The 72,089-nt window shown below is 40.2% G+C and overlaps 2 protein-coding genes and 2 non-coding genes across 4 annotated transcripts in view; 1 reads left to right on the top strand and 3 right to left on the bottom strand.

Annotated features, from left to right (window-relative positions):
• Nucleotides 1–27,881: 27,881 nt before the first annotated feature.
• Nucleotides 27,882–27,988, bottom strand: LOC118487816. Its single transcript, XR_004882759.1, has one exon. It is a non-coding gene; the product is annotated as a small nucleolar RNA R71 (small nucleolar RNA).
• Nucleotides 27,989–40,048: 12,060 nt separating this feature from the next.
• On the bottom strand, nt 40,049–40,963 carry LOC110910787. The gene is made up of 2 exons (XM_022155380.2): nt 40,399–40,963; nt 40,049–40,320 (listed from the first exon to the last, which is right to left on the bottom strand). The coding sequence occupies exons 1-2, from the start codon at nt 40,561–40,563 to the stop codon at nt 40,069–40,071; spliced, it is 417 nt and encodes a 138-aa protein (XP_022011072.1). The 5' UTR covers nt 40,564–40,963; the 3' UTR covers nt 40,049–40,068.
• A 133-nt stretch (nt 40,964–41,096) lies between these two features.
• On the bottom strand, nt 41,097–46,221 carry LOC110912876 (serine/threonine-protein phosphatase PP2A-2 catalytic subunit). The gene is made up of 10 exons (XM_022157708.2): nt 45,914–46,221; nt 44,639–44,695; nt 44,467–44,550; nt 44,310–44,381; nt 44,115–44,227; nt 43,610–43,676; nt 42,984–43,175; nt 42,376–42,465; nt 42,192–42,299; nt 41,097–41,520 (listed from the first exon to the last, which is right to left on the bottom strand). Exons 1-10 carry the CDS (start codon nt 46,004–46,006, stop codon nt 41,455–41,457), a joined length of 942 nt encoding a protein of 313 aa, XP_022013400.1. The 5' UTR covers nt 46,007–46,221; the 3' UTR covers nt 41,097–41,454.
• A 25,785-nt stretch (nt 46,222–72,006) lies between these two features.
• LOC118487688 overlaps nt 72,007–72,089 on the top strand; it is a 107-nt gene continuing 24 nt past the window's right edge. The window contains exon 1 of the small nucleolar RNA XR_004882631.1: nt 72,007–72,089. This exon is cut by the window's right edge and continues 24 nt beyond it. This is a non-coding gene — a small nucleolar RNA (small nucleolar RNA R71).

Raw genomic sequence — 72,089 nt, 5'->3', positions numbered from 1 at the left:
AGGCCACTTTTCCGATCCTTTCTAGAATCTTAAAGAGTCCAACATATCGAGGCGCAAGCTTTCCTTTCTTGCCGAATCTGACCACACCCTTCCAAGGTGATACCTTTAGGAGTACATGATCGCCAACGTCAAATATAAGGGTCTTGCATCATCTATCAGCGTAACTTTTCTGACGACTCCGAGCTTTCAACAGATTGTCTCGAATTTGGAGGATTTTGTCAGTCGTTTCTTGCAATAGCTCGGGACCGGTTAAGTGCGAGTCTCCGATCTCGTGCCACACAATAGGCGATCGACATTTTCTTCCGTATAATGCCTCAAATGGTGCCATTTGAATGCTAGAATGATAATTGTTATTGTACGAGAATTTGACTAAAGGCAAGTATGCATCCCAATTACCACCAAAATCTATGACACACGAACGGAGCATGTCTTCAAGGGTACGAATCGTTCTTTCAGTCTGACCATCGGTTTGGGGATGGAAAGCGGTACCTAGATTAAGCGTAGTACCGAGAGCGGATTGAAACGTTTCCCAAAGATGCGAGGTAAACCGACCATCACGGTCAGAGATGATGTCGTGAGGCGTGCCATGTCGACAAATGATCTCATTGGTGTAGATTCGGGCTAATTTTTCTACCTTGGTCTTCTCGTATTGGCAGAAAATGAGCGGATTTAGTCAAGCGGTCAACGACAATCCAGATGCTATCGTGACTTGATGGCGTGCGCGTAAGTTTCGTTAAGAAGTTCATAGCTATACTCTCCCATTTCCACATGGGGACCTCGGGTTGGACGCGTAAGTAAGAGGGTCTTTGGTGCTCGGCCTTGACTTTCGAGCTAGTCAGGCACTTCGAAACATAGAGAGCGATATCTTTCTTCATGCCCGGCCAACAGTACTTGTAGCGAAGGTCCTGGTACATTTTATCGGCACCGGGATGAATAGAATATCGGGACTTGTGGGCTTCGTCCATCAGAATCTGTCGTAAATCGGTCCGCTTAGAGATCCAAATTTGGTCCAGATAATGGAATAGCCCATTCGACTTATTCACTAGCTGGGCTCCATCGTTGAGGATCCTTTCCTTCTTCAAGGTGCGCTCGGTGAAACAAGCATGTTGGGCTTCGCGGATGAGAGTTTCGAGATGATGCTGGGCGTGAACATTACGAATGCTATACAAATAGCTTTGTCTGCTGAGGGCGTCGGCAACGACATTTGCTTTGCTAGGATGATAATGAATCTCACAGTCGTAATTATTGAGAAGGTCCACCTATCAGCGTTGACGCATATTCAGTTCTTTTTGGCTGAAGATGGTTGTAGGCTCCTATGGTCGGTGAAGACCATACACTTTGTACCATAAAGATAGTATCACCAAATCTTCAACGCAAAAACAACTACGCCTAGCTCGAGGTCGTGGGTTGTATTATTCATCTCGTGGATCTTGAGCTGACGAGATGCGTAAGGGATAACCTTGTTCCGTTGCATGAGAACACAACCAAGACCAAGGTTCGAGGCATCGTAATAGACAACGAAGTCATCGTTTCCGTCGGGTAAAGCGAGAACGGGAGCATTGCAGAGCATATGCTTGAGGGTTTGAAAGGCAGACTCTTGTTCAGTTCCCCAAACAAAAGGCTTGTCCTTGTGCGTGAGAGAAGTAAGCGGCACGGCGATTTTAGAGAATCCTTCGATAAATCGGCGATAATAGCCCGCTAGTCCGAGAAAAGAATGGACTTCTGACGGGTTCTTAGGTGTAACCCAACTCTTAACAGCTTCGATCTTCACAGGGTCGTTGTGAATACCTTGACTATTGACAATATGACCGAGGAATTGAACCTCCTCCAGCCAAAATTCACACTTGGAGAATTTGGCACAGAGTCGATTCCCCTGGAGTAGCTCGAGAACCAAACGTAGATGTTGCGAATGTTCAGTTTTCGACTTGGAATAGATCAAGATATCATCGATGAACACGATGACGAAGCGGTCAAGGAAAGGTTTACACACGCGATTCATCAGATCCATGAAAACCGCGGGTGCGTTGGTTAAACCAAAAGGCATAACAACGAACTCATAGTGTCCGTAACGAGTGCGAAAGGCGGTTTTTGGTATATCCTCCTCTTGAATGCGTAACTGGTGATAGCCTGAGCATAGATCGATCTTCGAGAAACACGTAGCACCTTGTAACTGGTCAAACAAATCGATTCGAGGCAGGGGATATCGATTCTTGATTGCCAGCTTATTCAATTCCCTGTAGTCGATGCACATCCGAAACGACCCATCCTTCTTTTTGACGAAAAGGACCGGTGCGCCCCACAGAGAGGTGCTAGGGCGAATGAAGCCTTTATCAAGCAATTCCTGGAGCTGACTCGAGAGTTCGCGCACTTCGGACGGAGCGAGTCGATAAGGAGCTCTAGCAACAGGATTTGCCCCAAGAATGAGGTCGATACGAAAGTCGATATCACGACATGGAGGTAATCCAGGAAGCTCGTCAGGAAATCCAAGAGGAAAATCACGAACCACGGGCACCCTATCTATCTCCTTAACTTCCTTTTTCTCCGCTACTACAATGTGTGCCAAGAAAGCTTGGTATTCCTTGCGGAGATACTTGCTAGCCTGGACACACGACATGAGATGGAGTTTCTTCGACGCGACTTCACCGTAAACACACAATTGATCACCATTAGCGAGTGAGAAGCGAATCATCTTATCAAAACAAACAACTTCAGCATGGTTTTCGCAAAGAAAACCCATGCCTACTATAACGTCAAAACTACTGAGCTGCATCAGGATACGGTTAATAGAAAAGATGTGACTGTTGAATTCGAGAGTACAATCACGAATAATAGAATTTACGGTGATGGTTTTTCCGGTGGCAACTTCAACATCGAGCGTCGAGGGGAGATGGGCGCGCTTACGATTAAGGAGCTTTTCGAATTCAAACGACACAAAACAGTTATAGGCTCCAGTATCAAATAAACACGAAACATATATACCATTCACAAGGAACGTACCATTGACCACATTGTTATCGACTTGAGCTTGGTGGATATTGATGTTGAAAGTACGTCTGTGGGCTGCTGGCTGTTGTTGCTGTTGTTGCTGCGGCTGCTGTTGTTGTGGCTCTTGCTTCACCACTCGATTCGGGCACATGTTTGCGAAGTGGTTGGGATCACCACACGCAAAGCAAGCTCTAGCATGGATCACGGGTGCAGTAGCCGCTTGTTGGCCTTGAGGAGCAGGAAGTAGAGCTTGTTGAGCAGGAGCTTGGCCTTGTCTTGGAGTTGGAACTTGACATGAACCTGTACGTCAGTTGGCGGTGAAGTGGCTGTACGTATTGCAGTGCACACAGTATCTGCAAGCGATTCCCACTGGGTGGTGATAGGTACAAGTAGGGCAAGCCGGGTGAGGACCAATGTACGCACGCTTGGCCGGCGGTGCGTTGGTGACCGGTGCCGCTACTTGGCGGTGTTGAGGCTGCGGTTGAGCAGGCACTGATTGGAGCGGGGCAGCAGTGGTGACAGCGCAATTTTTGCTAATGTTGTTGTTGTTCTTCCTCTTGCGACGAGAGGACTTTGAAGTATGCGAAGCGGTGGCGGCGGTTTTAGCGGTTGTAGTGGTGATAGCTTGATGCAGATTCTTGGAGGCTTTATCCCAGCAACCAGACTTGACTCGCTTGTCGTTGATCTCAGCAGCGAGTAAGAAGGTTTCCTCAATTGTCGTTGTCTTTGCAGCTTAAACGAAATCAGCCATGCAATCCGGAAGAGCACGGATATACTTCTTGATGGTGATTTCGGGCATAGTAACTTGGCTCGGACAGATTATGCTTAGCTGCTTAAAGCGAGCAGTCAAACCAGCGTTATCTCCATCTTTCTGCTTGATATGCCAGAATTCGTCCTCCAGCTTTTGGCGCTCGTGGGGAGGGCAGAACTCTTGCATCATAACGTCCTTCAACTCATCCCACGTCAACCCGTAAGCTGCATCATTTCCGCGTTTGTTTCTCTCGGTCGTCCACCAATCTAAAGCTCGGGATTGGAAGATGCCAGTTGCGTTAAGAGTACAGAGATTATCAGGACAGCCACTCTGGCGCAGGGTGACCTCGATTGAATTAAATCATTGGAACAAGGCCGTAGGCCCATCTTCGCCAGTAAACTCTTTCAGACCGCAAGCTTTGAACTACTTGAAACTAAAAGTAGCTTTAGGAGTGTCAGTCCGGGACTCTTCAGAAGACTTGCTAGCGTTTTCATTCAATTCACTAACAATTTGGGGAATAACTTTCGCCATTTGTTTAGCGACGAGGGCGGCGATGCGTTTGTCATCATGATTGCGGCGAGCTGAACGGGAATGGAATGATCCGAATGACGACATTGTCTGCAACAGACAGCGCCATAGGATTCAAAACGCTATATAATCGAATCTCACCTCACACGTACTACTACTAAAGCTCAGGAACACGATCAATGTAACACATAGACTTATAATCACAAAACACTTAAAACACGTAGGAGCACGTAAGCACGTAAGGCATAGAAGCACACAAGGCATATTGACACATAGGGCAGTCAGAACACAGAAACCTATCATCAAAGTCCGCGCGCTTTCGGGAATAGCGATTGCGATTAGCGAGTACGAAGCGAGTAATATAGCATAAGCGAGTAACATAGCATGCGAGCATCCACAAGTTGCAGCGATTTGTTAGCGTATTGGGATAGACGTGCAGTACGATTCGTGTGTGTCGATCAAAAGAGAACAGTGAAAAGCATATAAATTACCAAAAATCGAAACACATAAACAGGTAAAGCCACATAAAACACATAATATCCCACATAAAAGCGACGAATATCAGAGTTAGTGGCATCGAATTCCAGAATCGAAACACATAAAATCGAGAGATAGGTTGTCTAAGGCTCGATAGACGTCGACTACCCAAAGTGATTTGACTATTCACAAGGACTTTTGGTGCACACTTTGGCTTCCGAGACTATGCTCTCGCCTCAATTTGGTCGAACGGCACTCATCCTTCCAGTTACAGTGTGACTTCAAGTCGTTGGAGTCCGTCGAGACTTTGGTGAGAGTTTTATAAAACCAAAATAAAGATCGGAACAAGTCGTCAAGGTTCGGGTTTCACCCCTGACTTAACGGCTTCGTTCCCGTTTTTATAAAATAGAGAAGAAAATTTGCGTTAAAGTACGGATTTCACTCCTGATTCAGCGCAATTCTCTTCTGTTTATAGATAAAATAAGGGTCGAACAAGCGATTTAGTCGAGAGTTTGCGGTTTTCACACCTAATCTCGACCTAATCACTCGTTCATTTTCGAAAATTGGAGTGCAGTGATGGTGTAGTGTTCAGGGAGTGCGAGCGAGAAATAGCAAGTAAGCTCGTACAAATCCCGTACAGGGTATGCACAAGTCGGTCTGTTCGTGCTTAGACTATAGACTAGGTCATTTCTAAGACATCGATCCGGACTAGGTCGAGTCCTGCCTAATTCCCTATAGTTATGGCTCTGATACCAATCTGTCACACCCCAACCGATGGCGGAATCATCGGGGCGCAGCACTGAGCGAAACAAATTGTTCAAGAGATTCCACAACAACTATTAAATTACCAAATCCTTAACGTTAATATCCTATACTACTAACAAATAAAGTAAAAATAATTATTACAGATAATTGTCTCAAAAACAAGCAAACTGTTCCGACAACTCAGATTTTTATTAGGTTCGTTTCTAGACTCCAACCTAGCTTGATCCCAGCAAATAACAAGCAACATCCTAGCATTCAAACACCTATCACAAACGTTAAAATAAAGTCAATACACATAGTGTACAGGTGAGCATACAAGTTTGATAATATTATAGAGTTCGAAAATAGTTTACGCATAACCAACATGGAACATGTATAAAGTGAAAGCTAGTAGGTTATCGACAGAGAAATATGCACAGACGTGACTACGAGTTGGAGAATGCGCAACACATATCCCCACTGGGACACGTGAAGTAAAGCCTTTAACAACCCCTGTCCACGACAGGTGCTGAGTCCAAACTATAGTACTATCGTTGCTAAGGTGTCAAGAAACAATCACTGTGTTAACATAACATACAAGCATTCATCGAATAACACGTAGCATGCAATAACGGTTAGCGTATAAATAGTGTTTGCGTTGTGTCGATTGTGATTTAGAATAAGTAACGTATGTAACACCCAAAAGTGCGTAAAGCAAAAGGGGATTGAATATACTCACAGATTGTGTTTAACAAGTAAACACTCTCTTGGATTAAAGGGAGCGCTGAGAGAGATTAGCCTGAACAGTTAACGATATCATAAACGATAAGCGGCGCGTAAAACAGTGCAAAGTTGATAAGTGTCGGATGGTAATCCGATCGGACGGCCAGTCGAAAGGATGTCAATCCGTTCGGATGGTCATCTGATCGGATGGCCATTCGATTGGATTGACATCTTGTTTGGTAAGGATATGTTTGTGTATGATGGCTTTGAAGTTTTCGTTGTAGCATTTTGAAAACAGAGAAGTATCTCTACCCTTTAGGTCGGTCGATCGAACGGCCGTTCGATCGGATAGAGATCCGATTGGTAGGACACTTAGTGAGAACAAGTTCACAGTAGGATTGTCACTCGATCGGATAGCAATCCAATCGGGTGGCAATCCGTTGGTTATTGACTATCCATTGAACATGTTGAAAATTGTTTAAGTGTTGAAGTTCCAAATGTCACATGGTCGGATGGTCGTTCGATCGGATGGTAATCCGATCGGACGACAATCCATTCGACGTTCAGATCTTGGAAAAGTTGAAAATAAGAGTTTAAGTGTGGAACCAAGTGTAAGCCGATCGGATGACAACCCGATCGGACGGCAATCCGTCCCAATGACCTGATCGTCTTTGGCACTTGATTGTCTTGAAAGTTCGGTGTGTTCGAGGCAGTTTGATAACGTGCTAAACAACAGAATCCCCATCATGACCTGAGTGATCCGATCGAACAGGAATCACCCTAGTCCGATCAGTCAACTGTTAAAGACGGTTGTTCATGTTTAACCCAAAATCGGTAGTCTCTTTGATAGAAACCAGATCTTGAACCGACACATCACTAAGAAGGAGTAGAAGATCAGAACGAGCTCCGATTCTATCGGTTTGGAGTGCATTGAGTGTAAAAGAGTTGAAAGAAAGTTGGAAAGCCATCTTTCAATCCTTTTAACCATGAATATGTGTAGATCTATGCGAAAACATTGTTTAATCTTGTGGAAATCCTTTAGATCTGAGTTGTTCTTGGTGGAATGAGGCCAATACTTGAAGTTCATAAGAACTCCATGATGACATCATCTTAGAACACCTCAAATCCACTGATTTCACGGTTTAAAGTTAAGATTCAAAGGTGAAAAAGATGAAGGAGTGCGTGTAGATCATAGAAGTACAAGATTTAGGTTGAAAACTTACAAGAATTGCGAGAAATCGAGAGAAATGAGTGCTTGAGCGACCTGGTCGAGTGGAGGAGCTGTCACATCACAAATGATGTGACAGGAGGGTATTTATAGGGTTTCCAAAAGAGGAAAGTGCTCAGGGTCGGATTGGCCACCGATCGGATGACAACTCGATCGGATGGCAATCCGATCGGATGGCCACTCGATCCTGGTGTCTGGCGTGTTGAGTTTTGTCGTTTCGATTCGCGTGTTGAGCGTTGCGTTGCGTTTCGAGCGAGCGATGTGATAGATTAATAATAAACACACAAATACTATATCTAACATACAATCATCATCAATAACTGGCGTTTAGCGTTTGCGATTCGATTGCGATAGAGTTGCGATTGCGTTTCGATTAATCACCACAAACAGAAACATAATTAAACATGCACAAGTAACACATAAGTAGCACACACACACGTAAAGCAATATCCAAAACGCGTAATTCGAGTTGCGAATGCGATTGCGATGTGATAAGCGATAAAACATGCGATAAATATCGATTAAACCTCGATTATTAACAAGTACTCCACAAAATACAACTAAAGCAAATAAAATAAAGATTTGATTACAAGTCAAGGAAGTCAAAACAGTAGTCAAGCAAGGAGTGACAGATCATAATCAGCAATCTTTTCTTCCTTTGACTTCAATCTTGACTTTGACTTTGACTTTCGCAACATGGGGTGTTACAAGCTGTACTCGGGTGCCGGGATATTATGTGCATGTCGCCTAGAGAGATTGAAGAATACAGGTACTTATAGACTTATAAAAAAGGTTTTGTTGTCTTAATTTAATATGATTGTCTAATGCTCTTTTTTTTTGTTTTGCAGACTGCGTCATTCAGCTCGAAGATATAGACATTTTCTGGAGAAAACTTGACCTGAACCCATCAAATTTTGATGAGGAAGATGTTGATGTAGACAAACAATTAGAATATGTGAAACAAAAATTGTCTACCCAACCCCCGCAAGTGAGGAAAAGCGTCTTATCGAAGATCATGGCGGTGGTAAACCCATATATGAGCGACAAAAAACCACCTGTCATAAAAGAAAACAGTCGCGGGCGGCCAACTTCCAAGGTCCAACAACAAAGAAAAGAGCAAGCTGCTAGAGATAGCTCAGTTGAGCCTCCCAGACAACAAAGTAGGTGTGACCCTCCTCGACATAGCTCTTATGTACCATCGCAAGATTCCCTAATACCGTCTATGTCTGCAATGTCTCTAAAGTCTCAAAGGTCGTTAAATCGACGCGGTCGTTCAACATCTTCACGTGAAGAAGAGCCTAGCAAGGGCAATGCCTTTCCGTTAATCACTGATGAGGGAATGCTTAAATATGTGCACAAATACAAAAAACAAATTCCAAAAGTGTTCCACCCCTACATTTCAAGAATAAAAGATGTCAGGCCGGATGGACATTGTGGGTTTCGGGCGACAGCTGTGGGTTTAGGGTTTGAACAAGATTACTTTGGGTATATTCGAGACCAACTACTTGAAGAGTTGACGGGTCCGAACAAAGAAATGTGGAAGTACGTCTTCGATAGTGAAGTACCAGGGTACTACGACCAACAAGTACAGAGAATAGATTTTACCGGGGTTGGAATGGCACCCAGGGAACATTGGATGGAGATGCCTCAAGCAGCACTCCTTCTGCCAATAGGTTTGGTGTGATTGTTCACATATTAGACATCCAAGGTTGTTCAACTGTATTTCCCTTATATGATCCAGAGTACGCATGTGACCCCCATCAGTTCGTTTCACTGTTATTTGTTAATCGTAGTCATTTCATCCACGTCAGACTTGAAGGGGACTATCCAATGCCACCACCGAACCTTACGTGGAGTAGACGCGCGCGCCAAGAAGCTATACGTTGGACGGAAAACTACACGGAACGGAAAGCGTGGTATGATATGCTAAGGAAGCCTAACATTGACCCAACATTGCTTGTTATTGGTTGATTTTTATTTTAAAGAATAATTTATTTGTATAATGTATTCCATTTGTTTATTTCCAAATCAATGCATTATATTGATTAATTTGTAATACGAAAATACGCAAAAATACACTAAAATGCGCTAAAATACCTTAAAATACCCTAAGATACATGAAAATATGTTAAAATACCTTAAAATACGATATAATGCGCTAAAGTACGCTAAAATATTCGAAAATACGGTAAAATACGTCAAAATACAATTAAATATGCTAAAATATGCTAAAATACGCAAAAAAAATGCGCTAAAATACCTTAAAATACCCTAGGATACATGAAAATATGTTAAAATACCTTAAAATACGATAAAATGCTCTAAAGTACGCTAAAATGTTTGAAAATATGGTAAAATACGCTAAAATATGCTAAAATACGCTAAAATACGCTAAAATGCGCTAAAATACCTTGAAATACCCTAAGATACATGAAAATATGTTAAAATACCTTAAAATACAATATAATGCTCTAAAGTACGCTAAAATATTCGAAAACACGGTAAAATACGTCAAAATACAATGAAATACGCTAAAATATGCTAAAATACTCTAAAATACGCTAAAATACGCTAAAATACCTTAAAATACCCTAAGATACATGAAAATATGTTAAAATACCTTAAAATACGATATAATGCTCTAAAGTACGCTAAAATGTTCGAAAATACGGTAAAATACGTCAAAATACAATTAAATACGCTAAAATATGCTAAAATACGCTAAAATACGCTAAAATACGCTAAAATACCTTAAAATACCCTAATATACATGAAAATATGTTAAAATACCTTAAAATACGATATAATGCTCTAAAGTACGCTAAAATATTCGAAAATACGGTAAAATACGTCAAAATACAATCAAATACGCTAAAATATGCTAAAATGCGCTAAAATACCTTAAAATACCCTAGGATACATGAAAATATGTTAAAATACCTTAAAATACGATATAACGCTCTAAAGTACGCTAAAATTTTCGAAAATACGGTAAAATATGTCAAAATACAATTAAATACGCTAAAATATGCTAAAATACGCTAAAATACGATAAAATGCGCTAAAATACCTTAAAATACCCTAAGATACATGAAAATATGTTAAAATACTTTAAAATATGCTATAATGCTCTAAAATACGCAAAAATACGCGACTAATGATATTTCCACGAGGGTATACCTATAACACGGCACTATGGAGTACAAGTGGACTTCAAACAAAACTGTACGTAATCGTAAAACACGATATTCGCACGCAACCGAACGTCAACGAAACGACGTATCTTGAAGTCATACGTCTTAAAACGACAAAATATGGGAAAGTTCGTCAAAAAACGACTCGTATTGTCACACCCTGGCTTTGCGGAAGCGTGGTTAATTTGGTGTGACTTCTTAATACCATAGCTTAATCATAACAAAGCTATATGAATTAAAATATGCAAGATCATCCATTAAAAATAAAATAGTAAAACATTGTCTTAACGGGTTAACACCCAACAACCATAACTTGTCTAAACATTACAAATGCAAACTTAACATAAACATGATTCAAGGACCGTGACTTGTCCAGGAAAGAGTCACAAACCTCGAACCCTGGATGACCTCGGGCCTAATGCAGCGGAAAACAAGCCATACCGCGCCAGATCGTTAATTTCCTGAAATACATGTAAGTTGAAAAATCAACAATAATGTTGAGCGAGTTCATGCGAAAGTGCGTAAACAAACCTTTATCTTTATCAAAAACCTGGTATGTAGCAAATAAGGAAAAAAAGAGATCACCAATGGTTTGCAAGGCCATTGATATGTGTGAAGTGCAAGTAGGGATGACTCAAACCTAGCGGATTTATGCGTCGGGCACTAAGTCACCCCGAGGTCCGTTATGCTGGACCTGGGGCTGGGCTCGCTACACACAGATAGATCTACCGCTCCTGTCCCTCGGTCCTACTACGAGGATTAATGGCCTCAAGTTGTGCCTACCCACTCACATGATCTGAGTAACAAACCTCCTTACGCTAACCATACCATGTATAAACATATTCATAATCATTGTAACATGTATTTCACCCCCGCAGTTTATAAAACTGAAAACAGTTAAGAGAAAAGGGGGACATGAACTCACAGTGAGTGCGTCACAATACCAAGTAATCCAAATATCCAACTGCTGCGCAACGACCTACATGTGCTAATTCTATTAGACGGATGGCCGTGCCTTAGCTTTATAGTTTACATTTTTGGGGAAACGGTTAGACAACCGTTCCGTGTATATACTTGGCAATTTACTTTCCTTCCCAAGGATGGGGGAATTAATACATGCGCGTTTATAATATTAAGTCTCACTTAATATATTTTATTACTCGTTCCAAAATATATTTATTTTTCTCAAAAATAATATATTTTCTCTTTACATAATATTTTCCAAAATAATACGTTGACAATATCCGCATTCATGAATATTTCCGTATAAAGCGTAAGTTACGTTTTGGCGATTAAGTGGTAATAGTAATTACCATTGTAACTTATATGTTTGTCGTATAAGCGTTTGTATTATTTTGGGTTCGACAAAGTTAGTAAATATTATTTTTACTCTAAAAATAATATTTATACATTTTCACAAAATAATCATAAACAGTGTTATGAAAAAAATATATTTATCGAATAAATATTTATCACGTTTAGTTTTTGTGAAAATCCCACCTCCGATTATTTAATAAATAAAGTCATGGCGAAATATATTTTGAAAACATTTCAAAATAGTTTAACACTTGTGAATAATTCTAAGTGTTAGATTTTTAGAAAAAATTTCGCCAGAGTTTCCCCTGTAACTGGAGGTGGCCACGCTATCAAGCGTATCATTTTCTTTTACAAATCATTTCAATACTTCTTTTAAATCAACCAATCAATTTTCAACACATTACACAAGTTTCAACACTTTAACTCGTAGACTAGTATGTAAAATCACATTATTACATGAACTTGTAGTTTTTCTAAAACTATTGTGTAGATCTCGTTACATTTAGTGGATCTATGTATAAAATAGTTTAGTCTTGCAAAAACCCCGTTTTTAGAACAAATCATCCTTTACAACTTCCCGACAATTTTTATAAAAATTGTTATTTTGTCGGATCTTTCGTTTCACAAGTGTTCATACACTTGTAGTTTATAAAAATCACCTTTGTAAACATGTTATCCAACTTATATAAAAACATGATTTTCTCGACACTTGGTTCTACGAATGTACCACTTGTACATACGTAGATTGGCTCGTTTTAAACACTATTTTTCATGTCAAAACACTTTTACACAAGTTCATGTTTCCCGTGTGGTGGAGTTTCACCTTTTAACCCTTGTACAAAAGAAACAAGTGTATGTCAAGATTCGGGATCTTAACAAAGTCGGGTTAAACGATGATAAGAGCCACCACAACGTAGATCGGGCCTCAACAATCAACATATTCAAATACTACGACATTTACACAAGACGTGACCTTTTATCCAACGATTTTCATGTTTTAGTAGACTTTTTAGATTCAAAAGGTGGGTTACCGACTTTTAACCGTTAAAAATCCTTTTAACCACTTTAGATACGTTCAAGAACAAGTTTTAAATGTTATACCTCTAGCTCGGGGCTAGGGAAGATCTTTGGCGAAAACGGCGTGGATAAAAGCAAATGAACGTGGTCCTCCAACTTCCGCTTGCTTCACAACTCCTAACACGAGATCCCCAACACTTGAGTACACTTGGAATGGCAAGACGAGAACCGAAAAATGGATGGATGGTTGTGGTGGTTCACGGCCGAGAGAGGGAGAGGGAGCAAGAGAGAGAGTGGAGTTGGGTGGTGTGTGTGTTCTATGTGTGTGAGAGTGTGTGTATTTATAGAGAATTTTAGCGTTATCGTCCATCACTTTCATGCTCTAGATATCCACGAAATCTAATTAAATAATAAAAAGTTGTACTCTCTAGTTACAAAGGGACCAAACCGGCCCAAAGGGGGGGTGGGGTCACCCGGTTGGATCTTGATCGTACAGTTAGAGTTTAGTTTGGTTAAGTCGGTTAGGTTTAGTGATTAACCCCGTTAGTTGTTTAATGCGTTATAATGCGGGTGTTAGGGTAATCAGGGACCCTAACTGGCTCAGAAAAATAACAATAATATTTCTGGCAATATTTTTATGTTCCGGGTATAGTCCGGTTGTTCGGTCGGATAGTAATCCGTTAAAGTGCTTAAGTAATCCTTTAAGCGTCGTAAATAATATTTTTAGCGACACAATTTATTCTGCAAAGTGTCAGGAATAATTCCTCATGTTTTTGGCACTTTATTAGTTAGCTAGAAGCTAGTATGTAAATAAAAGTGCTGTGTTTTGTGCTTAGAATACGTTTTAGGCACATCCAATCTCTATATCTTATTCCTAGAGACGCAATTATACAACCCTTGTATCCCTACACACTCTATGGGTGTAGTAAAATATTTCTGGCTCATTCAGGCCTTTAGAGGCAGTGTCTGCCTGATGCTGGCTATATCAGCATGTTCAATAGGTTATCCGTTCAAATGCTATTGTGCTTTTGTGAATCATGTTTGTCACTAGAGTTCGGTAAGTAAATAATGTAGTGACGGAAAAATCCAAGTATGATGCAGATATGTACAAGTATCAATAGTCAAGTAGCAGTTTATCAGAAATCTCAGTTAAGCACAGTAATTAGGCAACAATTAATAGTTAATTAAGTCGTACGGATACCTGGTTTTGTGAGGGTTGTCACATTCTCCCCCCGTTAAATAAATTTCGTCCCGAAATTTTAAATTCTGCTTGTAGAAGCAGGGTTCTCAGGAAATAAGTGGGGGTATTTCTCTTTCATTCGGTCTTCACGCTCCCAGGTGAACTCAGGACCATGTCTAGCATTCCAGCGAACTTTGACGAGCTTGACACTGCTCCGGCGGGTCTTATTTACTTTCCAATCCGTGACCTCGACAGGTTCTTCAACGAAGTGGAGCGTGTCGTCAATATGAATTTCGTCGGTAGGAATGGCAACGTTAACTTGAGTTGGACTTCTCTTCAGATTAGATACATGAAATGTATCGTGAACATTATTCAGTTCGGCAGGTAGATCCAACTTGTATGCTACGGTCCCAATTCTTTCCAAAACCTTGAAAGGACCAATGTAGCGTGGATTCAACTTCCCACGTTTCCCAAAGCGTGCTACACCCTTCCAGGGTGATACCTTCAACAAAACCATATCTCCAACCTCAAACTCCTGAGGTTTCCTTTTCAGATCTGCGTAGGTCTTCTGACGGTCACGAGCCGCACTAATGCGATCTCGGATTTGCGCAATCTTATCTGTAGTTTCCTGAACTACATCGGGACCTACCAATTGTCTATCACCTGCGTCTGACCAACAGAGCGGCGACCTGCACTTGCGTCCATATAAAGCTTCGAATGGCGCGGCACCAATACTGGTGTGGTAGCTGTTGTTGTATGAAAACTCAACCAGGGGTAAATGCTTATCCCAGCTACCGCCTAAATCCATCACACATGCTCTCAGCATGTCCTCCAACGTCTGAATCGTCCGCTCGCTTTGACCGTCGGTCTGCGGGTGAAAAGCAGTGCTCAGATTCAACTTTGAGCCAAAAGCTTCCTGGAAGGATTGCCATATCCTCGACATGAACCTTCCGTCTCTATCAGAAATAATCGAGAGAGGTACTCCATGGCGTGTAACAATCTCTCTCATGTAGATTTCAGCCAATTTGCTGGTATTATCCTTCTCGCGGATAGGCAAGAAGTGTGCTGACTTTGTTAAGCGGTCCACTATCACCCAGGTAGTGTCATGGCCTTTTGGCGTTCTTGGCAACTTCGTAATAAAATCCATGGAGATTTCTTCCCACTTCCACTGGGGAATTTTTGGTTGCTGCAGAAGTCCCGAAGGCTTCTGGTATTCCGCTTTAACTTTGGCGCAAGTTAAACATTTGCTTACGTAAACAGCAACATCGCCTTTCATCCTAGGCCTCCAGTAATAATCCTTAAGATCCTGGTACATCTTATCCGCTCCAGGGTGGATAGAGTACCGTGACTTGTGAGCTTCCTCAAAGATAACCTCTCTTAAACCACCAAACAGAGGAACCCAAATCCTTTTCCCAAAACACAACGTTCCTTCCCTGTTTGGCACCAACATCTTCTCCATCCCACGGAGATATTCTGCATCAAGGTTTCCCTCCTTGAGAGCTTCCTTCTGTGCTGCACGAACGCGCGAGGAAAGGTCGGTCTGAATTATCATTTCCATAGCCCTAACCCTTATGGGCTTGATTCTCTCTTTACGACTTAGGGCATCAGCGACCACATTCGCCTTCCCTGGATGATACTTGATCTCGCAGTCGTAATCGTTCAACAACTCGACCCATCGTCTTTGCCTCATGTTCAACTCCTTCTGGTTGAATATATGCTGGAGGCTCTTGTGATCTGTAAAGATTGTACACTTCGTACCGTAAAGGTAGTGTCTCCAGATCTTTAAAGCAAAAACCACTGCGCCTAGCTCCAAATCATGAGTGGTATAGTTCTTTTCATGCACTTTCAGTTGGCGTGATGCGTAGGCGATAACCTTTTGGCGTTGCATCAACACACAACCCAATCCTTGACGCGATGCGTCGCAGTATACCACGAAATCATCAGTACCTTCCGGTAGAGCTAAGATTGGCGCGTTACAAAGCTTATCCTTCAATGTCTGAAATGCCTCATCCTGTTTGATTCCCCAATCAAACTTCTTATCTTTCTGCGTGAGGAGTGTCAACGGTTGAGCGATCTTTGAAAAGTTCTCGATGAACCTTCGATAATAGCCAGCCAAACCCAAGAATTGCCGAATCTCGGTTGGCGTCTTTGGCGTTTCCCAATCTTTGATCGCCTCGATTTTGGTTGGGTCCACATGGATTCCATTTCCATTCACCACGTGCCCAAGGAATTGCACCTCACGTAGCCAAAACTCACACTTAGAGAACTTGGCGTACAATTGTTCCTTCTTTAGCAGCTCCAGAATGGCTCTAAGATGCTGCTCGTGCTCAGCCTTCGTCTTTGAATAAATCAAGATGTCATCGATGAATACGATCACGAACTTATCCAAGTACGGCTTACAAACTCGGTTCATCAAATCCATGAACACTGCAGGTGCGTTTGTCAAACCAAACGGCATAACCAGAAACTCGTAGTGTCCATATCGAGTCCTGAAGGCTGTCTTCAGAATACTCTCCTCCTGTATCCGTAGCTGATGGTATCCAGATCGAAGATCGATCTTTGAATAGAAGCTTGAACCTTGAAGCTGGTCGAACAGATCATCGATTCTTGGCAGGGGATACCTATTCTTGATTGTCAGCTTGTTCAACTCTCTGTAGTCGATACACATCCGAAAACTACCGTCCTTCTTCTTCACAAACAAAACTGGAGCTCCCCAAGGCGAGAAGCTTGGTCGGATAAATCCCTTGTCTAACAACTCTTGAAGTTGTGTCGACAGTTCTTGCATCTCAGACGGAGCAAGTCTGTAGGGTGCCTTAGCCACAGGCGCAGCGCCTGGAACTAAGTCGATGCGAAACTCCACTTGCCTTTGAGGTGGCAAGCCAGGCAAGTCTTCTAGAAAGACTTCTGGGTAATCCCTCACGACAGGGATGTCTTCGATCTTCGGCTCAGCAGCCTTCTTATCCACAATGTGTGCTAGAAAAGCAACACATCCTTTCCTCAAACACTTCCTTGCTTTCAGGCAGCTAATCATCCTTAACGGCGTCTCACGCTTCTCCCCATGAACAACAATGGTCTCACCATCATCGGTCGGGATACGAATAATCTTCTCGTAGCAAACTATCTCTGCTTTGTGACTCGATAACCAATCCATCCCTACTACCACGTCGAAGCTTCCCAACTGTACGGGTAGTAGATCGAGAGCAAACTCACGCTCTCCCAGCTCGATTACACAACCTCGAATCACCTCGTTAGCTTCTACTAACTTCCCATTCGCTAATTCGATCGAGTATGGAATATCTAACTTACTAGCGGCTAAACCAAGCATGTTCTTAAATTCTAGCGATACGAAGCTATAATCGGCACCAGTATCAAACAAAACGGATGCATAGCGTTGGTTTACAGGGAACGTACCAGTGACAACGTTGGGATCCTGGCGCGCTTCCCTGGCTTCCATGTTAAACACTCTTCCGCGTGCCTGGTTTAACTCTGGGCGATTCCTCTTGAAATGCCCTTGATCTCCACAATTAAAACATCCGGGCCTCTGCCCGTTTCCACCATTGTTTCCAACTTGGTTGTTTCCCTGGTTCCGATTCATGGCGCCTGCTTGGTTAGCATTGTTGGCACGGTTTCCATCACCTCCCAGGTTTCCTTGTGGGCGGTTCCCAGCACCACCACGGTTATTCCTATTCCCATTTCCTCCTTGGCCTCCCCGGCCAGCATTTGCCCAACAAAAATCTTTTGTATGACCAGTCTTCCCACATGATTCACAAACTCTCAGGCTGCAACGACCGGAGTGATGTTTTTGGCATGAGTTGCACTTGGGGTGTGCACCCATGTATCCCTTCCCTTTCTTTCTACCACCAGCTGAATCCTGAGCTGGCGCACTCGATTCTCCCTTTTTAACCACCATCCCGGTGCTCTGCTTGAAACTCGAAAACTTTCGCTTATTACCACTAGATGACTCCACATGAGTCTCTTTCTTCTTGGGCTCAACCCCATCAAACTTGTTCAACCGAATCGCCTCTTCGGTGAGAGCCACACTCAGATCAATGGCTTCTGTGATGGTTGCAGGTTTGGAAGAAGTCACCATGTTGATTATCTGAGGAGCCAATCCCCAGATGAAGCGTTCAATCCTCTTGAACTCCGGTGTAACCATGTAGGGTACCACGTGCGACAAATCGTGGAACCTCTGGACATACTCAGCTATCTTGGAACCTTCCATCTTTAGGTGCCAGAATTCGGTCTCTAACCTCTGAATTTCAGCACGAGAACAGTACTTCTTGCGCATGAGCTCTTTCAACTCTGTCCAGGTCAGTGCGTAAGCTGCGGCTTCGCCAAGGGTCTGGACCTGTAGATTCCACCAGGATAGGGCTCCATCCACAAATAGCCCTGAGATGTAAGTGACTTGCTGATCCACAGCGCACTTGCTCATGCGAAGTACGGACTCGGTCTTCTCTGCCCAGCGGACGAAAGCAACAGCACCACCTGTGCCGTCGAAGTTTATGGGCTTACAGTCCAGGAATTGTTTGTAGGTGCACCCATGAGGAGGATTTTGGTCGTCGTTGATGTTCGAGCTACTTCCGCTTGGTCCTCCTTGCGAGGCAGCATATTGAGCAATGGCGGCAGCAATAACTTGCTGTAGTTCTTCAGGAGTAGTGGGCATCGGCTGAGGTTGTCGTCTAGGTTCCATCTTCTAAAGATGCGTACGTCGATTAGGCCATAATAAACATACGTATATAGTAATAGTAATAGCATATAACATCTCATGTCCCAACATCCCATGTCACAAATATCATACCTACAACATCCCATGTCCCAACATCCCATGTTGCAAATATCATACATACAACATCCCATGTCCCAACATCCCATGTTGCAAATATCATACATACAACATCCCATGTCCCAACATCCCATGTTGCAAATATCATATATACAACATCCCATGTCCCAAAACATAAATAAGCAATCAAGTGAATCAGATATGGTGAGAATACGGCGATTGTTATATATATCGAGACCATAATGTGGTAAGGGTATCAGTACGTCACTGTATCATACAATCACAAATCAGATAGGGGCTACATCACCCCTGTCAAAAACAATATCACATCAGTGTCACATACATCCAGTACATCAACAAATATCAACAAAAATCAGTATCGTCAGATGGTCTCCAAAAGGCTGTGCAGTCACAATCGCGGTCGTCTCACCATCGTCTACCACTATGGCACCAATGAGCTTATGCAGATGGGGGTGGAGGAGGGGGAAAGTGAGCGTAGAGTAAGCGGCGTAAATGAAGCCAATCCTCCTCCATCACCTGCTGAGTGCGAATAACAGAAGCGATCTGCTGCTCCATAGTCGTAAGTCGGGCAGCAAAGTCCGGAGGTAGTGATCGAAAAGGCTGAAAAGATGAAGATGTCTGACCAAGATATGGACCAAAAGATAGCTGAGCTCTCTCGAGCTCCTGGAGTCGCTGCGTATGGGAATCATGCTGATGGACAAAGGACATCAAGACGTCCTCAATGGTATGTCCCATATGGAATGGATGATATGGATCAGTGGGTGGCATCGGTGAGGAAGATGACCAAAGCAGTGGCATGCTGGTGGGATCGAATGGTGCTACATGAACAGAAGATGGAACAGGTGTCATCTGAGGTACGAAAGGCATAGGCATCGGTATGTGCCCAAAGGGGTGGGCTGAAGAGCCCTCTCCAGGCCCTGCTGGAGGTACAAACGGTGGGATCTGAAATGAGAAAATCGGTATGGTGTGCCTCAGTGTGATGTGGTGGAAGCGGTGGAACATCCTCGTCAGCCGGTATCCAACCGTGCTGAGCCTCCTCATCGGGTGGATCCATATGCTCTACAAAAAGAGCGTGCTCAGGCTCAATGGGTACGGGATCAAAAGGAGCAACGACAGGACCAACATGATCAATATGATGGTCAACAGGGACGTCAGCAATCAAAGGTGGGTCAACAAAAGGATCAACAGCATGATCAGCAACTAACATAGGGACATCATCAATAGGAAGATCGCCAACAGGCGGGTCAGCCAAAACGGGCTCAATAGGAACGTCAGCATGTACCAAGTCATGCTCATGTACAGGATCGAAAGCAGCTGCCTGCTCTGGGGCTACGGCAGGCTCCAGGTCGTTAAAAGCCATGTCAAAATCAAACTCTGGATCAATGGGGTCGATAGGATCAGCAGGATCAACAGGGTCCTCCATATGATGGTCCATAGGAATATACTCAATGTCGCGGTCAGGATCAAATCCTGGAGGAAAAACGGGATCGGAGTCCTCAATAACGTCGTGCTCAAATACAAGGCTCGGAATGGGGGTGGCAGAAGATGCCTGATCAGGGTCCGAGTCATGAACAAAATGCTGAATGCTCACCTCGTGAGACGGAGCAGATGCCACAGACTCAAAAGAGTCTGGGACCGGTGAGTGGACAGGCGAGTCTCCAGCTGGGGCATCAGCAATCATCAAGAGACTGCCAGCGGGTAAAGGGGCTGCATCAGGATCCTCGTCCTCAAATGGCTCGTCCTCGTAGAGATCAATGTCGCCGTCAGCCTCGGCGTCTAGTAATAGCTCGTGTGCTGGATAAGAAGCAAGAGGAATCGGAGCTGGAATCACAACAAGGGGAAGATACTCAGCAGGGTCGCCATCAATAGGCTCATAGGCATCCTCGGGTAAAGCGAAGGGCAAGGAGTCATCAGTACGCTCATCAACGTCGTCGGGTAGAGCGAACGGCTGGAAGTCATCATCATCCGTGCTCGTGTAGTCTGAGGTATGCACCTCACGCTCCGATGACACAATGTCATCCGACACTATGGGTGGAGATCCAGTGGTATCTGAGTCTCCGGTGCCTGATGTATCCACGTGTCTGTAACACAATCACAAGTATGCACAAATAATCAGTAAATCTGGTAATCACATAAGCTACCAAATAATAATCACATAATCCACCTAGTCCCACTAGCCTCCCAGCCTCCCAGACTGTCCTTCCTAGTCCCACTAGCCAACTTTCCCAGCCTCCCAGACTGACTCCCTAGTCCCACTAGCAAACTTTCCCAGCCTCCCAGACTGACTCCCTAGTCCCACTAGCAAAATTTCCCAGCCTCCCAGACTGACTCCCTAGTCCCACTAGCAAAATTTCCCAGCCTCCCAGACTGACTCCCTAGTCCCACTAGCAAACTCTCCCAGCCTCCCAGACTGACTCCCTAGTCCCACTAGACAACTACCTCGATCCATTAGATCGAGCCTCGGCCTCCCAGACCGAGCCTCAGTCTCCCAGACCGAGCCTCAGCCTCCCAGACTGAGCCTAAAAATAATAAATAAAATATGCTCAACATTTGTTTATAAAAACGTTTTGGATCTGGACTTAAGTGGTATGCAGAAAAATGTTTTCGTGAGAGCCCTAGTGATCATAGTCTAGACTCGAGAAGGAATCCTAGTTCGCTATGATCAGAGCTCTGATACCAAGCTGTCACACCCTGGCTTTGCGGAAGCGTGGTTAATTTGGTGTGACTTCTTAATACCATAGCTTAATCATAACAAAGCTATATGAATTAAAATATGCAAGATCATCCATTAAAAATAAAATAGTAAAACATTGTCTTAACGGGTTAACACCAACAACCATAACTTGTCTAAACATTACAAATGCAAACTTAACATAAACATGATTCAAGGACCGTGACTTGTCCAGGAAAGAGTCACAAGCCTCGAACCCTGGATGACCTCGGGCCTAATGCAGCGGAAAACAAGCCATACCGCGCCAGATCGTTAATTTCCTGAAATACATGTAAGTTGAAAAATCAACAATAATGTTGAGCGAGTTCATGCGAAAGTGCGTAAACAAACCTTTATCTTTATCAAAAACCTGGTATGTAGCAAATAAGGAAAAAAAGAGATCAACAATGGTTTGCAAGGCCATTGATATGTGTGAAGTGCAAGTAGGGATGACTCAAACCTAGCGGATTTATGCGTCGGGCACTAAGTCACCCCGAGGTCCGTTATGCTGGACCTGGGGCTGGGCTCGCTACACCCAGATAGATCTACCGCTCCTGTCCCTCGGTCCTACTACGAGGATTAATGGCCTCAAGTTGTGCCTACCCACTCACATGATCTGAGTAACAAACCTCCTTACGCTAACCATACCATGTATAAACATATTCATAATCATTGTAACATGTATTTCACCCCCGCAGTTTATAAAACTGAAAACAGTTAAGAGAAAAGGGGGACATGAACTCACAGTGAGTGCGTCACAATACCAAGTAATCCAAATATCCAACTGCTGCGCAACGACCTACATGTGCTAATTCTATTAGACGGATGGCCGTGCCTTAGCTTTATAGTTTACATTTTTGGGGAAACGGTTAGACAACCGTTCCGTGTATATACTTGGTAATTTACTTTCCTTCCCAAGGATGGGGGAATTAATACATGCGCGTTTATAATATTAAGTCTCACTTAATATATTTTATTACTCGTTCCAAAATATATTTATTTTTCTCAAAAATAATATATTTTCTCTTTACATAATATTTTCCAAAATAATACGTTGACAATATCCGCATTCATGAATATTTCCGTATAAAGCGTAAGTTACGTTTTGGCGATTAAGTGGTAATAGTAATTACCATTGTAACTTATATGTTTGTCGTATAAGCGTTTGTATTATTTTGGGTTCGACAAAGTTAGTAAATATTATTTTTACTCTAAAAATAATATTTATACATTTTCACAAAATAATCATAAACAGTGTTATGAAAAAAATATATTTATCGAATAAATATTTATCACGTTTAGTTTTTGTGAAAATCCCACCTCCGATTATTTAATAAATAAAGTCATGGCGAAATATATTTTGAAAACATTTCAAAATAGTTTAACACTTGTGAATAATTCTAAGTGTTAGATTTTTAGAAAAAATTTCGCCAGAGTTTCCCTGTAACTGGAGGTGGCCACGCTATCAAGCGTATCATTTTCTTTTACAAATCATTTCAATACTTCTTTTAAATCAACCAATCAATTTTCAACACATTACACAAGTTTCAACACTTTAACTCGTAGACTAGTATGTAAAATCACATTATTACATGAACTTGTAGTTTTTCTAAAACTATTGTGTAGATCTCGTTACATTTAGTGGATCTATGTATAAAATAGTTTAGTCTTGCAAAAACCCCGTTTTTAGAACAAATCATCCTTTACAACTTCCCGACAATTTTTATAAAAATTGTTATTTTGTCGGATCTTTCGTTTCACAAGTGTTCATACACTTGTAGTTTATAAAAATCACCTTTGTAAACATGTTATCCAACTTATATAAAAACATGATTTTCTCGACACTTGGTTCTACGAATGTACCACTTGTACATACGTAGATCGGCTCGTTTTAAACACTATTTTTCATGTCAAAACACTTTTACACAAGTTCATGTTTCCCGTGTGGTGGAGTTTCACCTTTTAACCCTTGTACAAAAGAAACAAGTGTATGTCAAGATTCGGGATCTTAACAAAGTCGGGTTAAACGATGATAAGAGCCACCACAACGTAGATCGGGCCTCAACAATCAACATATTCAAATACTACGACATTTACACAAGACGTGACCTTTTATCCAACGATTTTCATGTTTTAGTAGACTTTTTAGATTCAAAAGGTGGGTTACCGACTTTTAACCGTTAAAAATCCTTTTAACCACTTTAGATACGTTCAAGAACAAGTTTTAAATGTTATACCTCTAGCTCGGGGCTAGGGAAGATCTTTGGCGAAAACGGCGTGGATAAAAGCAAATGAACGTGGTCCTCCAACTTCCGCTTGCTTCACAACTCCTAACACGAGATCCCCAACACTTGAGTACACTTGGAATGGCAAGACGAGAACCGAAAAATGGATGGATGGTTGTGGTGGTTCACGGTCGAGAGAGGGAGAGGGAGCAAGAGAGAGAGTGGAGTTGGGTGGTGTGTGTGTTCTATGTGTGTGAGAGTGTGTGTATTTATAGAGAATTTTAGCGTTATCGTCCATCGGTTTCATGCTCTAGATATCCACGAAATCTAATTAAATAATAAAAAGTTGTACTCTCTAGTTACAAAGGGACCAAACCGGCCCAAAGGGGGGGTGGGGTCACCCGGTTGGATCTTGATCGTACAGTTAGAGTTTAGTTTGGTTAAGTCGGTTAGGTTTAGTGATTAACCCCGTTAGTTGTTTAATGTGTTATAATGCGGGTGTTAGGGTAATCAGGGACCCTAACTGGCTCAGAAAAATACCAATAATATTTCTGGCAATATTTTTATGTTCCGGGTATAGTCCGGTTGTTCGGTCGGATAGTAATCCGTTAAAGTGCTTAAGTAATCCTTTAAGCGTCGTAAATAATATTTTTAGCGACACAATTTATTCTGCAAAGTGTCAGGAATAATTCCTCATGTTTTTGGCACTTTATTAGTTAGCTAGAAGCTAGTATGTAAATAAAAGTGCTGTGTTTTGTGCTTAGAATACGTTTTAGGCACATCCAATCTCTATATCTTATTCCTAGAGACGCAATTATACAACCCTTGTATCCCTACACACTCTATGGGTGTAGTAAAATATTTCTGGCTCATTCAGGCCTTTAGAGGCAGTGTCTGCCTGATGCTGGCTATATCAGCATGTTCAATAGGTTATCCGTTCAAATGCTACTGTGCTTTTGTGCATCATGTTTGTCACTAGAGTTCGGTAAGTAAATAATGTAGTGACGGAAAAATCCAAGTATGATGCAGATATGTACAAGTATCAATAGTCAAGTAGCAGTTTATCAGAAATCTCAGTTAAGCACAGTAATTAGGCAACAATTAATAGTTAATTAAGTCGTACGGATACCTGGTTTTGTGAGGGTTGTCACACGTATACGCGTCGAACCGAGGAAAACACGAAAAACCAAATTTTCAAACTATGGCATATACGATCGTATAGGCCAAAGTTGTATCGTATTCCTACTCAAATACGCATCGTATAGATCTATACGATGCGTATTATCCCCTGGATTTATTTAAAAAACAGGGGTATATTGGTAATTTACTACCCATCGTATAGATCTATACGATTCGTATAGAATGAGAAAACGATATAACCCCTTAAAACACAGGGGGTTTGATGTGCACAAAATGCAACATATAAATTACATCAATTGTGGCATAAAACTAACCCTTTTTTAGTACTAATGTTGGAAAAAGTGTGCTTTTGTCTTCCTTTTGTATTTTCAGGATTAAATGAGCTCAAATAGACAAAAGAAGCAAAAAGGCAGCTAAATCAAACATAAATACAAGAAAAGGAACAAATGTGGCATGCCCGACCTCCCGACAGCATCTTCCCAAGCAAAACAATAAGACAGAAGACTGAACACGCCCCGTGCTCAGTGAGCACAGGGGCGTGCCCAAGTATCAGCAGAAAAGACAAAGTGGTAGAAGCTTCCATCACCCACCACGGGGCCGTGGTCAACTATAAGATTCGCGGAATCCAGGCAAATCCTGATAGTACAGATATGCTTCTGCACATGGGGTCGTGCTCAGCGGACACGGGGGCGTGGTCAACTAATGCAGACAAACTGCATTTAATGAAGAAAGAGAGGAGGATGGACACGGGGCCGTGCCCGAGCTTCTGTTCAGCCTATAAATAGGAGTTCTTGGAGCTCTTGCAACTCATCCCTTGGCACACCACCTCTCTCACACTTCACCCACCACCCACCACCATCACAACACCATCATCCACCACCATCATCCATTGTCCATCATAGAATGTGTGAATCATCTCGGGATCCAAGATTAATCGTAAGAGTTCTTGACAATCAAAGGCCATGTTTGCCTAAGTCTCTTACATCACTTGGTGAAGACAAGTGTTTAGTGTAATACTTTTTATTTTTAATCTTTTGCACTTTTTAATTGGTTTTGTATTAATGACTTTAATTACTAGTTTCTTATGTTGAAGGTGATTCTTCCTTATCGTTTGTCTGTGGTGTCTTGGCATTATTTTACTGTCTATATAAAATAAAAGATTTTCACCATTCATATCTCCACGGTCTATATGGAGGTATGTTGGCTACCTGGTCGGGGGTTAAGGGAACGGTTTGGTAAGAGTCTTGCCATTGTTCAGTGTATAGATCCTGCAAAGGACCTGGGTCAAATTTAGTAGGACCTCCTTCAATACCCAACGGTATTGGATGGTGGGGGTCCAAACTCTTTGATCCCCTCATAAGTTAAACTACTATTAAAACTTTAACCCGGCTACTTAGGACTGTATCCTTGCTGACTCAGACTACTTAGCCGAGGGTAACGTCGCCTTCAAAAGAGGGGCCTGCCACATTATGCATTAATAACTTAATTAATTATCTTTCAATAATCCGACCCTTTAGGATTGTATCCTTGCTGACTCAAACTACTGGGTTGAGGGTAACGTCACCTTCAAAAGAGGGGCCTACTACAATAACTAAGATAATCTCTTAAACAAGTGCAAAAGTGCGAAAATAATCAAAGGTTACACTACACACGAGTCGGATCCAAGTGATTCATCTTGCCTATCTGTTTTTACTTTTATTTTATTTTCAGCATTTTTGTTAGTTTTATTTTTCTAGTTTAAAAACCTTTTTTCTAACATTTTGATTTGATTAGACGTTGAGGATAAACCGGTACTAAAAGCTCTTGTGTCCTTGGACGACCTCGGTATCTTACCAACACTATACTATGTCCACGATGGGTGCACTTGCCCATATGTGTGTTTAGTGTTAGTGAATATCATGTTTATAAATTTAAAACTTGGCTAAAAAGTGTAAAAAGTGCTTAAAATATACACCTAAATTATATACACAGTGACACGCATCAAGTTTTTGGCGCCGCTGCCGGGGACACAAGGATTTTAAGAAAGTTAGGAATCAGCGGCCTAATCATTTTTTCTATTTTATTTTTATGTTTTTAGGATTTTCTTAAATTTTTCAGATTCTGCAGAGCTCAGCACGGGCCGTGCCTGGTCGGACACGGGCCGTGCCCAGTAGTGTCACTGGCAGTTTTTATTCTCCGAGTTACAGAGAGCTGAGCACGGGGCCGTGTCCAACTTCCCAGTAACAGGGATCCGGAAAACAATCACTGTATCTCCGACCACGGGCCGTGTTCACTGAGCACGGGGCCGTGGTGAACTTTCTAACCAACATTCTTTTCTGTTTTCATTGCAGGACTTGGAACCCAGGCACCACATCTGAACTTTCTACATAGTGTATGAGCTCCAGTTCTAGTAGAGACATAAAAGAACCTCTAGAAGAACCTGAACGCTTTCTCAGAAAAAGACTGAAAGCTAAAAACCAAGAGAAAGTTTCGGGGGATCCATTTCCAATGGTGGACCAACGTACCCTCATGGATTACCTACGACCCACCGTGGGTAATCTCGGCGCCGCTATCAATGCCCCGAATGTCGAAGGTAACAACTTCGGCCACATTTGATACAGATGCTTCAGAACTCCGCAACCTTCCATGGGCTTGCGGACGAGGATCCCCATCTACATATTACTAATTTCTTAGAAATATGTGATACCTTCCGGATCAATGGAGCATCAAACGACGCCATCCGCCTTCGGATGTTTCCATTTTCACTAAAAGACCGAGCAAAGGCTTGGCTCAATGCCCTCCCAGTTGGTTCGATAAACACCTAGGATGAACTAGCCCAAAAGTTTCTCTATAAGTATTTCCCTCCTGCTAAAACGGCTAAATTAATGACTGAAATTAATACATATTCAGAAGAGGATGGGGAATCCTTGTATGAAACTTGGGAAAGGTTCAAGGAGCTATTGCGAATGTGTCCTCATCACGGTCTTGCGGTATGGCAACAACTATCCACTTTCTACAATGGGTTGTTGCCACACACAAGACAAACACTTGACTCTAGCTCCGGGGGACTTTTAGGTAATCGCCGCCCACATGAAATATACATCAAATTGAGGAAATTTCTCAAACCAATTTTCAGTGGCACACTCCCCGAGGCAATAAATTTATGGCCCCGGGCGCCCATAAGGTTGATGAAAGCACGTCTTTACAAGCCCAAATCGAGGCCCTTTCTTCAAAAATCAAAAAGTTAGAAATGACAAAAACGGTCTCGGTTATGGCTTGTGAAGGGTGTGGTGGGCCACATGAAAGTTGGAGTTGTATGAAAGAAACTGATGATCAACCAGAGTCGGTAAACTACATTGATAACAGACCTAGGTCGTCGGGTCCTCCAACGGGTACCTACAACCAAGGATGGCGTAACCACCCTAACCTTGGTTGGAGAGAACCCGGCAATAGTAGTAACCAACAAAACCTAAGCCAACGAACAAACTTTCAACAACCAAGAAACGAGTCACAAAATTTCCCTCAACAATAAGGTGGACGAGAAAGGCTTGAAGATACTATATCTCGCCTTATCTCCGATGCTGAAAAGAAAAACTCGGATCGATTTCAACAATTGGAATCGAATTTTAGAAATCAACAAGCTAGTATACAAAACATTGAAAAACAAATAAATCAATTAGCTCAAAATTTCTCCGAGAGACCACAAGGCGCGTTACCAAGTAATACCGAAACAAACCCAAAAGCACAAGTCCATCTCATAACATTGAGAAATCGTACCGTGGGTTCCGAAGAAGCTCCAGCACCACCAACTGAGGGAAGCACAACACCGCCCCAACAAGAGAAGGCTTCCCCTCTAATTCAAGAGCCTACCAAGGCTCCTGCAGTTCCATACCCCGGTAGGTTAATCCGCCAAAATACCAATGAGCAATTCGCAAAATTCAAAAATTTACTAAAACAATTGCATGTTAATATTCCATTTATCGAAGTCCTAACTCAAATGCCTAAATACTCAAAATTCATTAGGGACTTCCTCCCTCATAAAAGGAAAATTGAATCATTGCAATTAGTTAACTTAGGCGAAGAATGCTCTGCCGTTGTACTCAACAAACTCCCACAAAAGAAGATTGATCCTGGAAGCTTCACGATTCCTTGCTCGATCGGGGAATCCCCCGTTCGTAATGCACTAGCCGACCTTGGGGATAGCATTAACCTCATGCCTGCATCAATGTTCAAACGACTCGGCCTAGGAAAAACAAGCCCGACCAAGATGAGTATACAACTTGCGGATAGATCCGTCAAATACCCGCAAGGTGTCGCTGAAAATCTATTGGTCAAAGTCGACAATTTCGTCTACCCGGCCGACTTTGTCATACTAGATATGGAAGAGGACACCGAAGTCCCCCTCATACTAGGGTGGCCATTTCTAGCCACTACACAAGCAGTGGTAGACATGAATGACGGAACACTTACTTTGAAGTTTGGGGATAAGGAAGTGAAGTTTGGGGTTGGGAGGAGAGTAGAGGACGATGACCCGGTCAACTACATAAAGGTCATTGATTCAAGTTTGGATGATGCTCTCCGACGGTGCAACATGGGATGCAAAACATCCCGCTCGGATAACATGTAACCTGACTTTGGGTCTAGCCAAGGACCCCTATAAACGTGGCGCACCACGGAGGCATTCCGTGGAACTATCCTTAGTTTAGCTTAGATTAATTTTTAGTTTAATTTTAATTTTTTAAGAATAAAACACACTCGGGATGGTGAAGGATAACAAGGGAAACGAGAAACATCACCCCATGCACGAAAACAGGGCCATCCGACAAAAATTTCTTCATTACAGCAAGTTCGGCACGGCCCGTGTCCACCCGACACGGTCCCATGCTGCACAATCTGCAGAAAACGCCCAGTTCAGGTAACTGGACACGGGCCGTGTTCACTGAACACGCCCCCGTGTCCAGGCTTCTGTTTCTTTTTACAAACTTCTTTTACTGGCACTTGAACACGGGGTCGTGCCTGGTCACCACGGGGCCGTGTCCAGAGTACCAGTAACATAAAATTTTGCTTTTAACACCCTTTTACACATTCAATCAACCTAAAAACTTATTTGTGGGACACATTGAGGACAATGTGTAATTTAAGTGTGGGGGGATGCTAAAACTTTGAATCTTGCAAGTCCTAATTAACAAGCCTTACACAAAGCTCTATTGGAACCGCTAATCACCCCAAATTTTTTCAAAAATTTTCATTTTCTTTTTACTTGTCTAGGTTTAAGTTGGGAATTTCAAGTTCTAACAAGGTTATATTTTTATAAATTTACAACCGATAGCGTCCTGATAAAAAGAACCAACATAAGAAAATTATGAAACGGCATGACAAGCTTAGTTAAAATTTGATTATATATACTTGATCACATAAAAACTCATTCCCACAAAAGTGAGTTTTGAACCTTTATTGAGCATACAAATACATATCTTTACACTAAATGCTCATTTTTCGTTTCTTGTGTGAATAGCCGCTTGGTTCTTACGACTCTAGAACTTTCCACGACAATACATTCCCGGTCCTTACCAACTTAAACCCGAGCAAGTAAATGATGGAGGCATTAGGACTAACCCTTTTTTCTACACCATTATTTTTCATTTTTTTTTTACCACGTACCCAAAATCCCCCTAGTTAACCCCTTTGAGCCTAAACCTTTTAATTTCTTAACCCAAAAACAAACACCCTTTTTACCCACCAAAACCCTTTTTTTTATTTTAACCCTTTCTTTTAGTAACAAAACTCGGTTTTTCTTATGACTTGAAAACCAAAAAAAAAATTGATGAAACCAAATAAACAAACAAGTTCATCAAAAATAACTTTGTTTGAAAAAATGGTTCATTAAAATAAAATAAAATTGTGAAAAATAAAAAGTCTTTCCAAAAACCGACGCTTTTTACGCTTTTTGCCCTTTCACTAACCACTAACCCAACCACCCACCTTTAGCCCAAGCCTAACCTTTCACCCAAAAAGTCCTATTGATATTTGCAAAGGTATATAGTTAAAAAGGAGGAGGATTGATTGCTTGGCAAGCTTATGGTAGAAGTAAGTTCCATGCCGCTCTCGAGTGATTCACTAAAAATACACATTCGGCCGAGTGTTGAGTGATCCCTCGTGAGGTATGTGAACTTGTATATATAAATAGAATTTTAAAAAGGCATATTATGCCCTAATAAGTAATTTATCTTATGAAACGTTTTTAATAAATCATGACGAATAGGATTGTAAATAAATAAAAATAAAACTTAAATAAAGAATCATGGAAATCCCGACACTCTATGACAAGCCCAAAAACCTTCTCTTCTACCCATTCCATTTGGGAGTGAAAAAGCCACATTATAAAGAGTTTTGCTTGAGGACAAGCAAAGATTCAAGTGTGGGGGGTATTTGATGTGCACAAAATGCAACATATAAATTACATCAATTGTGGCATAAAACTAACCCTTTTTAGTACTAATGTTGGAAAAAGTGTGCTTTTGTCTTCCTTTTGTATTTTTAGGATTAAATGAGCTCAAATAGACAAAAGAAGCAAAAAGGCAGCTAAATCAAACATAAATACAAGAAAAGGAACAAACGGGGCATGCCCGACCTCCCGACAGCATCTTCCCAAGCAAAACAATAAGACAGAAGACTGAACACGCCCCGTGCTCAGTGAGCACGGGGGCGTGCCCAAGTGTCAGCAGAAAAGACAAAGTGGTAGAAGCTTCCATCGCCCACCACGGGGCCGTGCTCAGCGGACTCGGGGCCGTGGTCAACTATAAGATTCGTGGAATCCAGGCAAATCTTGATAGTACAGATATGCTTCTGCACACGGGGTCGTGCTCAGCGGACATGGGGGCGTGGTCAACTAATGCAGACAAACTGCATTTAATGAAGAAAGAGAGGAGGATGGACACGGGGCCGTGCCCGAGCTTCTGTTCAGCCTATAAATAGGAGTGCTTGGAGCTCTTGCAACTCATCCCTTGGCACACCACCTCTCTCACACTTCACCCACCACCCACCACCATCACAACACCATCATCCATTGTCCATCATAGAGTGTGTGAGTCGTCTCGGGATCCAAGATTGATCGTAAGAGTTCTTGACAATCAAAGGCCATGTTTGCCTAAGTCTCTTACATCACTTGGTGAACACAAGTGTTTAGTGTAATGCTTTTTATTTTTAATCTTTTGCACTTTTTAATTGGTTTTGTATTAATGACTTTAATTACTAGTCTCTTATGTTGAAGGTGATTCTTCCTTATCGTTTGTCCATGGTGTCTTGGCATTATTTTACTGTCTATATAAAATAAAAAATTTTCACCATTCATATCTCCGCCGTCTATATGGAGGTATGTTGGCTACCTGGTCGGGGGTTAAGGGCACGGTTTGGTAAGAGTCTTGCCATTGTTCAGTGTATAGATCCTGCAAAGGACCTGGGTCAAATTTAGTAGGACCTCCTTCAATACCCAACGGTATTGGATGGCAGAGGTCCAAACTCTTTGATCCCCTCATAAGTTAAACTACTATTAAAACTTTAACCCGGCTACTTAGGACTGTATCCTTGCTGACTCAGACTACTTAGTCGAGGGTAACGTCGCCTTCAAAAGAGGGGCCTACCACATTATGCATTAATAACTTAATTAATTATCTTTCAATAATCCGACCCTTTAGGATTGTATCCTTGCTGACTCAAACTTCTGGGTTGAGGGTAACGTCACCTTCAAAAGAGGGGCCTACTACAATAACTAAGATAATCTCTTAAACAAGTGCAAAAGTGCGAAAATAATCAAAGGTTACACTACACACGAGTCGGATCCAAGTGATTCATCTTGTCTATTTGTTTTTACTTTTATTTTATTTTCAGCATTTTAGTTAGTTTTATTTTTCTAGTTTAAAAACCTTTTTTCTAACATTTTGATTTGATTAAACGTTGAGGATAAACCGGTACTAAAAGCTCTTGTGTCCTTGGACGACCTTGGTATCTTACCAACACTATACTACGTCCACGATGGGTGCACTTGCCCATATGCGTGTTTAGTGTTAGTGAATATCGTGTTTATAAATTTAAAACTTGGCTAAAAAGTGTAAAAATCGCTTAAAATATACACCTAAATTATATACACACTGACACGCATCAGGGTTGATACGATCCAAAACCAAACAAAACTCAAAATACACCCAAATACACACACATACGGTGGTATACATACGGTCATCATACGGTCATCATACGGTCGAGATTTCAAGATCGAAGACTAGTACGGTATTCATCTCCAAACCCTCATCATTTTAACGTTTTCAATTTTGCATTTTAGCCGTAGGTTTAGTGTGATTTTTGGGTTGAAAACTGGGGTTTTTTAAGGGTTTTTCAAGAACTTTTGAATCGATACGATGCGTATCAGCCTATACGCATCGTATCGGTTCAAAATTTCAAATTTTTTTTAGAACACATGGGTTGATACGATGCGTATCGGCCTACGCGCATCGTATTGGTTCATAATTTCAGTGTTTTTTCAAGCACATTTGAACTGATACGATACGTATCAGCCTATACGCATCATATGGGTTCATAAATTCAGTGTTTTTTCAAGAACATTTGAACTGTCCGTATTGCGCGTAGTTCGGTAACGAGCATCGAAACCCAAGACGTCGTAGATAGATAATAATTATAATATACCGTTCGGGTCGTCCGTAACGCGATTAGATCCACTTCGAGCGTCGAAACCTAAGACGTCGTAAATATATAGGTTTTTTAATTTTTTAGTCGAAACGTCAGTATCGCGCGTAGGTCCGTAACGAGCCTCGAAACCTAATACGTCATAGATAGATAATAATTATAATATACCGTTCGGGTCGTCCGTAACGCGATTAGGTCTATTTCGAGCGTCGAAACCTAAGACGTCGTAAATATATAGTTTTTTTTTAATTTTTTTAGTCGAAACGTCCGTATCTCGCGTATGTCCGTAACGAGCCTCGAAACCTAATACGTCGTAGATAGATAACGACTATAATATACCGTTCGGGTCGTCCGTAACGCGATTAGGTCCATTTCGAGCGTCGAAACCTAAGACGTCGTAAATATATAGGTTTTTTTTAATTTTTTAGTCGAAACGTCCGTATCGCGCGTAGGTCCGTAACGAGCCTCGAAACCTAATCCGTCGTAGATAGATAATAATTATAATATACCATTCGGGTCGTCCGTAACGCGATTAGGTTCATTTCGAGCGTCAAAACCTAAGACGTCGTAAATATATAGTTTTTTTTAGTCGAAACGTCCGTATCGCGCGTAGGTCCGTAACGTGACTCGAAACCTAATACGTCGTAGATAGATAATAATTATAATATACCGTTCGGGTCGTCCATAACGCGATTAGGTCCATTTCGAGCGTCGAAACCTAAGACGTCGTAAATATATAGTTTTTTTTAATTTTTTAGTCGAAACGTCCATATCGCGCGTAGGTCCGTAACAAGCCTCGAAACCTAATACGTCGTAGATAGATAATAATTATAATATACCGTTCGGGTCGTCCGTAACGCGATTAGGTCAATTTCGAGCGTCGAAACCTTAGACGTCGTAAATATATAGTTTTTTTTTATTTTTTTAGTCGAAACGTCCGTATCGCACGTAGGTCCGTAACGAGCCTCGAAACATAATACGTCGTAGATAGATAATAATTATAAATACCGTTCGGGTCGTCCGTAACGCGATTAGGTCCATTTCGAGCGTCGAAACCTAAGACGTCGTAAATATATAGTTTTTTAAATTTTTTTAGTCGAAAAGTCCGTATCGCGGGTAGGTCCGTAACGAGCCTCGAAACCTAATACATCATAGATAGATAATAGTTATAATATACCATTTGGGTCGTCCGTAACGCGATTAGGTCCATTTCGAGCGTCGAAACCTAAGACGTCGTAAATATATAGTTTTTTTTATTTTTTTAGTCGAAACGTCCGTATTGCGCGTAGGTCCGTAACGAGCCTCGAAACCTAATAAGTCGTAGATAGATAATAATTACAATATACCGTTCGGGTCGTTCCTAACGCGATTAGGTCCATTTCGAGCGGTGGCGGTGTTATATTTTTTTAAAATTAAATAAAAATTGTTATATTTTGAAAAAAATTGATTAAAATTGTTTAATCATGCAGATATAGAAGTCGCTATTGGTAGAGGGAGAGGCCGGGGAGGTGGCGGTGGAGGTGGAGGTGGCGGTGGCGGTCGAGGTGGTGGTGGCGGTGGAGGTGGACGTGGCCGCGCACATGGAGCGGCGGGGGCGTTGATCGCGATGGCGGTGCCTGGTGGGCGTGGCCGTGGACGCGGCCGTGGGCGTGGCGCTGACCTTGGAGAGGATCTCCTGTTCGAGAATGATTATCTGAGGTTCGAGGAGGGGAGCGAGGCTTATCACAGATGTGAAAAGTTTCGTCGTATGGAGATCGGCGGCCACTGTGCCCTCGATCGGGGAGCTCTAGAAGAGGTCGAGGAGGCGAGAGCCCGACAATTCATCGGACACGATACTCCATGGTCAAGGTATACTATTTGTTACTGTTTTTTCTTTGTTTTGTATACGACATGCACACTAACCACACTATATGACAAGTTGTTCGATATTGCATACACGCCGTCCTACAGGGTCATGGCGTGCGAGTTTTTGTCGCGTTTCGACTTCGCTCCCAGGCCTGCAGACCGTCCGGATGAGGATGACGACGAGGACGACCCGTGGATAGAGATCAGCTTTCGTCTAGCGGGGCAGTGGCATTTGATGTCACTCAGACGGTTTGCCGAGAACTGCGGCCTTTACAGGGTGGATGAGTTAGACACCCCCATCTACACCGACGGCATATGGATGGCCCCCCATACGACTCTGATGAGGTTTTGGTAGGTGATCAGCACGCATCGCTTCGGCACGTCGTCGAAGCAGAGGGCTTCCTATATCACTGATCCCCTCTACCGCTACCTGCACAAGCTTATTGCCACATCTATAGCACCACGCGAGCAGAGTCGCGAGTGGTGCACTCAGGGGGATCTCTTTTACCTGTACTGCCTTATATGGGGGGAGAGGTGCGCCCTCAATCGCTGCCTAGCCCAGTGGTTCGCGACGGCATTCCACAGGCAGGACTGGTCTGTGCTGTACGGGGTGGGGGGCGTACATCACACGTATCGCCGTCTCCTTGGGCCTTGTTCCCCAGCAGGACCAATTATTCTTGGATGGGGGGCATGGTAGAGCCGAGCTTTTTGACCCGTGCTACCCTGATCGGCATGCAAGTGACTTCCCTGGGCTCGGTCTGCGACTTATAGGAGGGAACGGGCAGGTGTTGGCCCCCGCCACTCTCACAGACGAGCTACCAGAGTTACTTCCGAAGCCACCACAGGGTGAGGGTCAGCCGGCAGATGGTGATGCCGCAGAGGGCGACGACGGTGACGACTCCGATGACGAGGATGGTAACCACGTTGAGCCAGCACCACCTCCGTCGCCGCCTCCATTTCCGTTAGGTGCTCAGGCACAGCAGCCGCAGCCACATGGGGTGCCTCAGTACCCCCAGCACGTATTCAACGACGAGCTCGATCCAGCTGTGGCACGTGCGTTGGCTGAGTTGGAGGACCGGATGCAGGCGTGGATGGAGGCCGCTCACGGCCGTATGGAGCGTCTTCTCATGGAGGCGATCCTGGCATTCTAGCGTGGTGAGCAGTCTGGTTCGGATCAGGGGGCGGGGACCTCTGGCACTGCGGGGGCGGGGCCCTCGGGCACCACTCAGGATCCATAGCTTTAGGATAGTTGTACTTTTGTTGTATTTTGACGGTTATGTATTTTTGAACAATTGTCTGTGTATGTACAAACTTATTATGTAATTAAATTTGCAGTTTCAGTTTATTTGTATTTGTGATTGTTTATTTTAACTGTTTAGATTGGTATGCTTGGTTACGTACAATCGATAATACGATATTAAGTTAAAAATGTGATACGGTACGATATAAAAATAATACGATACTTAACGATATAAAAATAATAAAGATTTTAAAACTTATTAAAATAAAAATAACTAATAATAAACACCAATAACAAACCCAAAACACCAAAATCCCAATACAACACACAAAAAATAAACTTCAAAAATTCAGGGTGTCAATACGCATCGTATAGGCCTATACGATGCGTATGATGCCGGCCGCCAGACAACACCTGCACCTGTCAGTCTGCAATATTTTTTAACTTTTTCAATACGCATTGTATAGGTCTATATGATGCGTATTAAAAATCCAAGGTGTGCAAATAGATAATGAGGTGTGAGAACCCTTATTATATATCATTTTGGTGGGCTAATACATTCTTCCTTTTATTATATATCTTTTTTATTTAATTTTTTTATATCTATTTTTTTAATGGCAAATGTTATCCATACTCACTTTTTACAATACACTCTCTTTTCATATTAGCAAGTATGAAAACTGAAAGATCCAAGACGATCAGACTAGAATATGACATGAAAAATGAGATATATCATCAATAACATTAACAAAATTTGCTATTAAAAATGTTAAAAATATACACACAATGCATTTTAATTTTTTAAATGCAAACATTTGGAAACAAAAAAAAATAGGGGAAATGGACTGTATCATCCTCAACTATGCAAAATTGGCCAATATCACGCTCAACTTTCAAGTTGGCTCCCACCACCCTCTACTCGACAAGTTGGTGTCACTGTCACCCCTTCGTTAAAAAAACATTAACTGAGTTAGTTTTTTAAGCCTATGTGGCATTTAGATGATGACTTGGAAGCATACATGGACAGAGCCTCAATAAATACCCCCTTTCCCTCTCTAATCAGTTGCATTTCATCAAAACCCAGTTCTGTTCACCAGTTCACTTCGATGTTGGCGATCAAACCCTAGTTCGTTGATCATGGATGATTGCAGGCAAAATTCAGACTCCCAAGAGGTAAGGTTTATGTTAGGGTTGATTGCATTGTGATTTTACACACTGATTTAACTTATGGAGCGTATAGATGTTATGCTTTGGTACGGTGGTTGTCTTGATTTCTCTTTTGATCAACCTCAGTATATTGATGGTAATTCTAAGTTAATCCAAATGGATTTTGATCATATCGCATACTTTGAGCTAGTTGATTATGCACTGGAAACCAACGAGTATGAAAGTAGGGATTTTTATATGTGTGGGATGGATGCGGATAATGGTGATTTTAAACTGTTTCGTGATGATAAAGATGTGTTGGAACTTGCAATGAAGGCTAAAAATTGGAGTGAACCGTTCATTGAAGTCTTTGTTCAACATAGCCCAATTATGTTTGAACATAAGACCCACCACTGTTCCCAACCCAGTAAACCACAGGCCCAGTCCAGTTGCCAGTTGAGTACCTAGCCCATTAAACCTAAGTCTAGTTCCCAGCCCATTAAACGTCAAAAAGGACAGAAATGGCTGCCAGAGATGTTATCATATGCCCTAAAATCCAGGAAAAACTTGAATTTTCAAAAGCTGCTTCTTATAGATGTGAGGTGTATCCCTCATCATATCAAGTTTTTCAAGTAAGGGATTTTGATGATGTCTCTGTGGATCTAGAAAAGAGAAGTTGCACATGTAGAAAATGGGATTTAAGGGGATATCCTTGTAAACATGTATGTGTTGTTGCTGGTTTTTTACATAAGAATGCTGAAGACTATGTTGATGTGTGTTATCACAAAGATACATACATGAAGGCTTATGAGTTCTCAATACCTCCATTGCCTAGTGAAAGGTATTGGACCAAGATCAATCAGCCAATGGATCCACCACCAATCAAATCTGCTCCTGGTAGGCCCAAGAAGAATAGGAAGAGGGATCCTCATGAAGATCCAAAAAGGCCTGGGAAACTCACAAAGCATGGGGTTATAATTAAATGTAGTAACTGTGGGGCTAGAGGTCACAACAAAAGAAAGTGCACTGAGAAGGGGAAAACAACTGAAGGTAAATGTTATTAAGTTTAAGTTTATTCTTTAGTTAATTACATGGCTTAAAGTTTGTGTCTCAGGTGGTTCTGCTCCAAAGAGATAGAAGAAGTCAACTAAAAAGGCAACAAAGCAGTCCACTCAAGAGGCAACCCAGCAGTCCACTCAAAAGGAACCAACAAGTCAAGTCAAAAGGGAAAGAGAAAGACCAATCAAGGCTGAAGTTATATGTGATCTTTTATGTTTGTGGCACTGTTATGTATGACTTATTTAAGTAGGCAATGTTATGTATGACTCTAATATTTTGTCTAAAAACATCTTCTAGTAATGTGGGACTAGTTAAGTAGTCAATGTATGACTTTTCAGTGTTGTTTGACTTTTTCTATGTTGTTTGACTTTTTCTGTGTTGTTTGACTTTTGTTGTTGATTGAGTCACACATTGGTGTACATATTCCATTATGGTCATTGTGTACACTTTAATAGGTTGACTCAAAAATTGATGACCATGCTTTCTGTTTGGTATGTTTTGGTCAGTCTGCAGTTTGGTTTGGTGATTCTACTGTTTGGTTTGGTGATTCTGCTGGTTGGTTTGGTGATTCTGCTGTTTGGTTTAGTGTTTCTGCTGTTTGGTTTAGTGATTCTGCACTTTGGCCAATTTTGATTCAACTTACAGTTTAACAGCAGTTTGGTTTAGTGCTTCTGCACTTTGGTCTGCTGTTTCTGCAAGTGCACTTGCACTTTGGTTCAAAATTTGGCCAATTCTGCACCTAGTTACAGTTTTACTGCAAATTGGTCAAACTTTGGCCAATTTTGCACCTAGTTATGCAGTTTGAGTCACTTGCAAGTGCAGTTGCACTTTGGTTCATATTTTGGCCAATTATGCACAGTTTGGTCAAACTTTGGCCACTTTTGCTTTACACAGTTTGTCAATTTTGGTTCAAACATTAGCTTCATATGCAGTTTGAGTCACTTGCAAGTATGGTCAGCATGTACATTAACTTAGATGTCCAGTTGAGTCAAAGTAACAAAACACTTCATTTCATAACAAGTGGGCAGAAATGGTTACAAACACTAAATACCACAACAGTTCATTATCAATAAATACTAATTCCACAAATACAACAATATGGCAATTGCAATTACAAAGGTTAGCACATATGGTTTCTTCGACTTCGTCTTTGTGTCAAATCTCATTGCTTTCAAGTTCTTGTTCTCTTCTATTAACAACATATTGTGTAATTTAAGGTTCTTTATCTTCAGGTCTTTAAACGTCACTTGAGTTGAGGTGCCGTATGAACGTTCAACGAACATCTTATCAACATCTTCTTTCCAGAGGAAGAATTTGCAATCCCCTCTCTACAAAACACAACAACTATAAGGAAATTGCAATGGAATATCTACATAACACCAAATTGATATGCAAATTCAACTTACAGGCCAGTGAGAACACCCGTAAAATTCTTCACCATGTCTTTCACTTTTAAGACCAGCTACTCGAAGAACAGCAACAATGTCATGATGACAGTACACATTTCCATCCAAATCGACCTTGAAGACTTTTGGTTTTCGAATTAGACCAGAGGTAGAAGACGACGACATGTTGACTGAATGTTTCAATGGGCAATTACGGCAAGAACAACTATGGGGAGGAGGTATTAGGGCAAGAACGGCGATGACCCTCTACCTGCAATTGATCTTCGTCTGCAATTTGATGGGGAGAAGATGAGATTGTTTGGGAATTAGGGTTAAATGGTTAAAGTGATGTTAAACAGATGATATATCAAATTTCTGTCCACGTATGCTTCCTAGTCATCATCTAAATGCCACATAGGCTTAAAAAACTGACTTAGTGTTTTTTTAACGAAGGGGTGACAGTGACACCAACTTGTCGAATAGAGGGTGGTGGGAGCCAACTTGAAAGTTGAGCGTGATATTGGCCAATTTTGCATAGTTAAGGGTGATACAGTCCATTTCCCAAAAAAAAATATATATATATATATATATCAAATCCTAACAAACATAAACTACATTAAAACAACACATTCTATTTTTTTTAACACAAAAGGTATAACGCGCAAACAGAAGCTGATACACAGCTAGTGAATTCAACATAGAATGTAATGCTTGATACGCAGGTGAAGGTACGCAAAGCATCACATAACTACAACCCCAAGAAAATGTCTAGTTTCATGATTAATTCTAGGTATAAAACATGAGGTAGCAATTAGAGAGCATGATTTTAAACTGTTTTGCATCTATATATCCCCACCCCACAACTTCATGTTTGTATCAACAACAGACAAAAAAACAACAGAAAACCAGCGCTAGATGATACAAATTAGTGTGTAACAATTGCTGTGCTTTTTCTCTAGTAAATGCAAAAAGCCTAAACCAGGCTTATGTCACATGCCCATTTTACTTGGTAATAGTAAGATGCTGCAATGCGTCTGATGCGCAAAAACCGGTCCAAAAGAGACTGAATTCGCCATCTCACAGGAAGTAGTCGGGTGTCCTACGCGTCACATCTGGCTCACCCCTCCTAGGAGCTGGGTCAAACTGCAATTTAAGATTCTCTTTTTAGTTTCAGCACACTTGTACTGAGATACCCATTTATAACGAAAATCACAAAAATTGCTGCGCTAATTTTTAGGATATTTATACCTTAATAGCCATAACATACGTTAAATAGACGTGTATCATCATATATATGTCTTCAAATTTAGAGTAATAAAGTAAATGAAGGGTCCCTGTGGTTTACCAAAATCTTGGATTTGGTCCCTAGTTTTCCAAAAGTACATGAATGGTCCCTGTGGTTTGCACTCCGTAACACATTTAGTCCGTAACTTGGACCTGCTAAAACTTTTAGATTTGTTGGCTCAGGAGCCAAAAAATCTAAAGGTTTTAGCAGGTCCAAGTTACGGACTAAATGTGTTACGAAGTGCAAACCACAGGGACCATTCATGTACTTTTGGAAAACTAGGGACCAAATCCAAGATTTTGGCAAACTGCAGGGACCATCCATGTACTTTACTCTAAAATTTATAAGCCTGTCCCGTTTTAAGAAAATATAGTGGATATAGATATAGTAAAAGTAGAAACGTGGAAACAAATATATACCCAAACATAAATAACTAAAATGTGGACAAAAAATACACGAAGATAAAATAGATGCATAAACTTTGTTCATGATTTGTGTTATGAAATATGATTAGATTTAAGAGAGGAACCTGAATGAAGGTGTGACCTTTGCAATCATCTACTTCAAGAATGGAAGCCATATTCCCGCAACGGTAACAATAATTAGGTGCACTAAAGATTGTCACAACCTTTTGTTCCTGTTTAAAGGCAATCCAGAGTCGTTAGAAAAATCTATTACCCGAACGAAAAATACAGAGGTTTTGAAGTTATTACATGACCCCAGTTGAATCCCTCCATAACCAGCTGGTGCGCTCTCGCAATGAGCTTTAACCCGTTTGTATGGTTGAATTGTTCAGATATGTCCTGATAAAATACCAAATAAAGTTCAGAAATCATATAATAAAGGATTAATACAACTGAAAAAAAAAAACAATTTACTTTCTTGTTTAAATAAAAAAAAATGGTCCATCAACCTAATTGTGGCATAGTCCCTCAACTTGTAAAAAATACACGAAAAGGTCATTAAACTAATTTAGTATATTAAAGTCCATATACTTTTCTAAAATGAACGTACTTAATTTTTTTAATTTGAATAATGATTTGTTAATTTTTAAGCGGGTGAAATAAGATGGTATAAATTTTATTTTACAAGAAAATTCACAAGCACGTGCATTTTAGAAAAAGTTAGGGACTTCCATATACAAAAATTAGGGTAGTGACTTTTTCATCTAATGTTCACAAGTTCGCGAACTTTAATATACAAAAATAAGGTTGAGAGATTTTTTATTTTGTGAAAAATAAGAAAACGTAGCGGTGTTTTATCTTATGCTATTGATCCATAAATAAATGAAATAAATTAAAAGAGAAATGGGAGATAATACTTGGCCAAATGTGTATCCAGCACCCCGAGGTGAGATACCCCAACCACACCGATCATCGGGATCTGACCAAAGAAGATCACACATTGGCCCCTCGTGGGGCACTTCTTGAACACGATCAAAATTTCTTATATTATCAAGGGTCTCAATTGAAGGAGATAATCCACCATGAAGGCAAAATATTTCGGACTCCACCTGCATATAAAGGCGGTCGGTTACTTGATAACATCATCATAGTAAACTAATCACCCCGTAGAAAGTATGATTCAAATATACTATTGGGTCTCTAAGACATAATAATTGGTTTTTAATGTTTGGATAAGCAATATCCTGCTTCTGATTATTTGCTTCTTTTGGGGATGAATAATCAGTTGTGTTACAGTTCTTATCAATAATCTTCAATAGTAAGAATTTGGCAAATAATCAAACATATAAATATTATAACATCAAGCAACATAAGTATATTTCTAACTATTCAGTATCATATAATCACTGTCAAAACGCCCATCCAAACACCCCCTAAGCCAATTTAAGAGAAGATAGGCTCCTATAGCCAAATTTACAAAAAAAAAAAAAAAAAAAAAAAAAAAAAAAAAAAACACACAGATTAAAAAGAATAGATAGTGTACCAATGCGGTAAGAGGAAAATAGTCGAACAAATCCGTAAAAGTCTTCCACACACTAGCATTACCATATCTGCAAAAAGTTGCTATGATTATACAACAACAACTATGAACAAAAGAAATGTGACCCTTTATTTTAAAAAGCACGCCTAGGTGTAAGGCACATTCAGGAATTCTCCATAGACCGTTGCTTTAGTTACGACAAGGTGTCTACGTGACACAATTAGAAGTGTGCCTTTTTAGTGCCCTCCATAGAAGTTCCCCTTTGCGCATCATGTACATGCAACCCTAGGCTTGAAATTATAACGTTGGCTCCTTGCTACTAAAAGGATAACCTTATATCCTTGTCTTCTTCACCCCTTCTTCTTCTTCTTCTTCTGGTAATTGAGATTGATTTTGACGATCGCAAAGGCTAGTGAAGATCACTTCTTTAACTCTTTAGAGACACTTTTAAAGACATTGTTTGTGACAATATAAGGTAACTACAAAACACAAACCATAGGGTACTCACTTTCGTAGGCATTCATCATAAAACCCATAAACTTGAGTTATCTGGCGACTTTCATGGTTTCCTCTTAATATAGTGATACGCTGTGGATACCGCACTTTGAGGGCCACCAATAACTGCAATATAAAAAAAATAATAGAATTAGAAGAACCATGGTATTAAAAGAATAATTAACAAGAATGCATTGTATCGACTTACGGTTACAGTTTCAACCGAGTAATAACCACGATCAACATAATCTCCCATAAATAAATAATTTGTATCCGGACACTACAAAAAGAAACTAATAATATCAAAAGAGTAACATACACAAGATTCAAAGCAAGTCTAGGATGACAATAATCATGAACCGTACCTTCCCTCCGATTCGAAATAGCTCTGCAAGATCATGGAACTGGCCATGAATATCACCACAGATTGTCACGGGGCTTTTAACCGGCTGGAACACAAATGCAAAAAAGTTTCATGAGTTTATTGTGCTGCAATTACAAAATTATGATTATAAAACGACTAATAATTTAACATACCTGTACGTTGCTTTCCACCATCAAGATCTCCTTAGCCTTCTCACACAACACCCTAACCTACATTGAATCAAAGCAGTACATAATGGTGTGAAATCCTGACACGACACGACACGACACGAAAACATAACAGGAACCTAACAATCGAACATGATTCGTCGGCTTGGATTCAGTCTAAACGGGTTAGGGTTAGTTTCGGGTCGAACGCGGTTAGCTAAATGAGTCAGGTAAGTCAACCTGGCGGGTTCAGGGGTTGACCCGTCTATTTTTGTTATTTTTTAAAAGAAATGTGTTTCATTTCTTACTTAAGCAAAAGGGTTGATGTTAAACGGGAATTACGTTTTAAAATTTTAACGTAATTGCTGCATACACATTTGTATTTTTTTTTTATTTTAAATCTGTAATTTTAAAGTACTGATATGCAAAAATATGTTTTGTGTTAAATGGGTCATGTTCGTGTGAGCTGCAAATGAGCTTTTCGTGTCGGGTTCATGTAAAGCAGTACACTAAACTTCTGTCCACCATGGTTAAAGTGATGTAACAAAAATGAATGCTGAATTAAAAACCGAAAGCATGCCAGCCGAAACTTAAACACGTATGCATTTATCTTACAGTGGACTGGCATAACATCAAAATTAATAGAACACAACAGAACATAGAATCTAGTGGTGTTCAAAAACCGACTGAACCACCCAAACCAAAGCAAATCCCCCGGTTTGAGATCCAAATATTGAAATTATAAGGTACAATCTGCCTCAACCAATGTTCTTCCTCAAATTTTCAAAATTTGACACCAAAATCCCTAATTATCCAAAATTCATTTCAGCTCCCAGCTATAGATTTGAAAACTAGAGCCATAAATTTCTCAATTCGAGCATATAATCATGCTACAACATACTGATAGTCTGATACACCAATTGATTTTAACCGTACGTCCGTACCCCATAACCCGACCCGAACAAACCCATTACCCGATTAAAAAGATTGTTATTAGGGTCGGGTTTCAGTTAAACATCAAAATCCCAAATAACCCGAAACCCAACAAACCCGATCGTTAGTCGGGTATCGGATACAATACATCGTACCCAAATAACCCGAAACCCGAATAACAAAGCCGATCAACAGCGTAGATCAATTGTACGGTATTGGTGAAAGACATATTAAAAATTCAAACTGAAAACTTTGAACGTAACCTGCAATAGATCTGACCCATTAACCAGATCTGACTCGAACTCAAATAAAAATCAACGAATTGGAGATGGATGAATGGATAATAACCTCTTGTTCTGATAAGGGTTTGCATTGCATGAGCTGAGAGATATATTCATCGATGTTGCCATTAGCGCCGGAGACATCTGGACCCGAGCTCATCCTTTCTTCCCTTTTTTTTCGATGGTTTTCTTGTACAATAAATTGACAGGAACGTTAAATGATAAGACCCAGAAATAATTTTTCGAAAGAATCGGTGTAGGGTGAAGAGGAGAGTGGGTGGTGGTGGTGGTGGTACGGATGGCGAGGTGGTGGTGGTGAAACCGATGTGCAAAGTGATAATTAAGAAAGGCTCATTCTATACGCACCCCCCCTCTTTCCTGATTATACCCCCCCTTGTGAGAGGAAAACTGTCGGTCCCACGCAGGCCCCACCTGTAAGTATGTGAGAGGAGGGGGTGAAAAAAAGTAAATAGGGGGGTGTAGAAAGTAGCACCCTTAAGAAAAAGAAACGTCTAGAGTAGCTACCTCTAGGCTGTAAATTATCAAACTAACACTAATGAGATTTTTTTCGTGTTCATTTATTAAAGAATATATAAGTTTATGAACGATTCATGAACACTTATTAAACGTGATTTTATGTTTGTGTTTTTTCGTTAAGTAAATGAACTTCTTCGTGTTCGTTTGTGTTTGTTTGTTAATTTTAGAAAACGAACAAAAACGAACGTTGAAGAATACAAATGGAAACAAACAAACACAAACACACGTCTATAAACAGATCATATAATACATTAACACTTATTAAATATTTTATTTGTCGGGATTTTGTAATATTTAAATAAAATATAAAAACAAATCACAAATGAACTATCGAATACAAACGAACATGTTACCGAACGTTCACGAACATAAATGAATGAACGCGACCTTCATTTAGCTAAAGGAACGAAATTTCTTGTTCGTGTTGTCACACCCCCAAATAACCACCTAGGGCATGTCCCTATTGGAGGTGCAACGATCCAACAAAGAGCCACCAATCATATCAAACGCAAGTTATAATGTATTGAAATACCCAATTGAAAGAAATGTATCGTTTGAAAAGTTAAACCAAAACCAAAGTATTGAGCGGAAGCATAAATGTATAAGTGTGTAAATGTATCGAAACCAAATCAATGTAATTGTTTATCATGACCACAACCACTCCAGCAGCATCAGACGGCAAGCTCCCAAGTTCCTTCAATAATTACCTACAAGCATGCAACAAGTGTGTCAGACTACGCTGGTGAGTTCAAGGTTTTGTTAACAAGTTATGTTACCATATGTATGTTAATGCGATTTAATGTTGCGTTACGATGTTGCTCATGTTAGATACCCTAGGGAGTGTGCCCATAAGTATCCGGGGAGTGGGTACCCCTTAACGACCGTTTGCTATGTTGCCTTCGTTAGATACCCTAGGGAGAGTGCCCATATGTATCCGAGGAGTGTGCCTCTAACAACCATAGCCATACCCAGATAATTAGTTCACGCCCGTCCTTACGGCCCGGTGTGAGGTTTCCCACCTAATAGCGCTATCAACTAATCACCCCCATTGCCCTCCAGGCAATAACCAAAACCGATTAAGTTATTTACCCAATGTTTCCCTTCCAAATGTTTACCAGTTGTCCCAAACCACCGGGACGCATGCTTAGAGAGATGCAATGAACTCACCTTGATTTGCTCGGCAGAATATTTCACTTGTTAAATAAGTTCAATACTCACGACCTAGATGAGTGTTTGGTAGTGGTCAGTTTTACAGTTTGATTACACATAGATCACATCAATGGTTGTCACGTATGGCACGTATAACAGTTAAGCAACAATTCAACAAGAACAATGATTATGCACACAGTTGGTCCGATAGCACACAGTATCGAGTAGCTCAATCAAGTTACAAGGTTCGAATCAATCAACATTCCCAATCCGATTATCCAACCCTAACCGGATTACCCTTACACTATAGAACCGATCCGGATGGCCCAAGTCCATCCGGTTAATATATAATCCCATCCGGTTAATATATCTTCAACCAATCCATCCCATACATCCTATTATTAATTAAATCGTTTGTTATAAGGTAACCCATTTAATCAACTGTTCGGCCCAAATCAATACATTAAACCCGATCAACTAATATTCAACAATAGATCAGTGAGCTACCCTATTACATTAACCGGCCCATCATTAACTCAACCCAACCTACCCAGCCCAATGTTAGGTTACTGTTTAACCAGCCAAGTATGCTACAACTAGTCCAACACCTGATCACCCCGCATCATACCACTGTTGGGCTTCCAATTTACCCGGCCCAGATTTAATATTCATGGAGGGGTGTGGCCCAGATTCATTATATTGAATTAATACCCAGTTCTTAATTCCCCATTAAACCCCGGCCCACATTCATCCTGCAACCCATTGATTCCCAGGCCCACTCCTCAATAACCCACTGATCCACACTTAATGATCACATGCTACTCCTATCCGTCCAAGGCCCATTCACGTATCAAATTTATCGATTCATGCAAGAGTTATGTAACTATCATAATCATGTGTAGTCACAATCATCCTAAAAATCAATATCAAATCACCACCTCAAAATACTCATGTGTTTTAATTAGACAAAACTATACATGGGCGCCCCTTATTGAACCTTTGCTCGGCCCTAAAACCGATCAACACATGTGGCCTTTCCACCCAACTCATCAAAAGTCACATGTATAATATCAAAACAGTAGCCGCCAATTATGAAAGGTCCCTATCTAATTGCCTAGGCTTTCAAAACAGCACACACACACATACATGGCCGAAACTGTTACTTATCATGTTAATATGTGTTCATCACCCATTGGACCTTTTATTTAATGGGCTCTCCTCATTGGGCCTTCACTCGGTCCACTAGATGATCAACAAATCAAAAAGGTCGCATGCACAGGATAAGCTATTATTTTGTGGAAAACATGGCCGCCACTTTCTAAACAACACACACATGGTTATTAATCAAACAGTACACTTTCACATGGAACAAGATCGGTTTCATTAACATATTGCACATGAATAACAACAATTATCAGACTCACATGATCCCTAGATTATGATCCCTATAACCTTCGGCCGATTACATGTATACATCAAGAACAGATCATCACGCAACTATTAACCCATGCAATATCGTAAGTTATTGGCCAACAAAATAGAGTAAGTTATGCTAATACTAACCGAATTCTTGGATGACAAGATGATAGTTCACCGAAGCTCTGCTATGTGCGATCAGAGGGAGACTAGGGCGTATGGTTGTTTATTGATAATGGCGTAGGGTTTGTTATAGTTATAAACTTAATCAGAGTTTGATTTAGATTAGGATACGTATACATGAACCTATAAAGATAAAAGTGTTGGGCTGATTATTCAAGCAAGGAAGTTGGGCCGGTTGTAAATGATTCCACAGTGGGCCGATTTTCTTTGCCAAACCTCTATTGGTATATTGGGCCAAGGTTATATTTAAATAAATGGGCTGCCAAGATTGAAGTAACATGAGTGGTGCATTGGGCTCGATCATGAAGATGTGGCCCAGTTAAGGCGCGATCCATTGCGTTATACCTTAGTTATTAAATTAGTGTACCGATCAATCTATTGCGGGCTATACGAATAAAATGTTTTAACGCATTAAAGGAAGATAACGAAGAGTAAGGGTCAAAAGATGGAGCGTTACTTGCCTTGAAAGTTCGGGTTGTCACATCATCCCCAACTTGAAGGAAATTTCGTCCCGAAATTGGCAAACGTCAAGTGTGAGAGAAACGAAGTGAGAAATCAGAGTTGTTGCGGGTTTTGCTCAGTTGTGACATCATCCCCAACTTGAAGGAAATTTCGTCCCGAAATTTAGCAAACAGTCGCTGAGGAAGCTAGTTTTGTTAAGCGTTTTCGCGGGGTGTCACATCATCCCCAACTTGAAAGAATTTTCATCCCGAAAATTGATCTAAAACAATGGCTTGAAGTGAGTTCCGACGAACTCGATCTATAGATACTTTACAACGCCTGGGGGGGGCTAATCTTGTGATCGGTGGAAATCATGGTATGGTGGTTAGCGTTTTGTTATATCAGTTGCCAATCAAAGAAACAGGGAATTAATGAGGTTCGTACAAAGATTCGAGCGAAACAGGGGTCCATTAAACATCCGAAGGATTTGGCCAGCAAATTTGTTGTCAAGAAGTAATTTCCAGTAGTGGTGCATGGCGGCATGGCACAACAGGGAGGTTCGTCACATTGCGGTCGCGCGAGTGTATCATTTGTCCAAAACAGAGTTTGGTGGGTAAAGGTTAGTGTTGCAAAACGACATACGCGTGTAACTGGGACTCCGAATTAAGCCATCATGGTATATCGCTGTATCATCGGTACTCTCGGATAGAAGTGATGCTCCGCGTGTTGTAGGGTTGGGTTTCAAAAGCTGAAAAGACGTTTCCCCGATTTTATTTCTCAGGAATTCACAGCTCCCCGCTATGCTAAGGAGGTTGAAGTTGCGAAACCTTCGAAAATCCTATGATGAAGCTGTGATAGTATCCTGCGAATCCAAGGGATTGCTGTATCCCAGAAGGAAATCAGGAATGACATAAGGTCAATTCTGGAATTCAACCTAACGATGTGGAAGTAAACCAGGTAACTCTTCAGAAGGCATGTCAGAAAATTCATGGATAAGTGGAAGACACTCGATCTTCCTTTCTTAAAGCGGCAAATCGGTGACAAGAGCTAGTATAGCAGGGTAGCCCTTCCGTAGACACTTCTGGGCTTTCACGACTGTGACAATGCCAACAACGACACCACTACGATGATCTTAAACTGATAAGGATTCCCCACTGGGGAGAGGGAACGCACGATTTTCTGTTTGCAGGGAATTTTCCGCTTGATACCTAGATAACCAAGTCCATGTCAACGACCATGTCAAAACTTACAAGAGTATTGCATCAACCAATAGAGGCATTGCATCAACCCATAGGCACCGGATAGTACAAAGGCCAGCGAGAGGTTTACCATAATTAAGGTAACTGTCGTAGAGTCAAAGATGTGACTCTTGTGGTGCAAGGGTAAAAAGAGGTAAGGTGACGACTCAGTACAAGAAATATCCTTTAAACGATAAAATAAGAAACCCATTGAACCATATAAGTCACTACATCGAATATTCGCAAAAGTTTTAATCACCATGATTGTTTATACGAAAACAACTGAAAGAAAAATAACTAGATAAACGATTGAAAGACGAGTCAGTCGTCCACGTCACCATCCCCGAGGTCACTACCATCATCATCGTCTCCGTCATTATCCGAGACCTCCTCTGGCTCTTCTTCCTCCTCTTCCGACTCTTCATCAGACTCTTCCGCCTCTGGTTCGGGAGGTGCCGGGACTGGGGCTGGCTCGGGTTCAGGTGCGAAGCGGGCTTCCTCCAACTGATGGACCCTCCAATCCATCATACCTATCCTTTCGGCATGCGAGTTAAGCCTTTCATGATCCACTCGAGCGTCTCTCAGTATCAGACCTTGTACCTCACGCCCTTTTAGGGCTTCTGCCTTCAAGTCAGTAGTTCTCCTATTAAGTTCCTGTATCTGCTTCTCTTGAGCTTCCACTCGCCCTCCTAGGGTATCAACCTTTCTTAGTAATTTCTGATTTTGCTCCATTAAGACTTGGTTTTGTCCTATTAGAATCTGGTTATAATCTCGGAGGGCCTTACTCACAGCCGACTCGGCCTGAGCGCTGAGGGAGTTAACTGGTAGTGCATGCGTAGGTCGGGAGGACGACTCCCCGCCCTGTGCGAGTCTCTTCCTATAAGCAGCACGCGTCTCCATCTGACGCGGGGGTGAGTGAGTAGTAGCGGGTGCCTTCCCTGGCGCCCGGGATTGGTCGAAAGATGCGGACGGTGCAGACATGCCTATCGAGTTGATGACGTAACACAAGTTAAACGAAAGAATGCACACTCACAACGTACCAAAAGAGGGTATTAACGCAGAAAGGAAAAAAAAATGACAGAAAGAGTAAGCACACAAGGTTTCAATATAACAGTTGCTACGTCCGTTTCCTCGTCCTCTCATGTTTCTATATATGGAAATGAACTAATTTAAGAGTCGAGAACGAGAAAAGTGTTCAGATTTATCACGTTAGGGACGATTAACTACCATGTTCATACACAAATAGGGAAGAACCCCTCTTACACTCGTTAAGCCTCATTGGGATTTGCATGCACCACGCGTTATTATTATGTGTGCACCCATGATAATAAGGCGGTTTGCATGCTCCTCTCGATGCTTCTTAACTTATGTTTGAAGTTTCTCCCACCCCAATCAACACAAAATAAGCATTACCAACAAGATTAGAATTTACTAGATGCAAGTGTTAGGTTACACTATCAATGTGTCATGATGCCTACCATGTCGTATCGTGCATGCTATAAATATGGTTACGTTTACTAGGCATATAATGCATAAGCTAAGGAGGAACGAACCTTGCAGTCTGAAGCTGAGTGTCATGGTCATCGTTTGGATCAATTCGGTTATAGTCTGGTTTTATGAAAACGTTTTAAAACCTAGTTCTCTATAACCAGTGGCTCTGATACCAAACTGTCACACCCCCAAATAACCACCTAGGGCATGTCCCTATTGGAGGTGCAACGATCCAACAAAGAGCCACCAATCATATCAAACGCAAGTTATAATGTATTGAAATACCCAATTGAAAGAAATGTATCGTTTGAAAAGTTAAACCAAAACCAAAGTATTGAGCGGAAGCATAAATGTATAAGTGTGTAAATGTATCGAAACCAAATCAATGTAATTGTTTATCATGACCACAACCACTCCAGCAGCATCAGACGGCAAGCTCCCAAGTTCCTTCAATAATTACCTACAAGCATGCAACAAGTGTGTCAGACTACGCTGGTGAGTTCAAGGTTTTGTTAACAAGTTATGTTACCATATGTATGTTAATGCGATTTAATGTTGCGTTACGATGTTGCTCATGTTAGATACCCTAGGGAGTGTGCCCATAAGTATCCGGGGAGTGGGTACCCCTTAACGACCGTTTGCTATGTTGCCTTCGTTAGATACCCTAGGGAGAGTGCCCATATGTATCCGAGGAGTGTGCCTCTAACAACCATAGCCATACCCAGATAATTAGTTCACGCCCGTCCTTACGGCCCGGTGTGAGGTTTCCCACCTAATAGCGCTATCAACTAATCACCCCCATTGCCCTCCAGGCAATAACCAAAACCGATTAAGTTATTTACCCAATGTTTCCCTTCCAAATGTTTACCAGTTGTCCCAAACCACCGGGACGCATGCTTAGAGAGATGCAATGAACTCACCTTGATTTGCTCGGCAGAATATTTCACTTGTTAAATAAGTTCAATACTCACGACCTAGATGAGTTTTTGGTAGTGGTCAGTTTTACAGTTTGATTACACATAGATCACATCAATGGTTGTCACGTATGGCACGTATAACAGTTAAGCAACAATTCAACAAGAACAATGATTATGCACACAGTTGGTCCGATAGCACACAGTATCGAGTAGCTCAATCAAGTTACAAGGTTCGAATCAATCAACATTCCCAATCCGATTATCCAACCCTAACCGGATTACCCTTACACTATAGAACCGATCCGGATGGCCCAAGTCCATCCGGTTAATATATAATCCCATCCGGTTAATATATCTTCAACCTATCCATCCCATACATCCTATTATTAATTAAATCGTTTGTTATAAGGTAACCCATTTAATCAACTGTTCGGCCCAAATCAATACATTAAACCCGATCAACTAATATTCAACAATAGATCAGTGAGCTACCCTATTACATTAACCGGCCCATCATTAACTCAACCCAACCTACCCAGCCCAATGTTAGGTTACTGTTTAACCAGCCAAGTATGCTACAACTAGTCCAACACCTGATCACCCCGCATCATACCACTGTTGGGCTTCCAATTTACCCGGCCCAGATTTAATATTCATGGAGGGGTGTGGCCCAGATTCATTATATTGAATTAATACCCAGTTCTTAATTCCCCATTAAACCCCGGCCCACATTCATCCTGCAACCCATTGATTCCCAGGCCCACTCCTCAATAACCCACTGATCCACACTTAATGATCACATGCTACTCCTATCCGTCCAAGGCCCATTCACGTATCAAATTTATCGATTCATGCAAGAGTTATGTAACTATCATAATCATGTGTAGTCACAATCATCCTAAAAATCAATATCAAATCACCACCTCAAAACACTCATGTGTTTTAATTAGACAAAACTATACATGGGCGCCCCTTATTGAACCTTTGCTCGGCCCTAAAACCGATCAACACATGTGGCCTTTCCACCCAACTCATCAAAAGTCACATGTATAATATCAAAACAGTAGCCGCCAATTATGAAAGGTCCCTATCTAATTGCCTAGGCTTTCAAAACAGCACACACACACATACATGGCCGAAACTGTTACTTATCATGTTAATATGTGTTCATCACCCATTGGACCTTTTATTTAATGGGCTCTCCTCATTGGGCCTTCACTCGATCCACTAGATGATCAACAAATCAAAAAGGTCGCATGCACAGGATAAGCTATTATTTTGTGGAAAACATGGCCGCCACTTTCTAAACAACACACACATGGTTATTAATCAAACAGTACACTTTCACATGGAACAAGATCGGTTTCATTAACATATTGCACATGAATAACAACAATTATCAGACTCACATGATCCCTAGATTATGATCCCTATAACCTTCGGCCGATTACATGTATACATCAAGAACAGATCATCATGCAACTATTAACCCATGCAATATCGTAAGTTATTGGCCAACAAAATAGAGTAAGTTATGCTAATACTAACCGAATTCTTGGATGACAAGATGATAGTTCACCGAAGCTCTGCTATGTGCGATCAGAGGGAGACTAGGGCGTATGGTTGTTTATTGATAATGGCGTAGGGTTTGTTATAGTTATAAACTTAATCAGAGTTTGATTTAGATTAGGATACGTATACATGAACCTATAAAGATAAAAGTGTTGGGCTGATTATTCAAGCAAGGAAGTTGGGCCGGTTGTAAATGATTCCACAGTGGGCCGATTTTCTTTGCCAAACCTCTATTGGTATATTGGGCCAAGGTTATATTTAAATAAATGGGCTGCCAAGATTGAAGTAACATGAGTGGTGCATTGGGCTCGATCATGAAGATGTGGCCCAGTTAAGGCGCGATCCATTGCGTTATACCTTAGTTATTAAATTAGTGTACCGATCAATCTATTGCGGGCTATACGAATAAAATGTTTTAACGCATTAAAGGAAGATAACGAAGAGTAAGGGTCAAAAGATGGAGCGTTACTTGCCTTGAAAGTTCGGGTTGTCACACGTGTTCGTTTGTTTAATAAACGAACGATCACAAATGAATTTTCCGCCAAACAGTTCACGAACTTTTCGCCGAACATTTGGTTCATTTACAGCCCTACGTATGTTTTATCCTCATCTCTGTAATTACCCTAAAATCACTAATTTTGCTCTCTCCGTTTCTTTTAATTAATATTTTTCTAATACCTTTATTATTAGTTTTTTTCTCTCCTCTACTAACAACCATTTTCTAAAAATAGTAAGAAAATTATAAGGTTGAACAGTGTTTTTTCATATTTACAGATAAACAGTAACATTTTCTCGTTCCTCCATTCACCCCCCTCATAACCACTATCTATAATACGGAGCACTCTCTCACAAAATTTGATGGACAGGATGTCTGTGACAACTCACATTTCTAGGTTAACACCGTTAACTTTTCTAAGTTAAAATATTTACGATTTATTGAATGGCGTACATGCATTTATTATACGTAGAAATTATTAACAAATGGAACTAACGTAAACTAGTGGGACTAGTTTCGTACAAACACACAAATTTAATTAGTCTAACTTTCCACCTAAGTTTTAGATTTTGTAACATGAAAGACTTGATGTACAAACACACAAATTTAATTAGTTTAACTTTCCACCCAAGTTTGAGATTTTGAAACATGAAGGACTTCATGTGTTAGTAAATAAACTTGAAATTTATAACTTTCTTTGCAAATTTCAAGAGTTTGAAACTTGAGGGACTAAAAGGGGAAATCAACATACTTAAAAATTAAATAAAAAACTTATTTATATCAATCCCAACCGTACGCCCCCATAACCTAGACGACCTCCCCCTCTCTTTCGTTTCCCTCTTGTCGCACACACACACACAGCCGATCATCATCATCTCTCTCTTGTGATCACTCTTAACCGGTAAATCGTAATTCTTTGTATAGTTGATGTTATGTGAGTATTGTTTGGTTTACTTGTTTGAATACATGGATCTAATGTATGATTGCTATGAAATCAAGTATGGGGTTGCATGTATGTATTATTTATGAAACCATGATCTATGTGTGTTGTGTAAAGAATGAAACCACATGAATATATATGCACAATTGTGAAATCGGATTTGTACATATATGCATGATTATGTATGAAGATTAGGGTTGCAAGAGAAGCATGATCTTGATAGGAACTTGCTGTTAGATCTGATTACCATGATGTTATGCATATTAAAATAGCCGAATTAGTGTGAACAATGATCATAAACACGTTATAGGTGTCACACCCCAAACGATGGCGGAAACGTCGGGGTGAGGCACTGAGCGAAACAGATTGTCCAGGAGAAATCCCTAACAACTAATATTACCAAATATTCTTAAGTCATGTCCCATACCATAACATATTCAGTAAAATAATTATTACAGACCAAGTATCTCAAAGACAAATAAAAGCTGTTCCGACAACTCATAAAATTAATTGTTTTGTTTCTAGACTCCTCCTAACTTGATTCCACAAAAGCTAGCAAGGCACGGCATCCTAAGCATCTTATACACCTGTCACAAACGTTAAAATAGAGGCCAATACACATAGTGTAAAGGTGAGCATACAAGTTTAATAGCATAATAGATAGCGAAATCGTTTTACGCATAACCAGCATGTAACATGTAGCAAAATGAAGCTAGTAAGTTATCGACAATGAAATATGCACAGACGTGACTACGAGTTGTAGAATGCGCAACGCAGATCACCACTGTGACACGTGAAGTAAAGCCCTTAACAACCCCTGCCCACGACAGGTGCTGAGCCCAAACTATAGTACCATCGTTGCTAAGGTGTCAGGCAACAATCACTGTGTAAACATAACATACAAGCATTCATCGAATAACATGTATAACATGCAGTAAAGGTCAGCGTATAAAAGTGTTTGCGTTGTGTGTCGATTTTGATCTGAATAAGTAACGTATGTAACACCCAAAAGTGCGTAAAGCAAAAAGGGTTCGAGTATACTCACAGATTGTGTTAAATAAATAACACAACCTTGGATTGGATTGAAGGGAGCGTTGTAAAGTTAGTGATGCGTGTCAGTGTGTATATGTTTTAGGTGTATATTTTAAGCCCTTTTACACTTTTTAGCCAAGTTTTAAATTTATAAAACACGATATTTACTAACACTAAACACACATATGGGCAAGCGCACCCATCGTGGACGTAGTATAGTGTTGGTAAGATACCGAGGTCGTCCAAGGACACAAGAGCTTTTAGTACCGGTTTATCCTCAACGTCTAATCAAATCAAAATGTTAGAAAAAGATTTTTAAACTAGAAAAAAAATCTAACTAAAATGCTGAAAATAAAATAAAAAAATAAAAACAGATAGACAAGATGAATCACTTGGATCCGACTCGTGTGTAGTGTAACCTTTGATTATTTTCGCACTTTTGCACTTGTTTAAGAGATTATCTTAGTTATTCTAGTAGGCCCCTCTTTTGAAGGTGACGTTACCCTCAACCCAGTAGTTTGAGTCAGCAAGGATACAATCCTAAAGGGTCGGATTATTGAAAGATAATTAATTAAGTTATTAATGCATAATGTGGTAGGCCCCTCTTTTAAAGGCGACGTTACCCTCGGCTAAGTAGTCTGAGTCAGCAGGGATACAATCCTAAGTAGCCGGGTTAAAGTTTTAATAGTAGTTTAACATATGAGGGGGTCAAAGAGTTTGGACCCCCGCCATCCAATACCGATTGGTATTGAAAGAGGTCCTACTAAATTTGACCCAGGTCCTTTGCAGGATCTATACACTGAACAATGGCAAGACTCTTACCAAACCGTTCCCTTAACCCCCGACCAGGTAGCCAACATACCTCCATATAGACCGTGGAGATATGAATGGTGAAAATATTTTGTTTTATATAGACAGTAAAATAATGCCAAGACACCACGGACAAACGATAAGGAAGAATCATCTTCAACATAAGAAACTAGTAATTAAAGTCATTAATACAAAACCAATTAAAAAGTGCAAAAGATTAAAAATAAAAAGTATTACACTAAACACTTGTCTTCACCAAGTGATGTAAGAGACTTAGGCAAACATGGCCTTTGATTGTCAAGAACTCTTACGATCAATCTTGGATCCCGAGACGACTCACACTGTAATACCCGAAACTTTCAAAAACCCTAAAATAATAAATATCTATTAATTATGTCGGGTTTAAAACAAATTTAATACATTTTAAACTCGACTAAACGATTATCGTTTCTAACCGCACATTTTATTTAGTAAGGGTTACTTAAGAATTTTTAGATTTCATATTTAAAAATAATAATTAAGTAAATACTAGTAGTTAATAATTACTAACATTTAACTATAGTTCTTATTATAATATAATTATAATAGTTTAGTGTCTTGAGTTAATTCCAACTAAACTAAAAGGACTTGTTCATAAGTTGCCTAATACTCTAGGGTGGGAATTGTAATATGTAATCATATAAGAAATCTCATCTTCTCCATTCAGGACTTTCTGTTTGTAACCTAAAACGCCGTAGTTCCGTTTCCATTCGGTAACCCACAAACACGATTTAACAAACTGATGGGAAGAATCCTTGCCATTCGTTTTGCAACTGATAATCGATAGTCTCGCAAGTTATACACACAACAAACCCTTTTGCTTATGTTCTGAGTTCTGAAGAACCGCCACTTCCGCAAACCATCGGCGGCATCACAACAAACCACCGCCAATTAGTCACCAATCAGAATAACCGTGCTGCAGTTAGCCTTATTGCCAATCCCCATCCAGTGCGTGACTAAACCACCCTCAATGGTAACCGTTTGTTAGCCACCGCCTTTGCTATGAACCGCCGGTCACACTTTGCCGACGAACAAGCTTCATCATATCTGCACTACCTTGCCTCCACGAACAACCACATCATCTGATCGGCCACCTTGAATTGCCACTGCCATTGCCCCATTCCGCTAGTGTGACGTTTCGGGTTGTCGTGCTTGTTTTGTCCGATTTCGGTAAGCATTAAAACTTAGTAACTTAATCTAATTTTGTTTTGGTCCTCTAAATTGTCTTCTATTAACCAAGATGGGGATTTTGTTCGATCTTCGGGCGATAAAAAAAACAAAAGAGAAAGGAAGTTAATGTGTGTGCTCGATCTATATATGGTGTGCGTATGGTGCGGTGTGTGTATTATCTTGATGTGTGTGAGTATGCGCTGCCTGCGTGCATGTATGTGTGTGAGTTACGAAATGGTAGTGTGTGTGCATGAGTGTTTGATGTATCAGAAGTGCCTAATATATGTATGATGTGTGTGTATATCAATGTACGTATGTGTAAAGTAGGTTTAAAAGAATTGGTCTCTGTATGTATTGAATTGTGTTGGTGTTTCAAAAATATATATATGATTTGTGTGTGTAATTGTGTAAAGCATATGTATGTACATGTATGTGCGTATGACTTATTACTCTCCTCCATTGCAATTCACATTCATAATTTACAATATAAAGTTTATGGGTTTTATGATTTGGTTTATATTAATTTTGCCGTTTTTTAGTGGTTCTACGATGGCCCAAAGCCATTTACATGTTAGGAACCAAATCTCATACTAAAGGGAATTATTATTTGGTTTTATTAAGTTATTATGTAATACTTTCCAAATTTATTATTTAGAATTAATTTATTTATTAAGTCCTCATCCTTCGAATTAACTTTATATCATCATGTATTTCATAAATTGATAAGTAACTCAAAATTTTAAAAGTTTCCATCGCCGGAAGATTAACAAACTAGACTACGAAAATCTAAGTTCCATAAATCTCAAATTCAAACTATGATTAAATGTAGGCACTCGTACTATTTGAGGACGACTTGATTTCTTTGTTTTGCTTTAGCTTTGTTAACTAAGGTACGGATTCTTGATTCTTTACATCGTAGTATAATTTTATTTAATTTCGTTACTCTTTCATACGGATTCTGTTTTCTTTTCATAAGATAATTACGGGTACGAGTTCCATGGTCTCTTATGCTTTTAACGCTATATTATTTTTATTTGATCTCGCACTGCACGGTTTGTGGTTCTCTACTATTAGCGTAATATGGTTTTTGTCATTCTCATAAGCACACATTCTTGGTCTTTTAATCACAATGTGTAGTTGTTTTACGAGCGCCCTAGTAGTGTTTAATTCGTTATAACATCGTCGCTTGTGATTGCTACTTGAACTTTTGAATATAGTTAAAAATACACGAATAAGTTTCCCAAAGAAGTGTATGCCTACTCAACAACCGGTAGAGGTTGTAGTACCTGCTCAACAGTCGGTAGAGGTTCTAAAAACCTGCTCAACGGCTGGTAGAGGTCGTTATACCTGCTCAACGGTTGGTAGAGGTTGTAGTATTATTTCAGTTTTGTGTAGATTATACATGGCCTTAGAGTTTGTACTCACTCTGTCACCCGAGCATGTCTGGCTTGCCGTTTGGGCGTCAATGGCATGGCACTTATCGTGACAGTGCATAATAAAAGTTTACGGCGTCTCTAACATGTGCTTGTGTAGCACCTTGGCCACTTAGAGGCGTATGGATCGATCCTAGCTCTGTTTCTGACCTCTGTTTTCTGACTTCTAGGGGATGGAATAATGGGTGTACGCCAGACTCACCATCTCATTGGTGCATAGAGTAGCTACCTGTGTACCCCTCTGTTTCTGGCTCTGGGTGCGTCTGTGTTACACGACTTATTTTGTTGATATATCTTTCGTGTAAGTTAGTATGTTTCAGTATGTGACTATGTGCTGTTTCTGATTATGTTACGATAAGTTATGTGTGCATCTGATTATACGTACTCTGATTCTAGTTCTGATTGTGTACCGGATTATGTTTCTGATATGTTCAGTATTTGATTATGTTCTGTATTAGTTATATGTGTTTTGACTCAGTATCTGAATCGGTTTGTATCACTTCTGTCTTAGTATTGTTCGATTTGGATTCAGATGTTGTGTTATACGTTTAGTTTATATCCGTCAGAATCTTTGTTTAGTATTTGATCCAAGGTCTGTTCTATATTTTTCATCGAAACATGTCTGTGTTTCATGTCGATTGTCCCGATCAGTTCAAGAAACCCCGTAAGGATTAAATTTTTACACTTTTAAACTCAGGTTCTCTAATTTATTTTGTTTATTAAGTATAAATCTCCAAAGCTTTAAAAACAATTATCTTGATTAAATAATAACTTTTGAAATATGACAAATTAATAGATAGTAATTAAAATCCAAACACTTATTCAAAAATAATATTTTTGACACCGTATTTAGAAGGTTTCGGGCAATGTATTTGTTTTCGTTTTCGTATTAGTTTCCCATGTCGGTTTACAAATTATCATAAGTATACGTTTTGAAAACCAAGTTATTTGATTTATTCTATTTCTTAAATATAACTCTTAGTTATTTTGTCTAACTATGATATACTACGAAGTACGATAAATTATTATATTTTCATAAGATTCAAACCTTCAATAAAATAAGATAGTTTTGCCTCTCGTCTTTAAAAAAAATATTAGCGTTATTAAAGGATGTTCAAAAACGAGTTCGTTTATAAAAAATGGTTTTAATCATCATGGTCAACGATGTATCAGTTTTCTAAATCGGTTTTGTTTCGGGTTCGATATCGGTTATGCATCTGAATGACTTTTGTTTCCACATCAATTCCCGTTGCAGTTCAGATCGGTTAGTGTATCAGTTTTGTATCAGTCTTGTGTCTCCATCTATTTTTAGTATTCTTGTTAGTAACCGTTTCCGTTCAGTCTCTGTTATGTTTTGTTGTGTTTTGCTTCCGCTGATATGACTTTACTTGTACTGTTGATTTCTCCGTTACTGAGCAATTTTTGGCTCAGCCGTATTTTCTTTTTGTGTTTTTCCTCTTTGTTTTACAGGTAATATGGGATGATCTGGGATTTCAGTGAGGAGCGTTAGGAAGTTGCTGACCAAGACTATTTATTTCAGTAATGTAATAAATGTAATTAGGATCTTTTATTTAATGTTATGGATTGGTTTTTAGTTTTGATATCTGTAAGAGTGACACGTCAGCACTAGCAGGGTTGAGGTATGACAATTATGGTATCAGAGCGAAGGCTCTTTCCTGTAGAAAACTTAAACCTAAAAACTAAACCTGTGAGTTAATGGGTAGAAATTGGGGTTAGGATTTCGACTTTCGGTCAATTTTCGTCCTCTTCAATGTGTGGCATTCATTTGTCTATTTGCGGCTTTTTGTCGCTATTTGCTACTCGATATTATGCATCTTGACTATATCGAATATATTATTCTATCATCATTTCGGTTTCATTATGGGATTCATAACATGACTCGGAACATGGTGGATGACACGATTGGGGGGAGTACGACATCGAATGAACTTGACTACGCACCATAAAAACCTTGCTACAAGGCGTGCTTCAAGAAGTGTTTCACCTCAGTATACATCTCATTGAATCAACGCATATGCTTTTGTTATCATCTAATTAATTCTTAGAATTTTAACCATTGACCTTGGTTTGTTTATCGTCCCTTCATTTACCTCTTTACAATTTAAATAGGTCATTGAGATGCATGGCGGGAGGGCTGCTAGGGCACAGTTGTAAGATAATTGACAATTACGGTCATGAACGTAATCGTGAATTATAGGTACATATGTGCGCTTTTGAATTCCTGTTATGTAGATTGATGTCTATTCGAATGTTTTGAGGTCCGAAGATTTTATCGTACCTAGGTCTTTCGAAAGATCCTTTCTCGTTGTTTAATGTTACATGTCTACATACTTTTAACGCACACATCCGATTATGGTAGAGCCAATAAACTCTCTTAGCTACGACTTTGGATTATCATTGATCCCATAACGTTGTTATTTCTCACGAAATGTTAAAGGAAGCTTAAAGACATCAAGTGACTATAGGGACCAACATCGTAAAGTGTGGAAGTTTAATATCGGAAACTAGGCTTTCTTGCGAGTTCCATCTTACAGTGGCATACGTCATTTGGATTACAGGTGCAAGATTAACCCTAGATTCATCGAACCATTCAAGATCCTTGACGGAATTGGAAAATTTCCTTATTACTTGGCGCTGCCACCTCTACAATCGCAAATGCATGCCGTCTTTCACGAATCTCTTCTTATGAGATACAACTATCATCCGCTTCATGATGTGAACTAGTTCCATCTATTTGTTTTGATATCTTTGTTACGACACCGTGTCTTCTAGTTAATCCTATTTGAGAACTTAGGTAAAAATAAAGGGGATCGTTTTCCGTTTTGAAAATTTTATTCGATTCTAATTCGTGTTTATTTGTTTTTAGCAACTATATACCTATCAGGGTAATTAAGTTTACTTAAAAACTGAATTCACGGCTATCCATGGTTATTAGCCAAAGCCATTTTGTTATAAAAAAATAATAATCAACTTTGTTGTGTAAGTAGATTTATTTTTTTTTCTCTGTAAATTAATTTAAGAAATTAGTTAATTTATTTTGCTTTCATAACTGTTCTTGTGCCATATGAAAAACTCGGTATTTAGTTTGGTGTTTGTGTATCTGAATTTGAGTGCTTGTTTTGGAATTCGTTCGTATTCATACTAAGCAATTTCGAGGTCGAAATTTTTTTTAGGAGGTAGAATTGTAATACCCGAAACTATCAAAAACCCTAAAATAATAAATATCTATTAATTATGTCAGGTTTAAAACAAATTTAATACATTTTAAACTCGACTAAACGATTATCGTTTCTAACCGCACATTTTATTTAGCAATGGTTACTTAAGAATTTTTAGATTTCATATTTAAAAATAATAATTAAGTAAATACTAGTAGTTAATAATTACTAACATTTAACTATAGTTCTTATTATAATATAATTATAATAGTTTAGTGTCTTGAGTTAATTCCAACTAAACTAAAAGGACTTGTTCATAAGTTGCCTAATACTCTAGGGTGGGAATTGTAATATGTAATCATATAAGAAATCTCATCTTCTCCATTCAGGACTTTCTGTTTGTAACCTAAAACGCCGTAGTTCCGTTTCCATTCGGTAACCCACAAACACGATTTAACAAACTGATGGGAAGAATCCTTGCCATTCGTTTTGCAACTGATAATCGATAGTCTCGCAAGTTATACACACAACAAACCCTTTTGCTTATGTTCTGAGTTCTGAAGAACCGCCACTTCCGCAAACCATCGGCGGCATCACAACAAACCACCGCCAATTAGTCACCAATCAGAATAACCGTGCTGCAGTTAGCCTTATTGCCAATCCCCATCCAGTGCGTGACCAAACCACCCTCAATGGTAACCGTTTGTTAGCCACCGCCTTTGCTATGAACCGCCGGTCACACTTTGCCGACGAACAAGCTTCATCATATCTGCACTACCTTGCCTCCACGAACAACCACATCATCTGATCGGCCACCTTGAATTGCCACTGCCATTGCCCCATTCCGCTAGTGTGACGTTTCGGGTTGTCGTGCTTATTTTGTCCGATTTCGGTAAGCATTAAAACTTAGTAACTTAATCTAATTTTGTTTTGGTCCTCTAAATTGTCTTCTATTAACCAAGATGGGGATTTTGTTCGATCTTCGGGCGATAAAAAAAACAAAAGAGAAAGGAAGTTAATGTGTGTGCTCGATCTATATATGGTGTGCGCATGGTGCGGTGTGTGTATTATCTTGATGTGTGTGAGTATGCGTTGCCTGCGTGCATGTATGTGTGTGAGTTACGAAATGGTAGTGTGTGTGCATGAGTGTTTGATGTATCAGAAGTGCCTAATATATGTATGATGTGTGTGTATATCAATGTACGTATGTGTAAAGTAGGTTTAAAAGAATTGGTCTCTGTATGTATTGAATTGTGTTGGTGTGTCAAAAATATATATATGATTTGTGTGTGTAATTGTGTAAAGCATATGTATGTACATGTATGTGCGTATGACTTATTACTCTCCTCCATTGCAATTCACATTCATAATTTACTATATAAAGTTTATGGGTTTTATGATTTGGTTTATATTAATTTTGCCTTTTTTTTAGTGGTTCTACGATGGCCTAAAGCCATTTACATGTTAGGAACCAAATCTCATACTAAAGGGAATTATTATTTGGTTTTATTAAGTTATTATGTAATACTTTCCAAATTTATTATTTAGAATTAATTTATTTATTAAGTCCTCATCCTTCGAATTAACTTTATATCATCATGTATTTCATAAATTGATAAGTAACTCAAAATTTTAAAAGTTTCCATCGCCGGAAGATTAACAAACTAGACTACGAAAATCTAAGTTCCATAAATCTCAAATTTAAATTATGATTAAATGTAGGCACTCGTACTATTTGAGGACGACTTGATTTCTTTGTTTTGCTTTAGCTTTGTTAACTAAGGTACGGATTCTTGATTCTTTACATCGTAGTATAATTTTATTTAATTTCATTACTCTTTCATACGGATTCTGTTTTCTTTTCATAAGATAATTACGGGTACGAGTTCCATGGTCTCTTATGCTTTTAACGCTATATTATTTTTATTTGATCTCGCACTGCACGGTTTGTGGTTCTCTACTATTAGCGTAATATGGTTTTCGTCATTCTCATAAGCACACATTCTTGGTCTTTTAATCACAATGTGTAGTTTTACGAGCGCCCTAGTAGTGTTTAATTCGTTATAACATCGTCGCTTGTGATTGCTACTTGAACTTTTGAATATAGTTAAAAATACACGAATAAGTTTCCCAAAGAAGTTGTATGCCTAATCAACAACTGGTAGAGGTTGTAGTACCTGCTCAACAGTCGGTAGAGGTTCAAAAAACCTGCTCAACGGCTGGTAGAGGTCGTTATACCTGCTCAACGGTTGGTAGAGGTTGTAGTATTATTTCAGTTTTGTGTAGATTATACATGGCCTTAGAGTTTGTACTCACTCTGTCACCCGAGCATGTCTGGCTTGCCGTTTGGGCGTCAATGGCATGGCACTTATCGTGACAGTGCATAATAAAGGTTCACGGCGTCTCTAACATGTGCTTGTGTAGCACCTTGGCCACTTAGAGGCGTATGGATCGATCCTAGCTCTGATTCTGACCTCTGTTTTCTGACTTTTGGGGGATGGAATAATGGGTGTACGCCAGACTCACCATCTCATTGGTGCATAGAGTAGCTACCTGTGTACCGCTCTGTTTCTGGCTCTGGGTGCGTCTGTGTTACACGACTTATTTTGTTGATATATCTGTCGTGTAAGTTAGTATGTTTCAGTATGTGAATATGTGCTGTTTCTGATTATGTTACGATAAGTTATGTGTGCATCTGATTATATGTACTCTGATTCTAGTTCCGATTGTGTACCGGATTATGTTTCTGATATGTTCAGTATTTGATTCTGTTCTGTATTAGTTATATGTGTTTTGACTCAGTATCTGAATCGGTTTGTATCACTTCTGTCTTAGTATTGTTCGATTTGGATTCAGATGTTGTGTTATACGTTTAGTTTATATCCGTCAGAATCTTTGTTTAGTATTTGATCCAAGGTCTGTTCTATATTTGTCATCGAAACATGTCTGTGTTTCATGTCGATTGTCCCGATCAGTTCAAGAAACCCCGTAAGGATTAAATTTTTACACTTTTAAACTCAGGTTCTCTAATTTATTTTGTTTATTAAGTATAAATCTCCAAAGCTTTAAAAACAATTATCTTGATTAAATAATAACTTTTGAAATATGACAAATTAATAGATAGTAATTAAAATCCAAACACTTATTCAAAAATAATATTTTTGACACCGTATTTAGAAGGTTTCGGGCAATGTATTTGTTTTCGTTTTCGTATTAGTTTCCCATGTCGGTTTACAAATTATCATAAGTATACGTTTTGAAAACCAAGTTATTTGATTTATTCTATTTCTTAAATATAACTCTTAGTTATTTTGTCTAACTATGATATACTACGAAGTACGATAAATTATTATATTTTCATAAGATTCAAACCTTCAATAAAATAAGATAGTTTTGCCTCTCGTCTTTAAAAAAATATTAGCGTTATTAAAGGATGTTCAAAAACGAGTTCGTTTATAAAAAAATGGTTTTAATCATCATGGTCAACGATGTATCAGTTTTCTAAATCGGTTTTGTTTCGGGTTCGATATCGGTTATGCATCTGAATGACTTTTGTTTCCACATCAGTTCCCGTTGCAGTTCAGATCGGTTAGTGTATCAGTTTTGTATCAGTCTTGTGTCTCCATCTATTTTTAGTATTCTTGTTAGTAACCGTTTCCGTTCAGTCTCTGTTATGTTTTGTTGTGTTTTGCTTCCGCTGATATGACTTTACTTGTACTGTTGATTTCTCCGTTACTGAGCAATTTTTGGCTCAGCCGTATTTTCTTTTTGTGTTTTTCCTCTTTGTTTTACAGGTAATATGGGATGATCTGGGATTTCAGTGAGGAGCGTTAGGAAGTTGCTGACCAAGACTATTTATTTCAGTAATGTAATAAATGTAATTAGGATCTTTTATTTAATATTATGGATTGGTTTTTAGTTTTGATATCTGTAAGAGTGACACGTCAGCCCTAGCAGGGTTGGGGTGTGACACACACACTCTATGATGGACAATGGATGATGGTGGTGGATGATGGTGTTGTGATGGTGGTGGGTGGTGGGTGAAGTGTGAGAGAGGTGGTGTGCCAAGGGATGAGTTGCAAGAGCTCCAAGCACTCCTATTTATAGGCTGAACAGAAGCTCGGGCATGGCCACGTGTCCACTGGGCACGGCCCCGTGCCCATCCTACTCTCTTTCTTCATTAAATGCATTTTCATTAAATGTATCTTTGTCTGCATTAGTTGACCACGCCCCCCGTGTCCGCTGAGCACGACCCCGTGTGCAGAAGCATATCTGTACTATCAAGATTTGCCTGGATTTCGCGAATCTTATAGTTGACCACGGCCCCGTGTCCGCTGAGCACGGCCCCGTGGTGGGCAATAGAAGCTTCTACCACTTTGTCTTTTCTACTGACACTTGGGCACGCCCCCATGCTCACTGAGCACGGGGCGTGTTCAGTCTTCAGTCTTCTTGTTTTGCTTGGGAGGATGCTGTCGGGAGGTCGGGCATGCCACGTTTGTTCCTTTTCTTGTATTTATGTCAGATTTAGCTGCCTTTTTGCTTCTTTTGTTCATTTGAGCTCATTTAATCCTGAAAATACAAAAGGAAGACAAAAGCACACTTTTTCCAACATTAGTACTAAAAAAAGGTTAGTTTTATGCCACAATTGATGTAATTTATATGTTGCATTTTGTGCACATCAAATACCCCCACACTTGAATCTTTGCTTGTCCTCAAGCAAAACTCTTTATAATGTGGCTTTTTCACTCCCAAATGGAATGGGTAGAAGAGAAGGTTTTTGGACTTGTCATAGAGTGTCGGGATTTCCAAGATTCTTTATTAAGTTTTATTTTTTTTTATTTACAGTCCTATTCGTCATGGTTTATTAAAAACGTTTCATAAGATAAATTACTTATTAGGGCATAACATGCCTTTTTAAAATTCCATTTATATACAAGTTCACATACCTCACGGGGGATCACTTAACACTCGGCCGAAGGTGTATTTTTTTAGTGAATCACTCGAGAGTGGTCATGGAACTTACTCCTACCATAAGCTTGCCAAACAACCAATCCTCCTCCTTTTTAACTATATACCTTTGTAAATATCAAGAGGACTTTTTGGGTGAAGGGTTAGGCTTGGGCTAAAGGTGGGTGGTTGGGTTAGTGGTTAGTAAAAGGGCGAAAAGCGTAAAAAGCATTGGTTTTTTTGAAAGACTTTTTATTTTTCACAATTTATTTTATTTTGATGAACCATTTCAAACAAAGTTATTTTTGATGAACTTGTTTGTATTATTTGGTTTCATCATCATTATCATTTTTTTTGAAAGTCATAAGAAAAACCGAGCTTTGCTACTAAAAGAAAGGGTTAAAATAAAAAGGTTTAGGTGGGTAAAAAGGGTGATTGTTTTGGGTTAAGAAATGAAAAGGTTTAGGCTCAAAGGGGTTAACTAGGGGGATTTTGGGTAGGTGGTAAAAAAATGAAAAATAATGGTGTAGAAAGAAAAAGAGTTAGTCCTAATGCCTCCATCATTTACTTACTCGGGTTTAAATTGGTAAGGACCGGGAATGCATTGTTGTGGCAAGTTCTAGAGTCATAAGAACTAAGCGGCTATTCACACAAGAAACGAAAAATGAGCATTTAGTGTAAAGATATGTATTTGTATGCTCAATAAAGGCTCAAAACTCACTTTTGTGGGAATGGGTTTTTATGTGATCAAGTATATATAATCAAATTTTAACTAAGCTTGTCATGTCGTTTCATAATTTTCTTATGTTGGTTCTTTTTATCACGACGCTGTCAGTTGTAAATTTGTAAAAATATAACCTTTTTAGAACTTGAAATTCCCAACTTAAACCTAGACAAGTAAAAAGAAAATGAAAATTTTTGAAAAAATTTGGGGTGATTAGCGGTTCCAATAGAGTTTTGTGTAAGACTTGTTAATTAGGACTTGCAAGATTCAAAGTTTTAGCATCCCCCCCATGCTTAAATTACACATTGTCCTCAATGTGTCCCAAAAATAAGTTTTTAGGTTGATTGAATGTGTAATAGGGTGTTAAAAGCAAAATTTTATGTTACTGGCACTTTGGACACGGCCCCGTGGTGACCGGGCACGGCCCGTGTTCAGGTGCCAGTAACAAGATTTAGTAAAGAGAAACAGAAGCCTGGACACGGGGGCGTGTTCAGTGAACACGGCCCGTGTCCAGTTACCTGAACTGGGCGTTTTCTGCAGATTGTGCAGCACGGGGTCGTGTTGGGCGGACACGGCCCGTGCTGAACTTGCTGTAACGAAGAAATTTTTGTCGGATGGCCCTGTTTTCGTGCATAGGGTGATGTTTCTCGTTTCCCTTGTTATCCTTTACCATCCCGAGTGTGTTTTCTTCCTGCAAATTAAAATTAAACTAAAAATTAATCTAAGCTAAACTAAGGATAGTTCCGCGGAATGCCTCCGTGGTGCGCCACGTTTATAAGGGTCCTTGGCTAGACCCAAAATGAGGTCATATTTTTTCCGAGCGGGATGTTTTGCATCCCATGTTGCACCGTCGGAGAGCATCATCCAAACTCGAATCAATGACCTTCATGTAATTGACCGGGTCATCGTCCTCTACTCTTTTCCCAACCCCAAACTTCACTTCCTTATCCCCAAACTTCAAAGTAAGTGTTCCGTCATTCATGTCTACCACTGCTTGCGCGGTGGCTAGAAATGGCCTCCCTAGTATGAGGGGAACTTCGGTGTCCTCTTCCATATCTAGTATGACAAAGTCGGCCGGATAGACGAAATTGTCGACTTTGACCAATAGATTTTCAGTGACACCTTGCGGGTATTTGACGGATCTGTCGGCAAGTTGTATACTCATCTTGGTAGGGCTTGTTTTTCCTAGGCCGAGTCGTTTGAACATTGATGCAGGCAAGAGGTTAATGCTAGCCCCAAGGTCGGCTAGTGTATTACGAACGGGGGATTCCCCGATCGAGCAAGGAATTGTGAAGCTTCCAGGATCAATCTTCTTTTGTGGGAGTTTGTTGAGTACGAGGGCGGAGCATTCTTCTTCTAAGTTAACTAATTGCAATGATTCAATTTTCCTTTTATGAGTGAGGAAGTCCCTCATGAATTTTGAGTATTTAGGCATTTGAGTTAGGACTTCGATAAAAGGAATATTAACATGCAATTGTTTTAGTAGATTTTCGAATTTTGCGAATTACTCATTGGTCTTTTGACGAATTAACCTACCGGGGTATGGAACCGGAGGAGCCTTGGTAGGCTCTTGAATTAGAGGAGAAGCCTTCTCTTGTTGGGGCGGTGTTGTGCTTCCCTCAGTCGGCGGTGGTGGAGCTTCTTCGGAACCCACGGTACGATTTCTCAATGTTATGAGATGGACTTGTGCTTTTGGGTTTGTTTCGGTATTACTTGGTAACGCGCCTTGTGGTCTCTCGGAGAAATTTTGAGCTAATTGATTTATTTGTTTTTCAGTGTTTTGTATACTAGCTTGTTGATTTCTAAAATTTGATTCCAATTGTTGAAATCGATCCGAGTTTTTCTTTTCAGTGTCGGAGATGAGGCGAGATACAGTATCTTCAAGCCTTTCTCGTCCACCTTGTTGTTGAGGGAAATTTTGTGACTCATTTCTTGGTTGTTGAAAGTTTGTTCGTTGGTTTAGGTTTTGTTGGTTGCTACTATTGCCGGGTTCTCTCCAACCAAGGTTAGGGTGGTTACGCCATCCTTGGTTGTAGGTACCCGTTGGAGGACCCGACGGCCTAGGTCTATTATCAACGTAGTTTACCGACTCTGGTTGATCATCTGTTTCTTTCATACAACTCCAACTTTCATGTGGCCCACCACACCCTTCACAAGCCATAACCGAGATCGTTTTTGTCATTTCTAACTTTTTGATTTTTGAAGAAAGGGCCTCGATTTGGGCTTGTAAAGAAGTGCTTTCATCAACCTTAGCCCGCCCAGGGCAATAGATTTATTGCCTCGGGGAGTGTGCCACGGAAAATTGGTTGGAGCAATTTCCTCAATTTGATTGTATATTTCATGTGGGCGGCGATTACCTAAAAGTCCCCCGGAGCTAGAGTCAAGTGTTTGTCTTGTGTGTGGCAACAACCCATTGTAGAAAGTGGATACTTGTTGCCATACCGCAAGACTGTGATGAGGACACTTTCGTAATAGCTCCTTGAACCTTTCCCAAGTTTCATATATGGATTCCCCATCCTCTTGTGAATA

The sequence above is a fragment of the Helianthus annuus genome, chromosome 15, assembly GCF_002127325.2.
Source record: "Helianthus annuus cultivar XRQ/B chromosome 15, HanXRQr2.0-SUNRISE, whole genome shotgun sequence".
NCBI classification, from domain to species: Eukaryota; Viridiplantae; Streptophyta; class Magnoliopsida; order Asterales; family Asteraceae; genus Helianthus; species Helianthus annuus.
Note: the sequence above shows the minus strand (reverse complement) of the source record. Positions and strands in the feature narration are given on the sequence as shown.

Coding starts and splice junctions, on each gene's coding strand:
- LOC110910787 (XM_022155380.2), bottom strand. CDS start 40,563: ATGTCGTCGTCTTCTACCTCTGGTCTAATTCGAAAACCAAAAGTCTTC. Junction 40,321..40,398: donor ACGGGTGTTCTCACTGGCCT/GTAAGTTGAATT, acceptor TGTGTTTTGTAG/AGAGGGGATTGCAAATTCTT.
- LOC110912876 (XM_022157708.2), bottom strand. CDS start 46,006: ATGAGCTCGGGTCCAGATGTCTCCGGCGCTAATGGCAACATCGATGAA. Junction 44,382..44,466: donor TATTTCGAATCGGAGGGAAG/GTACGGTTCATG, acceptor TTCTTTTTGTAG/TGTCCGGATACAAATTATTT. Junction 43,176..43,609: donor ATTTTCCTCTTACCGCATTG/GTACACTATCTA, acceptor CTTTATATGCAG/GTGGAGTCCGAAATATTTTG.